Consider the following 60,948-nt stretch of genomic DNA (forward strand, 5'->3'; position numbering starts at 1 on the left):
GTTGCTTTGTCATGGGGATTTCTCTGCAAGTGGAGCTGAAACCTGGTGTCATCAACTCTGTCTTGGATTTCTAGCATGGAGATTATTCCACAATGTTCTAAACCCAGGCTGATGCAGGTGCGTGGTGCCCATGTTTGAATTCATTCTAAAGGCCATCCATCTAGGGCTTACATGCCAATGATACCATACTGCACGATAAAAGCCTGCTGGCCAGGACGCTCGATCTACTTCCAAATTGGATGTTAGGACAGTTTGATGATCACAGCATAATCAATCTAGTCCATTACAGGAATTACAATGATGTCTATTATTCATGTAGAAATTGTAGTGATGTTTTTAAATCAGTAATAACAACACCTAACATTCATTGAACACTTGCTTTCTGCCAGAAATTGGGTTAAGAGCTTTTACTTACTCAACTTCCTTTTTTTTTTTTTTTTTTGCAGTACTGGGGCTTGAAATCAGGTCCTTCACCTTGAGCCATTCCAGCAGTCTTATTTTTGTGAAGGGTTTTTCAAGATAGGGTCTTGTGGAACTATTTGCCTGAGCTGGCTTCAAACCAATCCTCCTGATCTCTGCCTCCTGAGTAGCTAGGATTATAGGCGTGAGCCACCAGCACCCAGTTCAACTTCAATTAATTCTCAGCGCAACACTAGAAAATGGCCCTATGGTATTGTTGTCCCCATGCTACAGAATGAAAAATAAAGGGTTGAAAAGATTACTCATGAAGTATTACCCATCCTTAGCCAAGGTCATCCCTTTAACCCAAGGTCACACAGTAAGAGAAGGAAGAGAATTTGAACACCAGAGCTTACCCACTTAACCTCCATACCATTGATAAAGTGAGATAACTGTGGGCTTTGAGTATCAATAGTTTTATTGCCCAGCCAACGTGGTGCATATGCATGGGAGGAAAGCGTAGAAAGGACAGCTCCTGCCCACAGAAATTGTGCATTATTAAGTACACTTGAGCATGCAATTCCAAAAACCAAGGGGCGGTAGCAAGTTGGGTTTGAAGTTCAAGTTGTGCTTGGAGTTCAGCAATGTAGCCATGTGAACTTAAAACAAAATGAAATTATCTCTGGCTCACTTCATTCTGGTCCCACATTAAAAGCAGTACTGCTTGCTAAGGAAAACATTACCCACGTGTTTCTGATTCATTTACACTCAACTCATCCCAGTCTTGGTCTGAATACACTGTCATCCAAAATGACTTATAAAAGTTTCCCAAAAGCCTTTTAACTTTGCCTTTCTTCAAGTTATGCCAAGAGTAAATGGAACTAGATCATCTCAAAAATTTAAACTTAGAAACCAAAATGTCTACAGAGGCTAAAAGGACATTATCAGCTCTGGAAGGGGCACATCCAAAACTGCAAGTGTGGGAGTTCTCAGAAGATGAACCTTTATAGATGAGCCTTTATTACAGTTCAAAGTCAGGACTTGTCTGAAAACCTCCCTTTTATAGATCAGGTTTGAGTTCTTTTTACTCTAAGTATATATGTATTATGACTACTTGGAAACACCCAGGAGGAATGAATGATTGATGTTTGTCAGGATTTTCATAATCAAATCCAAAGTCTGTTGAATATATACCTCATATATTCAGAGAGTCAAAGTAGGTGGGTGTAACTTCCATGACAGCATAGAACTAGAAAAATCTACCACACTTCCTCATGACAGTCATCTTCAAAACACCCCATCCCCCTCAGGAACACTATCCAGTGCTTGCTGCCTTCTGCTCTGTACTCAGGGCACAGAGCAATCCAGGTTAGTGAAGAAACTGAGTAGCTTGAGAAAGACTTGTGATTCTAGAAGGCCAAAGCAACTTTGAAACTCTGGGTTTTGTGGCTGCAGAAATGCCAGGGAGGTTCTTTCTGTGGGTAGCTGAAGTCAGAAATATCTTTAACGTGACCTGAGTAGAAGAACAATCCAAGTACTTCTATCACTATACAAGGGGCTCTCCAGAGATGAGGGCCTCCTATGAGTTGGATTTGGGTTAGATTTTTTTTTTTTTTTTTAGTGAGAAAGAGTAAGATTGAGTAAGCAATTGACAACTTGGGTGGTGATCGTAGAAGGGGCCTCTCAAGGGTCTTGATAGTCTTCTAAGCACATAGTGTGCCATCAATTATTACAAGCCATGAGGTAGGCATGGAAGGAACAGAGTACCATGGAGGGCCTAACACATCGTGGATTTTTTGTTTTTTGGTATTTTTGAAACAGGGTCCTGCTGGATGTAGCCCAGGCTGACCTGGAAGGAGTGATGTGCCTGCCTTGGCCTCCTGAGTGCTGGGATTATAGGCATGAAGTACCAGCATTATTGATTTTAATGGTGATTTGATTTTTCAGAAATTTAAAAAGAAATGAAATCTCTAAGTACTTTTAAAAGGAAAATTCCTTTCAAAGTCTTTAAAAAAAAAAGTCAGACTTCTCTGCTAGAAGAAGGGCAACACTGAAAAAGAACTCACCCATCACATTCATCTTTCTTTGAAATGAGCAAGTTATCTAGACGTTCAAAATGGTCCCCAGCAGAGGCTTTGAACAGTAACCCTCTGCCTGGGCTTGCTTTCTCCAGAATCATTGTAAAATGAAAACAGCCCACAGAATCAGTGAGTGCCTGAAAAGTAAGATAAAAAATGGAAAGGAAAGATTATATTTCACATACAATTTCCTGGGTTCTTTTTCCTTCAGACTCCTGAGGTTTTAAAAATGTAGTTTCTCTTTCAAAGAACTGTTTAAGAAATGTTGGGGAAACGTCTAATGCTCTAGTTGGGAAATGCAGTATTATGCGGCAAACCCCTTGGGGATATTTCTACATGAGGTGACCATGACATCCCTCCTCATGATCTGTAGCCTACAGCCAGAGTGACGATGTTAGGCAAAGTACTTTATCTCTCCTGGATTAGTTACCTATTGCTATGTAACAAAGGATCACCAATTTAGCAGCTTAAAACAACTCCCACTAATTGTCTCAGTTTCTGTGGGAAAGGAATCCAGTCCAGCTTCGCTGAGTCCTCTGCTTTAGGGTCTCTCATGAGGCTCAATCAGGGGCCAGACAGGGATTAGGGTCTCATGTGAGGGCTCAAATGGGGAAGTATCCACTTCCAAGCTACTTCTGCTGGTGGCAGAATTCCAGTTCTCCAATGGCTGCTAGATTAAGAGTCTTGGCTTCTAAGTGACAGTGGCAACTTAAAACCTAGAGGCTTGTGGTTGGAACTTACTGAGATTCTCTTTTTGGATGATCGTAGATTAAAGTCTCTAAAATGTCCTCCTCTATAGAAAAAAACAGTTGTGTTTCTCTACACATGAACCTCCCCAACACAGAAATTGACTTCATCAAAGCTGGGGAGGAAAAGAATCTGCTAGCCACAATCTTCTGTAGCCTAATCACAGACATGGCATGCCATCACCCTTGCCATATTTGGTTGACTATGAGTGTGTCACTAGGCCAGCTCACATTCAAGGGAAGGGTTAAAAAAGACATAATTATCAGGAAGCAGGGCTCACTAGGACTTTCTTAACTATGTCTACCACATCTCTGAATTTAGGATTTCTCACCTGGGAATGCTGTTTCTCTATTTCACCAGATTGGTGAAAAAATTCAATGTACTTATTTTGTATAAAGAGATTAGAAGAGTGCCTGACACATATTAAGTGTGCAATAAATGTTAGCTACTATTAGCATTAGCTTTATGTTTATTTGTCTTACTATTTCACTATTAGGTGCTAATTTCCCATTAATGCATAAGATGAGCTCGGTATGAAAGGTACCAAGGTCAGGCATGTAGCCCAAACTGACTAGCATAAATGCCACCCAAACTGGAATCCATCTGCCTTCACCTCACCCCATTATCTAAGAACCCCTGAGTGTCAATGGTGGGGGCAGGGTCTGATTAAGACAGGAGAGATAATTAATGTCTTATGACCTCAATCTAGACCTTCTTATAGCTGTAGCTACTCTCTCAAAAGCCACTTACTGATAATTTATTGACTCTGATCTTTAAATGAGATGTCCGTTTTCTGTTTTTTTAATATTCTGTTCATAAGTTTATTTTTTTTAAAAAACCAGAAGATCATCATTCGTGGACACCACCCTGTCTTCACTCACAGTGCATTCAGGAACTGCTGGTTATCTAGCCTCCTCTTGGAAAACAGTGGTGAGTTTGGTGCAGGTGTGTTTTCTTTTACACAAATTCACTGCACAAAAGTCCAAATCTTAAATCTGACGGTGTTTGCACAGATAACAAACATATTTATTTCCCAAAATGGATTCACTGTCAGCTTCCCTCACAGAGTGTACTCCTCTAAGCATTTATGGGTTTAGAGATTAGATCAATGACTTGAAGCAGAGAAACAAAACCAAAAGAGACAGGCACTCATACAAGCAATGATTAGATGTTATGTAAGGATTCCTAAAGTCATCATATAACATAGGGAGTCTTCTTCTGTCCACAGATGGAAAGAAGTTTGTCCCCTTCCATTTCCCTATGCAGATCACAAAATCCTGAAAGAATAACAACCAGGTTCCAGGCACTTTTGAAACCCTGGAATTCTGCCTAGTGCCAGACACAATGATGTCCTCCACAAATGTTTGTTGAGTACCTAAATGATAAAACGCTTAACTGATTAGTTGTCAGACTGACTTATTGATCGGCTGAGTGATGCTGTCTGAAAGGTTGAAAGTGCTAGTTTAAATAAGATCACTGTTCTCAAAATATAAATGTATTTGTTGGCTGATCAATAAAGACAGGTTTCAAAAAAGTGTTGCAACAGTTGGTCATTCATCCATATGTAAATAAATAATCTTCAAGCTAAACGTTGTACCTTGTACAAGCTTTAACTCCAAATGTATCATAGACCTAAAGGTAAAATGTAAAACTATAAAACTTACTAGAAGAAAACAGCAGAAAGCCCTCATGACTTGGGTTAGTTGAAGAATTCTAAGATACGCCAAACAAAAATATAAATCATAAGAGAAAAATGAGAATAAATCAGGCTTCATTGAGATATAAAATTTTTGTTCACTGAAAAAAATCACTGTTAGAATAAAAAGATAAGTGACAAGCTGGAAGAAAGTATTTGCAAATCAAATATGTGAAGAAGGACTTATATTCAGAGTGTATAAAAGACTCTCAAAACTTAACAATATGAAAATAAAACAGTGAAAACTTGGACAGAAGGCTTGAGCAGACACTTTAGTGAAGACGTAAGTACACAAAACAAGGTTCAATTTCATCAGCCACTGGAAAATGAAAGCTAAAGCCATGAGGAGATATCACTGCACATCCATTTAAATGTCTGAACTAAAAAATATTGACAATCCTGACTGCCAGTGAGGAGGCAGAGCAGCTGGGACAGTCGTATTGCTGGTAGGGATGCAAAACAGGGGTATCACTTTGGAAGACAGATGCTTTTGTAAAGTCAAGTACACACTTGCCATGTGGCCCAACAGGTCCACTCTTGAGTATTCACCCCAGAGAAATGAAAAGTGTGTTCATTTACATATAAAAACACATATGCAAATATTCAGAGTAACACTATTTGTAATTGGCAAACACTGGAAACAACCCAAATACTCTTAGACAGGGGGATGGTAAATAAACTGTGGTATATCCAGACAATGTCATACTCCTTGGCAATAATAAAAAAAAAAAATAGAAAGCAGCCTGGCATGGCAGTGCACTCCTGTAATCCCAAGTGCTGGAATTATGGGCAACAGCAAGAGGTTGAGGTACTGGGATTATAGGCAGCAGCAGAAAGGTGAGGCAGGAGGATCACTAGTTTGAGGACAAACTAGCCTGGGCTACATAGTGAGACCCTGTCATAAATATATATATTTATGTGTGTGTATATATATGTTTATATTTATATATTAGAACCCTACAGATACAAGCAGCAATGTGGGTGAATCTCAAAATCATTGTGGTATATGAAAGAACCCAGGATCAAAAGGTCACATATTAAGTGAGTTCATTTGTAAAACACACACACGCACAGCGCAGTGATGGAACGCTGAGTGGTTGCTAAGAGATGGAGTACGCAAGGGATGGAGAGAATTTTTTAGTATGATAGAATTGTTCTACAATGAATTGTGGTGATGGGAACACAAAGTTATTTGTGTATGAAATTCATAGAACTATATACAAAAGAGGAGGGGAATCAATTTTGCTATATGATAATTTCAAAATAAAAAATTAAATAATAAAAAGGATGTATCTAGTTTTACACAGATGAGCTTCCTGGCCTGAGCTATCTACAATTACTTCTTGTTTAAAATGAAGGTTTCCCATTCAAAACAATGTGGGCTAATAGCCCTGACGTACATGAGAAAACAGAGACAGGTAATAAAATTACAACCTACAATAAGGACCAACAGCATCAGTGTCAGCAAGGATTTTTCACTGACTGAGGGACCTGGGTTGAGAGTGAGATCAGAGCTCTTCTGTGTTGAATGGGGGAATTCAACACATCTCAGAATGGGGGAAAGGCAGTAACACAATCCCACAGTCCGTGGTCATGTCTGTGCAAACAAGAAAAGGACCAGCAATTTCTTACTGTGTCGATGAGCTAAGCAGCCAGAGTGCTGCTCCCTTCTCACTGCGGGGCAAATAGGACCACTCTCGATAACCATGCAGCAATGAGGAAGCCGCTAGGAGTGGCACATACCATCAGGATGGAGCAGGGAGAAGAAACTAGAAGGAGTTCATCCCAGGGATTCTGATGTCCTTTGTATTCTCTATTCAGCTGTCAGAGAATGAGGCCCAGATGAGAGGGAAAACCCTCATATTTGAAGAGCACTGCACTAGATGAGCTGGCTGGTCTCTGGAAACTGCTCTGCAGTGTGGATCTTGGGTCTTAGATCCATGCTAGAGAGTCTGCGAGGTAGATATGAATAATATCCCCCAGACGATGAAAATTAAAGTGGCTCTACCACTTACTAGATGTATTACCTTGGAAGTCATTTATCCTTTCTGTCCTCATACATGCAAAGAGAATGACAGTGCCTATGTCGTGGTGCATTCATGTATTAAAGCTAGTAACAGTGAATTGTCCTCCACTATTTTTCACAATTATATCTACCTTTTCCTATCTACTCATCTTTAATGAGAAGAGATAAAGAGGTGCATGATAAAAATTCCAAACATTACTATGGTACAGTACCATATAAGGTACCAAGGGGCTTTCCAATCAAATTACAGAAAAATCATGCTGAAAAGAAAATCTTAAAAATCTTTAAATCGGCTTTTTTAAAAAGGACGCAGTCCACACCAAGGAACAAAAATAAGAATTCTAGCATTCTTCTTGACAGGAACTGCCTGGACCATGACAGGGCAAAGTCTTCAAAGTGATGGGAAAAAGGAACTACCAACCTTGAATTCTACACCCAGCAAAGACTACTTCAAAAATTCATCAGACCATCAAAGTTAGTAGAACTTATTGCCAGCATGTCCGTAAAGTCCAAAGTACTTCCTGGAACAAGGAATATTCTTCAGGCGGAAAGAAAATGATACCAGTTGGGAATCTGGATTTACAAAAGACTGAAGAGTGTTAGAATGGCAAATATGCAGGCAAATACCCAACATATTTTTCTAATTTTAATCTCTTTAAGTGATGATTAACTACGTGAAACAAAAATATCCAGGTATGTGTGGTTTAAAACATGTACAGAACTATAGTTTATAGCAATAATATCCTAAGGAACAAGAAGGGAGAAGTACAGAAAGAATACTAGTGAAAGAATCTTATACCAATGGGAAATAGGGTAATATTATTTGAAGATAGACTGTGATAAGTTGGAGATATAAATTATAAACCTTAGAATAACCACTATAAAAACAAAGTAAAAGATTATAACTAATAAGTCAAATGGGGGGGGATAAAATGAAATAATAGAAAATATTAAAAAGAAGGCAGGAGAAGAGAGAAAAAGAAGAAAAGGTTAGGAAAAGTAGAAAACTAATAGAGAATGGTAGCTTTGAACCCAACCAGATCAAGAATTACATGAAATACAAATGACCAATAAATACTCAACTAAAAAGTGAGGGTTGGATAAAAAGCAGAACCCATTTTTGCTGTTTAAAGCAGCACAGCAACTAAGAGATAGCAAGATAAATGGGACCTCATAAAGCTAAAAAGCTTCTGTTCATCAAAAGAAGTGGTCTCTAAACTGAAGAGAACACCCACAGAGTGGGAGAAAATATTTGCCAACTATACATCAGACAAAGGACTGATAACCAGAATATATAGGGAACTTAAAAAACTAAATTCTCCCAAAACTAATGAACCAATAAAGAAATGGGCAAGGGAACTAAACAGAACTTTCTCAAAAGAAGAAATTCAAATGGCCAGAAAACACATGAAAAAATGCTCACCATCTCTAGCAATAAAGGAAATGCAAATTAAAACCATGCTAAGATTCCACCTCACCCCTGTTAGAATAGCCATCATCAGCAACACCACCAACAACAGGTGTTGGCAAGGATGCGGGGAAAAAGGAACCCTCTTACACTGTTGGTGGGAATGTAGACTAGTACAACCACTCTGGAAAAAAATTTGGAGGCTACTTAAAAAGCTAGACATGGATCTACCATTTGATCCAGTAATACCACTCTTGGGGATATACCCAAAAGACTGTGGCACAGGTTACTCCAGAGGCACCTGCACACCCGTGTTTATTGCGGCACTATTCACAATAGCCAAGTTATGGAAACAGCCAAGATGCCCCACCACTGACGAATGGATTAAGAAAATGTGGTATCTATACACAATGGAATTCTATGCAGCCATGAAGAAGAACGAAATGTTATCATTCCCTGGTAAATGGATGGAATTGGAGAACATCATTCTGAGTGAGGTTAGCCTGGCCCAAAAGACCAAAAATGGTATGTTCTCCCTCATATGTGGACATTAGATCAAGGGCAAACACAACAAGGGGATTGGACTATGAGCACATGATAAAAGCGAGAGCACACAAGTAAGGGGTGAGGATAGGTAAGACACCTAAAAAACTAGCTAGCATTTGTTGCCCTTAATGCAGAGAAACTAAAGCAAATACCTTAAAGCAACTGAGGCCAATAGGAAAAGGGGAACAGGTACTAGAGCAAAGGTTAGATCAAAAAGAATTAACCTAGAAGGTAACACCCACGCACAGGAAATCAATGTGAGTCAATGCCCTGTATAGCTATCCTTATCTCAACCATCAAAAACCCTTGTTCCTTCCTATTATGGCTTATACTCTCTCTACAACAAAATTAGAAATAAGGGCAAAATAGTTTCTGCTGGGTATTGAGGGGGGGAGAGGGAGGGGGCGGAGTGGGTGGTAAGGGAGGGGGTGGGGGCACCCCACCTTGTATGCACATATGAATAATAAAAGAAAAATGAAAAAAAAAATAAAGAAATCAGTTTTAAATATAAAGGCATTTAAAGTATGAGAATAGAACAGAAATACTAGACAAATACTAATCAAATAGAGAAGTTGCTATATTAACATCAGATAAAGTAGACTTCAGAATAAGGCATATTAGCAGAGATAAAAAGGGACATTTCATAAAGAGAAAGGATCAATATACTAATTTCACATAGTAATTCTGATTATATATTCACTAATAACAGGGCATGAAGCAAACATGACTGAGATGGAAGGAAAAATGGACAAGACCACAATTAGAGCATACGGTCAGTACTCAGTCTACAGTAACTAACGCTAGTATTAGCATCACCATCTCTGTTGTCCCCAAACAAGATTCAAGACAGGGTGCCTATCACACCACTCTTATGTAATAGTGCTCTAAAAAGGCTGTGCAAAGCATTACAAGAATAAAACTAAAACAAGATGCCTTACCTATTGGAATGAAAGTGCCATTATTATTTCTGCTTGATATGATATACTTAGAATCTAAAAGTTATTCGAATAATAGAATCCATTACTTCTTGGCCTTTAGGCTAAGATCGAGTGTAGAATAATAGGGTCCAATGAGGGAAAGTATTTAAAAATAACTACATTTCAACAACTTCCATGTACAGTACCAGCAACCAATTATAAAATACAAATGAAAAGACTTGACTCATAAAAACAACCAAAATGTTTTGAATTACCAGGAAAATCAAAAAATAAAAACCTTTCCTCATAACTATTTTGTTTTTTTAAGTGACTATACATGGTCACTAAAAAAATGAATCTTCCTGTCTCCTTAAAAACATAGTTCAAGTTTGGACCTTGAATCCTTAATAAAACTAAATGGCATTTCATAACTCCCTCATTTCCCTGCAGAAAGTTTTTAGTATTTGAAGAGAGATGCAAAGATTTCATGCGTTGAAAGATCCAGCTCTTTTGTTCCTGACACATAGTAATTATTGACATAATATTGGATGGATAAATGGGTGGGAGGGTGGGTAGATGCATGAAGAAAGAAATGAATGAATCTCTAAACAGTTTCCCAAGCTATGCCTATCTGTCTCAGAGCTGGTCCAGGTACAAAGCAAATGTTTTGAGTTTTAAGCATAGAGAAAATACCTCAGAATTGACATGTTCCATCTTGCACTTGATTCAAGGACACTTCTAGGATCAATCCAAGTTCCCTTGGCAAGGGAATAGAAAGAATAGGTATAATTTTTTTCCTTGTCTTAAGAAAGGCATGTATTACATGCCTTATTTTATGTGACTTTGATCCCGTATCGGGAGACTCATGGATTTCCATTGCCATGGCCTGTCTTTGGAGTCTCACACATTTCCAAGTTCAGCTAGGGATTGTTTGTATTTTGGCATGAAGATAACCTGAATGTAGGAGTCATGCTCCTGAGCTTCTCCTAATACATCCTGAAAAGTCCCATGGTGGGGGACAGGGTGGGGGAGATCGTGCAACAATTTCTACCAGTTACTCAACATTGTGTTTATTGAGAAGTTTGGGGGTTTTTTTGTTTTTGTTATCAGATGCTGGGAATGCAGTGGGAAGTGTTTCTACTGTCTTGGGTTATCCATTCAAGTATGAATAAATGAACCAAATATTTACGGATAGTGTTATATATTGTATGCATACTAATAATGTAAGGAAAACTAGAGATTTAACTTAGCAATGTGTTTCCCTCGCCAATGAATTTTCAAGCCTATGATTGTAACCAGTACTTTTTTCTCCTATTGTCTTTTTCTAATTTCTGAGAAAGTTACAAAATTTTTTTTTTTTACGGTGGGACTTCCATATTTGCAGTTAACCCAGACTATCATTCTTCTTTGTAGATATCATTCAATGACTCTCAAAGTCTCTGAAGTCATTCTGGAGTACTCTGTCCTTTCTATTTCAACAAGATCGGTCAGGCTCTTCCTATGCAGGAGTACATGGCCATCAAAATTAGGAAACCACAGAAGAGTGCTTCATTCATGGTGCAGTGCTCTTCATTCAACCCCAGCCCTGTGAGAGCTGGGATCCAGCACACTGCGTTAGCTATCTGGACACTTCACCAAGGTGTCCACGCAACCTCTGACTAACAGGCAGTATTGATCCTATCTCAAGGGAATTACTCTTAATAAAATGTCCTCCTAAATCACACTGGAAGATGCTATCTCATTTAACCAAATGGTGTTGATTAAAAGGTTGACCTGAGTGCTAAGCAAGCTACTTTGTTTACTTGTGGAGACAATTATCTCCTCAGCCCTTGGCTCTCATGTCCGTGGATTAATGCTCTTTTCCCTGTGATGGCTGGTGAATTATGCAAATGCTTTTCCTGCAACAAATTAGATAATGCGCTCACCATTTCTGATAACAAGACATTAAAAATAATGGCAAGTTACAATTCGATTTAAAATAATGTTCTTAATCTAGGTTGCCTAAATTCAAATGTTTTAATCTTTAAATAGACTCTACGGAATCAAGTTATCTTTGTAAGAACATGATTTTTCTAGAGAAAAATTAAGCCATTTTGGAATAACTTCTAGCAAGAAAGTGATTCTAGAAATCTGTCATTTCAACAATCGCCTTCCTTTCCACTACCCGTACTTCTGCCTTGAAGATAGAGCCATTTTGTCCTGACATCATAAATGAACATGAACCCAAATTTGATTCATTAATTCAAATAGTCTGCCAATTTCACAATAGGATTTATATACATGAACACAGTTTAAAAATCAGACCTCAGCATTGTGCACCTATTTTTAAAAATCAATGAAAACCAAATGACACAAAGTACTTCACAATTAAGCCAAAAAACTTACTTATAATCTTTCACCACAAAAGGGGACATTTTTACATACAAATTGTTCAAAACGCTAATCACTCCACAAGCATTTCTGATCAGAAATCTTAATAACACACTGTGCCTGTTCATTCCAATCCCCAGGATCTTGTGTTTCCCATCAGCATGACTCGAGAGAGCCAGACCCTGGTCCCACCGGACGGATGCAACCCCAGACTGTAAACGAGTGGTTCTCAGCTCCAGGCCATCCCTTCTCACTTGACCCCTGTCTTCCCAGAGCAGGAAAGCCGCTCGGCTGGGCTCAGCAGTGAGGGAATGAAGTGCATCGATTGCTCGTGATTATTAGCTGGAGTGGGATGAGCCTCCTCCTTATTATGCAGATTAGCTGAGCTCTCGGGCCCAGCATATTGTACAGATGCAGGCTAGCAGCTGCTCCTACAGATGGCAAGTACACAACTCCATTAGGATGGATCTATTGTCTGCTCCTGGCTTGCGCACAGACTCTGCAAAGAGAAATTTTTTCACGGTGAGATGTAAAGGCGCACACACACGCTCTTAAAAATTTGCACCCAGGAGACTCTTTACACAGCAGGGCCGACAGCACTCAAATTAGAAATCTACCCTAAATAAGGACTTTCGTATGTCACAATTAAGCTTGTGTATTTTTTAAAGCAGATTAACCATTAAAACTGAGTAGTATAATTCAAATTTTGCAATGTCATACTATTAAATATTCAAATTAAAAACAAATCCTAAGAGATTCATTCAGAAATTTGCACTACGTTCAGCTCTTCTGGGACCTTGTGTTTTGTTAACTCCCTTTTAAAGAGGTAAGTTTATCTTCCATAACATCAAAATGTGATAAGGAACAGAGTTCCCTCTAATAAACATTTGCTTTAGGATTCTTTGTGCTTATAGAGTTATCGTTTGTTCTAAGGAACATCAAAACTGCTAATTCAAGCTGGTCTGGAGTGAACGTATTCATGCAAGAATCCTTTTTGAGTAGTGTTTGCATCATTAGAAACTAAGTAACATTGTATGGTGCATAATTTTGGATATGGCGTAAAATAATCTGATTGCTACCTAATTAAAGACACTAAGCTGGTTTGGTTTTACTCTATGTTTTCCTAGATCTTCCTCTCAAATTTAACCATGGAAAAGATCCCTGGTCAAGCAAGAGCCTAAAGGACCCTTCTTTCAAAAGAATGAGAAGGACTGCCAGGACGTTATAAGGAGTATAATTTAAACTTCTTATCAAAATACACGTACTCTGGTAAGTATGGTCAATAAAAGCTTAAAAGATTCAAGTTTAGAGGTGACTGCACAATAGGAAAAAGTGGACCTACCTAAGTATTCAGTCTAATTAATGTGGACAGTCAAATAAAATAATTTAAATCATATAAAAAGCCCATTACAGAATCAGAGTTGCTACAGTATAAAATAAGAGAGAAGAAGAGAAGAGAAAAATGTAAATTGATTGTTCTAGAATCATGTTTTCAAGTTTTGCCATTACCCATATAAAGAAATACATCTTCTGTCACCAGCCAGCACACACATGCACATATAGGTATGAATTTTATTAACTTTACCCTTCCAACTCATGATGTAGTCTGATGTTTTCTATTTTACTCTATTCCTATTTTCTACTGCTGATCAGAACATCAAATGAATTTCATGAACTACAGTTTGAAAATTACTATTTTAGAATGTGGTGAAGCAGGAAATGGATTGTGTGAATGTCAACATCAGTGTGAAAGGTCAGAAGGACCATATTCCAAATTGCCAAACTGGGATCCCACTGACACTTTGGAGTTGGCAGGGAGGCAGAACCACAGAAGACATGCCTCTTTTCTCCAGAATGAGTCACAGCAAATAGCAAACATTAAAAGGAGCACCAGGACTGGATCAAACAGGTTGCAATGTGGTCCAGAGAGAAATGTGGCCCTGGACTTCATGCCCAGTGTCTTTAAGATCAAATAATCTAAAACAGATGTGCCTTGAAGACGGTGTTATGGCAGCACATTCTGAAATGACACATAAGGCAAGTGGAGTGTTGGGAAGGTGGAAACCCAAAACCCAGGGCTGAAAAGAGATTCCTGTTCTGAAGAGAATCCAAGTCTTTGCAGAAAGACAGCTCAAATATAACCAAGACCTAATACATCACAAACCTGCTAGAAGTCCAACCACCACTACTGAGTGAATACAGCAAGCTAAACTCTGTGACTGCATTAGTCAGGAATTCAACTGCACAGCAAGAGGAGCCAATTATAAAACAGTAAATTTAAAACAGATGAAAATTATGATACTACACAGTGGATATCTTGTCAATACATAAAAATAAAACCTAGTGTTCAACTTGCCCTGTGAATCCATTTCAGTTCAACACACATTTTTTTGATAGAAGCCCCACGAGTCCAAGAATTTGCTCTATTCTATTTACTGTACATTGTACAGTGTTTTACATAGGCCCTCAGTACAGAGCCGATGGATGAAGGTGTCAACACATAAATGAGTGACATATAAATAATTGCAACACAGTATAATAAGTCAAAAGTTCAACTATATACAGTACAGAGTTAGTCAAAGATTAATTAGGGGGTCAGGAGTCACCAAACACTTTTGAGATGGTTTTAAAGAGTAATCAATAGAAGGATGGACATTCCAAGGAAAAAACAGTAGAATGTGCAAAGGCACAAAGGTGTTGAATACTGACACAACTGTAAGTAGTGCCTCGTGATCAGAAAACTGTCTCATAGCTAGAGATATTGGGGGTTACAGGCATGGGATAGACAGGAGACTACAAGGGAAAGCCTAGACCATGGCCTTAACTATATCATGCCAAAAAGAAGACTGAACTTGAAGACACTCAAGAGTCTTCAGCAGAAGGGAGACATCATCAGATTTGATCAAATTCTCCAGTTTATATAAACAGAGCCCACTACAAACCCTTTCAGTAGGCTTGCTCTTCTTTCTGGCAACTGCCAGTTCTTGGCACCAGCCTTCTCCTGTCTGTCATTTGGACTTTTGTAGGACCCCATTAAAATTAAGAGCATTTGCTCCTCTTCTGGACAAGTCAAGCCAGCCTTTCTGGATCTTGAAGTCCAGAATCAGTGAAGTCCCTTTCTGCTTCCAAAAGATAACAGTATTGTTCAGTTTCCCTTCCCCACAAACAGGATGCTCAAAGCAGGCCATAAACTAACTGATATGTTGTCTGTTGAGGCAGATTGAAGATTCTCCCCAGTTTCAGTTCACAAATGAAGTTTTAGTGTCTCAATAGAACATTTGCTACTGACTTGCTACCAAACAGCTTAGTTTTTACTGTTTGCTTCTCGGAGTTCTTCTCAGTGCCTCTGGTCACACACTTTTTCTATCACCCAGTACCCTCTTCATTCCCTGTTTCCATTTGTTGAAATTCTTCCTCCCTGCCCCATGACACTTAGTCACATTCATTCTTATTTTATACTTGGTTTTGAACATACTGGTTTCCCCCATGGATGGCAATCTTTGAGGGTGGGAACCAGGAGTGATTTATCTTTGATCTACTCACATTCAAATTAGTAAATACAATAATAAATGAAATAGCGTATGTTAAATCCCTGTGTATAATACAAATTACTAAGAAAGTGATAGTTCTCGTTAGATGATCTCTCTCCTCTTCCCCCTCCCCTCATACACACACATACATGCAAACACACACAGACATAAAAGAATTCCTTATCTTTCAATTGGGTTGTCTATCAATCTACAGCATCCACTCCACAACAGCACTAGAAACACATTCGCATCCTCCCTGTCTCCCTTGATTATTATCCCTCAAAGTCCTCTTGCTTTCTTTGTCCCCTGCTCTTCATCCTAGGACCTGGCTAACTAGCTGTCTGCCCCATTCGGCACAGAGCTTTACACAATCCACACATGTGCACTTGGCCTGTGGATTACTGTTATAGTTGTAATTAGAGTTGGCACATTAAAATTCAGGAGAAGACACAAACATCGACTTTGGGGCTTCTATTGAGACTAGGTCACAAAAAGCTGGAGCTAGAGTCGTGGCTGTCCTGTTGGTTGAAATACACCCTCTCCAGTTTGCCCTATTGTCTTCTTGGTATCCAGCCAAGAGTGACTTGTCATTTAACAGTATGCTCATACAGCTGGTTTTCCTAGTATAGAGGATTATTTCTCTGCTTCCCCATCTCTACCAAAGTGGGAAAAAGAAAAACTGACTGAGAAGACTGAAATTTTCTTACATCAGAACTTCTGCTTTCATTTCTGTTCATTCATGTGGTCCTGAACGTTTGTGTTTAGACCCCCAATGTGAAGCATCGATATCAGTGCCAGTTTGATTAAGAATGCAAGACCAGGCTGGGGCATGGCTCTAGTGACAGCATGTTTGCCAACAAAGCATGAGGCCGTGACTTCAAACCCCAATACCACCAAAAAAAAAAAAATGTAGTTCTGAAATTGTGGTGATGGTTGCACAACTCTGTGAATATGTTGAAAATGTAACTACTTAACTTTACTCCTTAAAAAGGTGAAGTAGCTCAAAGGATTCAGGACCACTGTGAATGACACGACATAAGGGATTTATTTTGCAGCTGAAGGAGCTGGGGAAGACATTTACAGAAAGCTGGTGGTGAATCTGGAACCAATTGCTATCAGTGAGCAGAGTACAGTTAAGAAGAAAAGCTGAACATGAAGCAAGAAAGAGAAAAGACAAATTAGAACCTGTGGAGACAAATGGACCTTCGTTTCTCATCATCTCCAACCCAGATAATGCAAGCAGCTGGTGCCTTTCCCCATAGGTGCTGTTCAAGATTTGGGAGGCAAATCCCAAATTTATACTCTGAAACTCCGTGTAGGGCTCTAGGCTTCCTTGCAGCTGATGGTCAACCCCAACCCAAAAATCATACAGAGAAGAGAATTCTGGGAAATGTAGTTCTACCTTGGCTAAGTGATACTTCAATACCACTACAGCAGGCACTGGTACAGTTCTGGCAGGCTAATTATGGGATCATGCACAATAAATAAGTTTTTACCATACTTCATCTGAACAAATAAATCTAATAATAATCAGAGAATGTAAGAATGTGTCTTAAAGATTGTTCCAGCACTATGACACAGCACCCAACACAGTGCTTTGCACAGAGTAAATGCTTAATATGTTTTAGAGAATTAGATCAGCTAGTATTGGCTATCCACTTAAAAAACAAATCTAAGATGATATTCACAATAGGGAAACAAATAGCAGTATTATAAAACATTTTGGTTCTATTAATAGTTTCATTTTTTACAAAAGTAGCTTTCATTTTGACCAATAACAGTGTTTTAGAGTTCACAAGCTTTCAAATTTAAACATAAAAATGATCTTCACTTCATATAGTACGTTAATCAAGAAACAAATCCTTAATTAAGCAAATCATTTGCATTACAAATAAAGTTATAAACAAAGGGCTAATTTATAAATGTATAAATTAACTATGGTTCTTTATTTCATCTGTAATGGATATATTTGTCAACTATTTTGCAAATTTCTAGCAAATAGGTAAAAATAAATAGAAAATGAAGGAAGATTAACAAAATTAACCAGAAAAATTAGACCTTCATTTCTTCAAAGAACCAGAACATTTCCAGAGTCACATGTTTTTCTTGATGAACAATGTTAAAACAGAAACCAAATATGAAAATAATCTTACATAATGCTATCTTAGAATTTATCTTTGTTGAGTAAAACAGATGCTTTTACCAGTTCTCAAAGGTCTGCTTCCCTGGTCCAACCCTCACTCTTACAGACTTGGTCCATGGGTCCCAAAATCAAACTCAGCAGCAGACAAAGAACCCTGCCACTTACTAGATAAATATATCTAAAAATTAAAATCACCCCAAGCTAGCCAGTGAGAGTTAGGTGCGTTCAGAAATAAACTTAATTTTAATCCGTGTTACTGGATGACATTTTCCTAATTTAACCTGGGTACACACTTTCTTTAGCAAATGTTAACCAGAAATTTAAAAGGTGTTTTGGCCAGGCACAATGACTCAGGCCGGTAATTCTAGCTACTCAGAAGGTGAAGATAGAAAACATTGTGACTTGAGGCCAGCCCAGGCAAAAAGCCCCCAGGATCTCATCTCAGCTACTGCCTGTCATCCGGCTATGCGGGGAAGCACAAATATGAGCATCACAAGTTCAGGCCCCTGTGGTCAAAAAGCAAGACCCTATGTCAAAAATAACCAACACAACAGGGTTGGCAGAGTGACTCAGGTGTAGTGCACCTGCCTAGCAAGTGAGAGAAATTTAAAAGGTGTTATGTATAAGATAATTAGCTCTGAGATATTCGAGGGTTTTGTTTTTGTTTTTTGCGGTACTGGGGCTTGAACTCAGGGCCTACTCCTAGAGCCACTCCGCCAGCCTTTTTTTGCGAAGGGATTTTTTGAGATAGCATCTCACACAACTATTTACCCAGGCTGGCTTCAAATCGCGATCCTCCTGAACTCTTCCTCCTGAGTAGCTAGGATTATAGGCATGAGCCCCCGGCACCTGGAATCCCACCCCTTTAGGCATCTTTCCAGAGTAAATATTTCGTTCTTAGGCTTTGAATACCCTAAGTCCTGGAACACATCTCAAATTTAAATCCTTACTTTTCAGACCTTGGTTCTTAAAAATGTATACATCTAAAACTTCCCAAAAATGTCCTCTATGCATTATTTCCCAGAACCCTAAGGGGTCCCACTGCCCTCTTTCAACACGTCAGCAACTTTAGTATGGTCTACAGCCACACATCAGTTTTGAAGTTCAAAACACCCATCCTTTTAGTTAACTGAGAAGACTGTTCAGAAGTATAATCATGTTTAAACATCGTGTACTTTGCATACCTCATTATTTATTGAATAAATGAATCTTCCCACCAAAACTGTTTACCTATACATAAATATTGAAAACCTACCTCAGATTGCTTTAAAAATCTATTCCAGGCCTATTATGAAAGATTCCTAAGCATCACTTATTATTCTCACTTTCAAAACCCGTTAAGGAATACTTACATTCTGAAACATTCAATTTTAGAATAAGTTACAGCTGGAGAGGATAATAGCACAAACAGAAAATTCTCTGAATCTCCCTAACGTGGTCTTGGATAAGAAATTGAAAAGGACTGAGTAGAGTTGTCCAGTTTGGAAAACTGAAATGATAATAAATCATTATGGAGTGATTGGTTCCAACTGGTGTGTTTCAAGTATTGTTAAGGCCATTTTGCTGATGGATTTATTGCAAAGTCAGTGTCATATTTAGGAAATAAAGAGATTAATACATGGGTGTACCTACATGTAGAAACACATCTCTGTTTATAAAATACAGATGAGAAATGCTCCTGCAGTTGTATTGTTTGGGTATTTTTAGTGTTTACCAATGAGTAGTTCACCTACCACCATAGTACCACAGGCAGCAGAGATAATTGATGGTAGTTCCAGATGTCAAAACCTTCTATCTGGTTATTCATCAGTGACATCAAACACATGAATAGAGGTGTTAATTCAGAATTTTGGGAGTATGAAATAAACAAGGCTGATTGGAAATTCCATTAAGATATTCTTTCTCATTCATTCTCTCCCTCTCTGATCCCTTCTCTTACACACACACAGACACACACACACACTCTTATGGCCTTCAGGCAGTATGTCCTCTATTGGAGCACACACATCAGGCATGACTTGGTGGCTGCTTTGGGGAGGCAGGTGCTCAGCTGCCCCATCTTTGTGACAGTTTCTATGTCACATATGTCATCACCAACCTGACACATGTATGCCATCTCCCTTAATAACCCAGGGAGGTCTTGGGTCAGAGGTTTCCCCTCATATGACTGACAGCCAGGGAGGCAGATACCTGCATAAAACCAGCAGCTGGAGCGAGAGGACAGGGCTTCATGGGGAATTTCTCCTCCAACAAGGAACCTTCACTCAGCATGACCTGCCTTGGAGAAAGCTTCAGACAAGGTCCTTTCTTTTCCACTTCAAATTCTGCCTTGAAACAAGCTCTCTTAGCCACCTGCAATTGCTGTAAATCAATTTCCAAGCAGAAATCACTATGCAAAATATGCATAAGTCAAGATGAGTAAGGAGGTGACAAGCTGCCCTGCCCTGCCTCCTGTCAGGTGGGGTCTTCTCTTTCCTCTCCCACAAAGTCCCAGGAGGTTAAGAGAGGACTCAGACTCACAGAATTCTAAGACTGGAGGTGACCGCAGGAGATCATCTAGGCCTGCTTTCTGACTTTGTCCACAACTTCAACTCTTCTCACTCTCTTGATGTATTGGGTCGTTATTGCTGGTGGGTTTTAATACAACCAAAATGCCAGAGTAATCATTTGTGAAGAGAAATATAATTATCAAAGGAACCAGGTATCTCAATTCTAATTACCAACCCACTCTCTCTGTGTGTTCACCTTTAACTCTTAAGGTAGTTTGTTTTGATAAGTTGCAATTTGGTATTCATTGTTCTTTTATAGAAAAATATCTTAGTATGTAGAGTTTTAACTTAGACCTATGAATTATTTATTCCTTTCTCCCAGCCCCCTGCTTAGTTGGTGCATCTAGGTTTTCTCTCTCTCTCTCTTTTTTTTTTTTTGTTTCAGTGGGCTTTTATTGAGATATTTAACAATAACAACAAAAAAACCAAGATTTTTACCATCTTTTTTGAGCCTTCTAAACTCAGGAGAGCTAAGTTCTTTAGTTCCGGATAAAATTAAACAATGTGTAGGCTGGCCCAGGCTCCTAGGTAGAACATCACAGAGGCAGTTAAAACTCTGCCTTGTGTGAATCATCTTGAATCTTGTCATTCTAAAAGGATCAGAAATCTGCTGCTGGACAAGAAGGGTCAATCTGCAGAAGTAAAGACGACAAAGGGTCAAAGCTGAAGAGCCTTTCTATGGCAGTCAGATTCTGCTGTGTTTGATGGCTTACAGGTCCCATCCAATACATTTCAGGAAGGTTCCAAGCAACAGCCATGAACCTGATTGGCCACCATTGTGGTGAGAGTCAGTGGGCAAGAAGATCTGCTGAAAATAAACAATGAGAAATCTTTCCTCACTATCTGGAGCTGGTGGAAAGAAGGTAAGAAATGCAGATTTGTTATGCTAAATGAAAGAAACCAGTGTAGTGCCACATAGTGTATGCTCCATTTATATGGAATATTCAGAATAGGCAAATCCATAGAGACAAAAAGCAGTTTAGTGGCTGCCAGAGGAAGACAGGGGAAGGGGGAGGATGGGAGTGACTACTGTGGGTAGAGGGTTTCTTTTGGGAATGATAAAAATATTCCAAAACTAGATTGTGGAAATGGTTACACAGCATTATGAATTTGCTAGAATGTCACCAATAAATTAATGTTCTATGTATTATCACAATTTTTTAGAAAGGATATGCCTGCAGGGTTTTTCCTTGGGTTTGGCTTTAGTTGGGTTTTTTTGGGGGGGTACTGGGGGTTGAACTCAGGGCTTTGCATTTGCGAGGCAGGCACTCTAGCACTTGAGCCATGCCCCTATCCTTTTTGCTTTAGTTATCTTTTAATAGGGTCTCACATTTATGCCCCAACCCATCTGGGGCACAAATAGGGCTTTCCACAGAGCTAGAACCACAGGCATACACCATCATACCTGGTTATGGGTTGAAATGAGATCTTGAGACCTTTTTGCCAGGGCTGTCCTCAAAGTGCAAACCTCCTGATCTCTGTCTCCTCAGTAGCTGAAATTACAGGCATGAGCCACCATGCCTGCCATGCCTGAAGTTTTTAAGACGGAGAAATTCCCTCCCTTCCTGTAGGCCACCCGTACAGCCAGTAGGGTATGGTAGAACAGATAATAATTCAGCAGGGAGAGAAGAAAGAGAAATTCCCAAAGGTGGGCAGGAGAAAGAGGCAGCTCTCAGTTTCCCCCTCATCCAGGATTGTGCCAGGTGAAAGGATCTGAACAGGCCACTTAGCACTTGTGCTCTAAGAGCTTGTTCACTAGATTTAAAGAGCTAGATGAACATGGACTAAAATCCAGTTTCTCCTCTTCTACCTAAGTATCACATCTTAACCAATAGCATTACCAGTATGTGTGATGGAGTCAAAAGCCCTCCAGACCTCCTCCTCTGTCCTCATAAGCCTATGTAGCCAAAGCCATTTTCTCCCTAATCTCCAGAAAAGGAAACTGAAACTGAAAAGGGGCTAAAAAAGTTGCCAAAAACCACACAGGCAGTAAACACACAGTTAAGACTGTAGAGCTCCAGTTTCTACATTTCTAAAACGGGGGAGAATAATAACTGCTTTGCAAGATCATCATTTGGATTAGAGATGTATTATTGAATGTTACTAACACAGGGTTCTGAGTGATGGTCACTAAATGGCAGCAAAAATGAGTGATTAACCTCACAAGACCTCGTGAGGGAAGTCCCATGGCTTGTTAGTAATAAGGCTGTAAGTAGATCTCAGCTGAGCAGCTTCCAATCTAATGTCCATCTGACCCTCTATGTTTAGAAGGACATGCCTATGACAACCGTTCAGCAACCAATCAACACAGAACTAATCGGAACATCAGAAATGACTGCAGAGTAGGTCTGGGGCAGAAGACAGGTGCCTTTTAGGAGAGCAGGACTCTGAACAAGGGGAGGGAATGGTAAAGGCAGTGGACAGTTAAGAAGATTTCCTGACATTGTTACCCACTTCTAGAGAGAGTTCTGGAGAAGCAATGATCTCTGATGACCCAGGTGCCCCCAAAATGGCACATAGTGGTATACTGGCATTATAGTATGATAATAACAATGAGTACCAACTGCTGTGCACTTACTGCAACCAGGCATTAGACAGTGTGTTGTGTACATTTTTCTCAAATACTTACGATTAGGCATGGAGTAGGAATCATGGTCTTCATTTGCTGATTAGAAATTCAGAACCTAGGATCACATAGCTAGTAAATGGAAGAACTGGAATTCAAACTCAGGACTATATAACTACAAAACCTTGGCCCTTAACTAACATGTTGCTTCTCATGAGCTAGATTACTAGCCCCTTCGTAATTGCCGTGGCTACTTCTGGCATGAATAGGAGTGGACTCAATAAATAGCAGTATCTATCCATGCACTAACATTTGCCAAGGAGAAAACAAATAGGATAAAGTGGCCTAGGGCAAACCCTAGGCAGAATATTAAATAAAAATTCCTTTCAGCCCATCACCAAAAGCAGAGACTATGGCCCACATCAGGCTCAAAGGTGCCAATCAGAACTAGGAAGTTCTCACTTTCCAGACAGATACTCAGCACTCAGTTAAGGCCATGCCTTCAGCCTTCCAAACTTTCAGGTACAGTTTTCCAGGTGGTCTTGGCATCATCAAGCTAGAGAGAGAAATTCATTCATTGAATTTGGCTCTTTCAAAACTGCATGGGTCATTCTTAGAAACAAGCACACAAAATAAACTCCAAAGACTCCATTTACTAGTTTCATATCCAACACTGTACAGCGGAGCACCAGCAGTTTACTATTTAGCCAACACACCACCAACAATTTGTGATTACTGCTATAAAAAAAATTTGTGACTACATGCTATCTTTTTTTTTGGTGAGACTGGGGATTTGAACTCAGGGCTTTGAGCTTCCAATGCAGGTGTTCTACCACTTGAGCCATAACTCCAATCCATACATGCTATCTTAATAGACTGGAATTAATTACCAGATTTACTTTTCTGGAAATTGTATAACACTACATACATTTGGATGGTGACAGGTAACCGATGAGTGGACTAACACATTCATAGATCTAAGATGTATCTTTCTTTTTTCACATTTTAACATCTCTAAATTCCAGATGGGTTTCACTATCACTATCAGCCAGTCTGCTGCCCTGTCAGAATTGACTGCCCGTGTGGGAACATTACAAGCACCAGTATCAAAACTTGCAGAATAGATATCACTGACATGAAAGAAAATCTCAGACAGCAGTGGAGTACTTCTTAAAGAGGTGCTGTATCACCCAATGCTCTTGACTGCCCACAAGAAAAAACTGTGTACAAAAATATGGTTGTATACAGCTCTGAGTTGAATAGTAATTCTTAAGAGTTAGCCAGGCACCAGTGGCTCATGCCTGTAATCCTAGCTACTTAGAAGACTAAGATCAAATTTTGAAGACCCCATCTCAAAGTGAAAACTCTGAGTGTGGTGGTGTATGCTTCCAACTATGGTGGGAAGCTTAAAATAGGAAAATTGTGATCCAGGTTGGCCTAGACAAAAAGCAAGACCCTAAATCCAAAATAACTAGAGCAAAAAAGGATGGAGGCACTCAAGTGGTAGAGTGCTGCCTAGCAGGTGCAAAGACCTGAGTTCAAGAGAGAGACAGACAGACAGACAGACAGACAGGAGAGAAGAGAGAAAGGAGGCAAATTCAAATGAGAAGTTTTAAGAATACTCTAACCAACTTATTTCACTTACCTTATTCTTAATGTACATAAAAGGCATTACATATGCTTTTTAAAAACTCAAGGAATATCTAGCTTTTTCAAGAACTACTTCATTTTTTTTCCAGAAATGAAAGGATTTATTAGGATTAAAAGGATTCCATGAACTGAGCCAAACCGAACAAAGTTTCAATCAAAAGTCCTATATAAATATATCAAAAATGATAATAGAATATAATTCAAAATAAACATAACCAGCTAGTTATGCTTTCGTGAGTACTTAAGAGTTTCTGAACAACTAACAATAACTAATTGAAAAACTAAAACTAAAAGGGTTTGAGAGATAGTTCACAGTTCTAGAGGCTGTGGATTAGATTTTCATGGATTCTGTTTCTTTTCACACAATGCTTTTTTTTTTTTTTTAAAGTAGTGCAAAATTTTTTTTCCTTTTTCTTTTATTATTCATATGTGCATACAAGGCTTGGTTCATTTCTCCCCCCTGCCCCCACCCCCTCCCTTACCAGCCACTCCACCCCCTCCCTCTCCCCCCCACCCCCTCAATACCCAGCAGAAACTATTTTGCCCTTATTTCTAATTTTGTTGTAGAGAGAGTATAAGCAATAACAGGAAGGGACAAGGGTTTTTGCTGGTTGAGATAAGGATAGCTACACAGGGCATTGACTCACATTGATTTCCTGTGCGTGGGTGTTACCTTCTAGGTTAATTCTTTTTGATCTAACCTTTTCTCCAGTACCTGTTCCCCTTTTCCTATTGGCCTCAGTTGCTTTTAAGGTATCTGCTTTAGTTTCTCTGCGTTAAGGGCAACAAATGCTAGCTAATTTTTTAGGTGTCTTACGTATCCTCACCCCTCCCTTGTGTGCTCTCGCTTTTATCATGTGCTCATAGTCTAATCCCATTCAAGAACTACTTTAAAAAAATCACTTAAAACTAGAAAGTGGCGTGCCATACTTTAGCATCAGCATTTTTTTCATTTTTTGTGTAAATAAAATAATGGTGCATGGTATAATAACCATTAACATAGATTCGGTGGAATATGGCTTAAGTAACATACACATCACAATACAATGTGTTTGCAGGAATAAAATAGCCAAAATGTTAAGTATTAAAAGAGTGTAAATGTAATTTTCTATCTTAGAAATATCAAAGTTTAAAATTCACAGTAGCGTTTTTGTATAAGGTACAGTTGAATAAAAAAAGTAACATACCTGGAAAAGGCACTCATTATTAAGTGAATCATTTTGGTTGCTGCTTCTCAAACCTTATACTTTTAATACTGAAGAATTGAGGAAATGCCTAAATCCTCAAAAAGGGAAAACAATATTGCAAAGTATAAATCATTTAAACTCAAATAGAAATTTCTCCTCCCTTGAACTTACGAAGCCTTGTTTTCTCATTTATAAAATAGGGTTTAAAGCAGTTATGTCATTGAGTTGTTACAGGAAATGAAGAGCTAACACATATAAAATGCTTAGTAAAAAGATCCACATGGTAGGAATGAATAATTTGTAAATGTACTATTCTGATCATTATCTGTATGATCCTTTTATATTCTGGCTCAGGGGTCAATAAATATTTGTTGAGCAAAAGGATAAAAAACAAAAACAAAAGTTTCCATCATTTAAAAAGAAAACATTATACCTAGAAATTAATTATTTGAAAATGTCATTATAAATGTACATTAGTTTCCACATAGGCTGAAAAGCAGATAATTTTCAGAGGTTTGAAGCAAGAATAGAGAGGAAAAATAATCCCATTTTCTTTGACATTGAACGTTAAAAAGTTCTAATGGTTCAGTGCAGTTAACAAAAAGATGTGGTCTGAGAGATTTTCTTAGTGTGGGGATGAGGGTAGGGTGAAGGGGAGGAAAAAGAAAAGAGAAAACTGCAGTTAGTTATGATTCACAATTCAATTTCAATCTTTCAAGAAGCAAACTCTGGCCCCCTGTATACACATACACACTTTGTTTTAAGATCTTGAAAATGTCAGTCCTCTGATGGGGAAAGAAAAGGGCTCCACACACAGATCCTCCCGTTGTTTGGTTCAGGCCAAATTTGTAACAAAATAAGCTCAAAACAAAATAAAGGATAACGTAATGGTAATTCACTCTTCTCCAAAATAATTTTTTAATCTTTGCCTCACATTAAAATGTGACCCATCTCAAGAGTAGTTGTGGGTATCACCCGTATAAACAAGTTTTTAAAAATCCTAAAAATAAAGTATGTTTGGTCCATGCTATTTCATAGATGTCATACTTTTACATTGTGGGAGCACTTTTTGCAAATATTCCATGTTTACATTTCAAATGTGTCTTTAGAAAATATCTACCAGACACTAAATCACTAATAGAAACCCATAGCTTCTTCAAGAGGCAAGCAAAGTCAAGTGAAGGGTACGAGCAGGAAGTCTAGAAACCTGTGTCTTCTTCCAGCCATTCTCTAAAACAACTGGGTTGCCCTAAACCAGACTCCTGACCTGTCTGGATCTCTGTTTCTTCATTTGGACTCAAGGGTCTCTAAGTCCTTTCCAACTTTAATATTCTTTGACTACAATTTAGATTTTACCCTAGGTGACCTTAATGTTGTTGACACAGATAGGGAATAGTCTTTATGAGTCCTATCATTTCATTGTCTTAACTGCTACTCCACTTTATCTCTTTTATACTTCAAGATATACACAAGCCTTTTACTGGTGTGCATATGGATGTGCACACATGCACAAACACACTTCAAGGAACGAATAACGAAGAATCACGTGTGAGAATTACATACAGCATTTTGTGTGACAGGTTGGGTTGAGTCATGGTTCCAGTGCTGATTATGAAGAAGCAAATGAAAGCTCGTGTCCCTCCCTGTGTTTGCTGGGCCCATGTTCCATTTCCTTCTAAGGTTAGTATGGCTTCCATGCAAAACCCTTCTCCTCCGCCCTCTACTGACCAGAGGACAGTGACCCCCTTAAGCTCCTCCACCATGCAACCCCAAAGAAAAGGTGCAATTTAATTCTTACTCTGAAACACAGCCCATTTGGAAGGACACCAGTCACTAGGGTATTGTTAGTGCCTTGAAATGGCCAAGGGGGATTGCTGACTCTGCGAATATCACTGGAAAGGCAGGAATTCTATTTGAATTACTAACATAACAGATGTCGGCTAGGCTCCACCATGCAGTCTGCATACAGTTATGCTAATTTGGCAGCGCTCCTCTTCCAGTGAGCTCTGAGCCATTACAGCACGCAGCTAGTAGGTCCTCTGTCTAACTAATAATTGCCTATTATTGATATTAATTAACATTTTTTGCACCTTTCCTCAGTTTTGACCTAGTATCCGTTGGTAGTCTAATCACTGTGGCCTATTAAAAGTCAAAATACAGGGGCCTATGGTAGTCATGAGCCATTTATCAAAAAGCAAACAAGGCCAATTAAACAGGCAGCCAGACAGTTGTCTTGATTTGCCGCTGACTGTTTCTTGATCACCATTATAAATTGCTAATAGGGCAGAAAGCGCTAAGCGGGGAGCATCTGTGGGGGGCTGCTTATTGCTCACTCCCCGCCTGGTGACAGGTGAGAGAGAGGCCAGTGATGGCCTTATTGATGTGAACTGCCCATCAGTTGGTAGTTATTGTTAAAGTTCATCATGCTACAGCTGATCCCGTCCTGCTGCGAGTCAATCAAATTAATTAGAGCTAGAAATTCTTTATTATTTTAGAGCCCGGGTATAGAAAGAAGTCCTGTGATTTGGATCCAAAGGCAATGAAAGAAAAAAAAATCTTCATGTAGTACAGTGTGGAAAAAAATCAGATATTGCTTCTTCCATTATTTATAATAAGGGCTGCGGCTAAAGGTTTTTATAGGCACAGATCAAGAGATCATAATAGAAGCATATTGACAGATTTTTTTCTGCAATACTCCAAGGAACTGGCTGTAGCAGGAAAATATATCAAAACCTTATCATCAGAGCTGAGATCTTCTGTGAAAAATCAATAAAGAGTTATACATGGTTTGAGTTTAAACAGTTCTCTATAGTCATTTAAACATAGTGCATCTGTACAGCTTTTTACCTCTGGAGACGAGGTAACCTAGCAACTGCAGGGCTTAAACCGATTAACTACAAATGAAGTACTGTACGCCTATCAAAGCAATTGTTCATCGTTGCCTTTGTTGCAGAGACTAAGCTAATTGAACATGATACAGTATGAAGATAATTAACACCCATGAGTTTGTTAATTGCCTGTTAGCATTACAACACAGTCTCTTGGTTTCTTTTAACTGTCTCCTTTGTAGCCTCTTACTTCCCTTAAAATGGTGCAGGACCTGTTTAACTGGCAATGATATCTTAGAGTTTATTAACCCTTTTTAAATTGGCAAAAAAAAAAAAAAAGCCTGTCTTACAAAGCATATTGAATGGGCTTGTTAAATGCAAGCTCCCACTTTGTCTTTCTATTTCCCCAAGATTAGGAATTTGTTTTACAGATACTGTACAAACTATGTTTATTTTTCGTGCTAATTTATTTCAAGCAATTTAGCCATTATAAATGTTCTCAGAAAAAAAAAGAGAAAGAGAGAGAGAGAGAGAGCTTTAGTGGTTCTCTTTATTACTCAGCTGCTCGGCTTTGGAGAGTGAGCGATAAATGTCTTTGAGAGCTGGAATATTAATTGAAGACAGCATCTGGTCAGCAGCTGACCGGCTCCAGTTGTCCTGATCCAAGGCGAGAAAAGAGGCTTCATTGCTTCTACTTGCCAGACTCACGTTCTCCCTCAGAGCTGTGGGCTAAATGAACCCCCATTTTATCTCTGCTGGATCACTGCATGGCTGCCAGAAAATCAATTGGGCCGGAAAATCTGTTAATCTAAAGTGAATTCAATCTAAGGAATCATTTAAAATAAAAATTTCAATCATTACCTTTTTGGAAAAGCACTTTTTTCCCCCTCAAGTCTGTGTGCCTGTGTTGTGACAATACCTTGAAAGGACCTATCACAAGAGTAATTCAAAGTCAATAGGATTCTCTAGCAAACAATTTGCTTTGGGGGGAAATAAGGTCACTGATTACAAGTTTAAGAGGAAACAGAAAACCCCAATGGTATGTGGCCAGAAACAATTAACACACAGGGACACTGAAGATGGACTTTTCTCCTGTTGAGAAAGAACACCTTGGCCATGTCACAACTGTTTAACTTGGATTTTCCTGGATGATTCTCTGTGTCATTGCTGTGTTGTGGTTAATAGTTGCTGGTGAGCCAGTCCCAGGAGGGTCACTTACAGTGCCCAATTACAAGTTCTATCATCAATCATAAGTATTATTTATTCAACAAAATGAATTGCTAATTAATAACTGATGAGCATTACAGCCTCGAAGACTATAATACTATTAATTATGGTTGGCACGAAAGGGGTCTACCTGGCACATTTTCACCACAATTAGCCCTGGAAGCTTTTGTGCAATATGTCTATTAAGATAACCAAAGAAAAGGCTGGCTTTCCTCACTCTCGTAAGGGCTGGCAAACACAGCACTGTCTGTAGGCAGGATCCCACCACTCTAATTGCAGGATCCCACCACTCTAGTCCTAGTATCCATGACTTGTATGAGGAAGGAGACATAAGGAAGAGAAGTCCCCAAAGAGGCCTGCAGGTACAAAACACAACCATACACTCCCAGGCCGTCTGGTGCTGAAATGCTGTTGGGAAACACTCAGCCACAGCAGGGCGGTTGGAACATGGCCACTGACTGATTTTTAGAGCCAGCTCATGTTCTGAACTCTGGGTGCCAGGATCCCTCAGCAGCAAAGTCACTGGAGCAAGCAGCTGGTGGGCAAGGACCACTCACATTTACTCGCAGTCAGGCTGGAGTACATTGTTTTCACCTTGAGGACCTTCTGATCAGAGAATTGAAGAGCAGAAGCTAAGAAAAGCCCTCTTGCCCACTAGTGGGGAAGGAGAAAACAGTCGTTTTAAGACTATACCCGAGTATAATAATGCTATGAAGCCCTTTGAAAGCAGAACAAATCTGCATCCTCTTGCTCTATGTCTCCATGCCAAATGCCCTGTAGGTGATGGATAAATAAAAGTGCATGACAAAACATTGCAAAGACTTTTAAACATTGTATGAATAATAGAAGAGAAAGCTCCTTTTTCCTCCTGTGCTTGCAAGCTCGAGGAGGCAAAGAGCTCGTTAAATAGTGATCTGGATAATTCTGTGGTTTAGACTATCATGTCACACTTAGTGTTAGATGGATTTTGAAGAAGCTATTTGCATTGATCAGCTTAACTGTAGAATTGGAAAAGCATTTTCTTTGTGCTGGGTAAGCAGAACAACAACTTTCTCATTATTTCAGTTAAAAATGTTGGAGGGATCAAATTATGCTAACATCTTCCTTGGCCATTCTGCCAACTGCATACAGCCCAGCCCTATCCTCGTGGGGATGTACAAATGTCCTGGGAGGGAAAATAAGGAGAAAAAAAACAGGTGCGTGCCATCTCCAGGTGGCACCATTATTGGTGAAGTTTTTTTAGCTTTTCGAAATGAAGAGTGTTAGTGAAAGAAATGTTTGCAAATCATCTAATTAAGCACAGCATTCCTCTTCCCTCACAGCATCTTTCTGTGAAGATACATGGCTGGTAGGGCTTGCCAGCACTCATGTTGATATAGTGGTAAATTTTGTAAAATGTTGTATGTACCCAACATACAAGTCTGCAATGGTCCAGACGGATCAGCACAGAGAAAACACTTGGATGACATGAATCAGTGGAAAGAAAATTGAAAAATTAAAGGAAGGAAGGGAGAGACAGAAAGAAGGGAGAGTTAAGTGGAGGTGGGAAAAGAAGAAGGGAGGGTAGGTGGGCAAGAAACCTTGAACTCTAAAGCTGGCTCCACTACCTTCTACATTCACAAGTTAGAACAAATCAGTTTGTCTATCTGAGCCTCACTTTCCCATTTTTTAAATGGGAGTTGTAATGCTTATTTTGCTTACCCTGAAGATAGGTAGGGAAGACTCAATAAATGAAGTGTTTGTGGCTTTACTTTTTTGCGGGTGTGTAGGATGGTACTGCAGTTTGAACTCGGGCCTTATGCTTGCTAGGCAAGAGCTCTGTCACTTAAGCCATGTCCCTAGCCCTTTTGCTTTAGTTTATTCTTTAGGTAGGGTCTCATGTTTCTGCCTGGGGCTAGCGTCATACAGAAATCTTCCTACCTCTGCCATGGTCAGCTTGTTTGTTGATAGGATTCACTAACTTTTTTGCCCAGACTGGTCTTGAACTGAGAGCCTCCCATCTCTGCCTCCTGGGTATCTGGGATTGCGGGCGTATACCACCATATCTGTTCCATAGTTTCACTTTTGAAAGCACTTTTTTTTTAAAGGAGACAGTTGTATAAAACTGTAAGGTTACTAATAATAATATTGCCTGTTCATTCCTAACCCATATCCCAACCCCACTTATTTCAAACAAAGTGACCGGGAAAGCTCTGAAAGCTATAGAAGAGAGCAACATCAACTAGACCTTAAGTTTGAGAGTCAAAGAGTAGGTGTTCAGTTAAGAGAGCACTGAAGCTTGCATGAGCATTTTGTTTCCTTACATTAAAAATTAGGCAAAGATGCCTGATCTACAAATAGTTACTTCTAGTGATCACACCTAAGGCACTCCTATAGATAACTCAGACCTTAATATGCATAATTGCACAGGGAAATGAGCAATATGGTTACTCTGGGTAGATCTGCTGTGGAGCCTGGAAATCTGCATTTTTACTTTGGCTCTGGTTCCTCAGAGGCAGGAAGTCCACAACTACTCAATGAGAGACTCAGCTCCACCTCTCCAAAGCACAGCTCCACCCTGCCATGCTTTTGTCAGTTCCCCAGGGTGGCTGCAAACATGCTTGAACCAGGCAGCTTCTCAAGAGTCTGGGGGAACAAGGATGAGACTCTGTCACAGTTTTCAGTAGGACCAGGATTGGTTCTAGAAGCTATTTGCAGCTGGGTGTTGTAATGCACTCTGTAATCCCAGCACTTGGGAGACAGGAAGATCACAAGTTCAAGGCCATAGCAAGACCCTGCCTCAACAAAAGCAAAAAGAAGCTGGGCACTAATGGCTCATGCTTGTAATTCTAGCTACTCAGGAGGCAGGAGGATAGTGATTCAGAGCCAACCCTGCCAAATAGTCCATGAAACCCTATCTCGAAAAAAACCATCACAAAAAAAAAAAAAAAAAAAAAGGGCTGGTGGGGTGGCTCAAGGTGTAGGCCTGAGTTCAAACTGAAAAAAAAAAGCAAAAAAGTTATTTTTTCCCACTGTATAGGAAGCACACTTCAAATATCTTTCATGGCACCAAGGAAGGAAATAGAGACACTGCTCCTAAAACTTCTTGAGAAAAGGAGTTAAAGAGTGTGAACCAACTTTACATACAGATACACATATTTCTCTTCTTCTGGTAGAAAAATTGTTCTGTATCCTTATTCCAGAACACTTAACACTAACCTTCTGTCCTTTCCCTTAAAAGACTAATTCTCATTTCTCTCCAGTAATGGCCAAAAAGTATTGAAGTGTTTCTTTTTTGAGATGTTTTGGTGTCTCAACCTTAAGGTAAACATGAATGCATTAAGATGCTGTGACCCACACAGGCCTCTGAGAAAGCACTCTGTGCTGAAGGAAGGCCTCCAGAATTAAACCCATGCGTACATTAAGCTACTTTCTTTGGAAGCAGCTACTGTAAACTTCTTAAACTAGAAGCATTTTCTTTTCTTTTTTTTTTATTCATATGTGCATACAATGTTTGGGTCATTTTCCCCCCTTCCTCCCACCCTTCCCTTGCCCCCCCTCCTTTACACACCCTTACCTCTTGCTACCCAGCAGAAACTATTTTGCCCTTATCTCTAATTTTGTTGAAGAGAGAGTATAAGCAATAATAGGAAGGACCAAGGGTTTTTGCTAGTTGAGATAAGATAGCTATACAGGGAGTTGACTTGCATTGATTTCCTGTGCATGTGTGTTACCTTCTAAGTTAATTCTTCTTGAACTAACCTTTTCTCTAGTTCCTGGTCCCCTTCTCCTATTGGCCTCCGTTGCTTTTAAGTATCTACTTTAGTTTCTCTGCGTTGACAGCAACAAATGCTATCTAGTTTTTTAGGTGTCTTACCTATCCTCACCCCTCCCTTGTGTGCTCTCGCTTTTATCATGTGCTCATAGTCCAATCCCCTTGTTGTGTTTGCCCTTGATCTAATGTCCGCATATGAGGGAGAACATATGATTTTTGGTCTTTTGGGCCAGGCTAACCTCACTCAGAATGATGTTCTCCAATTCTATCCATTTCCCTGCAAATGATAACATTTCATTCTTCTTCATGGATGCATAAAATTCCATTGTGGATAAATGTCACATTTTTCTAATCCATTCATCAGTGGTGGGGCGTCTTGGCTGTTTCCATAACTTGGCTATTGTGAATAGTGCTGCAATAAACATGGGTGTGCAGGTGCCTCTGGAGTAACCTATGTCACAGTCTTTTGGGTATATCCCCAAGAGTGGTATTGCTGGATCATATGGTAGATCAATGTTTAGCTTTTTAAGTAGCCTCCAAATTTTTTTCCAGAGTGGTTGTACTAGTTTACATTCCCACCAGCAATATAAGAGGGTTCCTTTTTTCCCTGCATCCTTGCCAGTGGTGTTGCTAATGATGGCTATTCTAACAGGGGTGAGGTGGAATCTAATTGTGGTTTTAATTTGCATTTCCTTTATTGCTAGAGATGATGAGCATTTTTTCATGTGTTTTCTGGCCATTTAAATTTCTTCTTTTGAGAAAGTTCTGTTTAGTTCACTTGCCCATTTCTTTATTGGTTCATTAATAATTTTGGGAGAATTTAGTTTTTTAAGTTCCTTATATATTCTGGTTATCAGTCCTTTGTCTGATGTGTAGCTGGCAAATATTTTCTCTCACTCTGTGGGTGGTCTCTTCAGTTTAGAGACCATTTCTTTTATTGAGCAGAAGCTTTTAAGTTTTATGAAGTCCAATTTATCTATGCGATCTCTTAGCTGCTGTGCTGCTGGGGTTCCACTGAGAAAGTTCTTGCCTATTCCTATTAATTCCAGAGTATTTCCTACACTTTCCTGTACCAACTTTAGAGTTTGGGGTCTGATGTTAAGATCCTTGATCCATTTTGAGTTAATATTGGTATAGGATGATATACATGGATATACTTTCAGTTTTTTGCAGACTGCTAACCAGTTTTCTCAGCAGTTTTTGTTGAAGAGGCTGTCTTTTCTCCATCGTATATTTTTAGTGCTTTTGTCAAAGACAAGTTAGTTATAGTTGTGTGGCTTCATATCTGGATCCTCTATTCTGTTCCACTGGTCTTCATGTCTGTTTTTCGGCCAGTACCATGCTGTTTTTATTGTTATTGCTTTGTAATATAGTTTGAAGTTGGGTATCGTGATACCTCCAGTATTGTTCTTTTGACTGAGTATTGCCTTGGCTATTCTAGGCCTCTTGTGTTTCCATATAAATTTAACGGTAGATTTTTTAATCTCTTTAATGAATGTCATTGGAATTTTGATGGGAATTGCATTAAACATGTAGATTACTTTTGGGAGTATAGACATTTTTACTATGTGGATTCTACCAATCCATGAGCACGGGAGATCTCTCCACTTTCTATAGTCATCCTCAATCTCTTTCTTCAGAAGTGTATAGTTTTCCTTATAGAGGTCATTCACATCCTTTGTTAAGTTTACACCTAGGTATTTGATTTTTCCTGAGACTATTGTAAATGGAATTGTTTTCATATATTCATTCTCAATTTGTTCATTATTAGTGTATAGAAATGCTAATGATTTTTCTATGTTGATTTTATATCCTACTACCTTGCTATAGCTATTGATGGTGTCTAGGAGCTTTTGAGTAGAGTTTTTTGGGTCTTTAAGGTATAGGATCATATCATCTGCAAATAGGGATATTCTGACAGTTTCTTTACTTATTGGTATTCCTTTTATTCCTTCTTCTTGCCTAATTGCTCTGGCTAGAAATTCCAGTACTAGGTTGAATAGGAGTGGAGATAGTGGGCATCCTTGTCTAGTACCTGACTTTAGAGGGAATGGTTTCAATTTTTCCCCGTTAAGTATAATGCTGACTGTAGGTTTGTCATATATAGCTTTTATAATGTTGAGGTACTTTCCTTCTATTCCTAGTTTTCTTAGAGCTTTTATCATGAAATGGTGTTGGATCATATCAAAGGCTTTTTCTGCATCTATTGAGAAGATCATGTGGTTTTTGTCTTTGCTTCTGTTAATGTGGTTTATTGCATTTATTGATTTTCGTATGTTGAACTACCCCTGCATCCCTGCGATGAAGCCTACTTGGTTGTGGTGAATGATCTTTTTGATGTGTTGCTGAATTCAGTTTGCCATTATTTTGTTGAGGATTTTTGCATCAATGTTCATTAAGGAGATTGGCCTATAGTTCTCCTTTTTGGAGGTGTCTTTGCCTGGTTTGGGGATAAGTGTAATACTGGCTTCATAAAAAGTGTCAGGCAGTTTTCCTTCCCTTTCTATTTCATGGAACAGTTTAAGGAGGGTTGGTATCAGTTCTTCTTTGAAGTCTGATAGAATTCAGCAGAGAATCCATCAGGTCCTGGACTTTTCTTTTGGGGAGACTCTTGATTGCTGCTTCAATTTCATTTTGTGTTATAGATCTACTCAGGTGATTAATTTCCTCTTGATTCAGTTTTGGATGATCATATGTATCTAGAAATCTGTCCATTTCTTTAAGATTTTCAAATTTATTTGAATATAGTTTCTTGAAGTAGTGTCTGATGATTTCCTGGACTTCCATGGTGTTTGTTGTTATCTCCCCTTTTGCATTCCTGATTCTACTGATTTGGGTTTTTCTCTCCTCATTTTAGTCAGGTTTGCCAGGGGTCTGTCAATCTTATTTATTTTTTCAAAGAACCAACTTTTTGTTTCATTAATTCTTTGTATGGTTTTTTTGGTTTCTATTTCATTGATTTCAGCTCTTATTTTTATTATTTCTCTCCTATTTGTTTTGGATTTGCTTGTTCTTGTTTTTCTAGGAGTTTGAAATGTATCATTAGGTCATTGATTTGGGATCTTTCAGTCTTTTTAATATATGCAGTCATGGCTATAAACTTTCCTCTCAGGACTGCCTTTGCTGTGTCCCATAGGTTCCGGTAGGTTGTGTTTTCATTTTCATTGACTTCCAGGAACTTTTTAATTTCCTCTTGTATTTCATCAATGACCCATTGTTCATTAAGCAGTGAGTTATTAAGTTTCCAGCTGTTTTCATGTTTTTTGTCTTTATTTTTGTTGTTGAGTTCTAGTTTTATTGCATTGTGACCAGATAGAATTCATGGTATAATTTCTATTTTCTTATATTTGCTGAGGCTTGCTTTGTGCCCTAGGATGTGATCTATTTTGGAGAAGGTTCCATGGGCTGCTGAGAAGAATGTATATTGTGTAGAAGTTGGATGAAGTGTTCTGTAGACATCAACTATGTCCATTTGATCTATGGTATATTTTAGATCTTGGATTTCTTTATTGATTTTTTGTTTGGATGACCTATCTATTGATGATAATGGGGTGTTAAAGTCTCCCACGACCACCATGTTGTAGTTAATATATGCTTTTAGGTCCTTCAGGGTATGTTTGATGAAATGGGGTGTGTTGACATTGGGTGCATGTAGGTTCATAATTGTTATTCCCTTTTGGTCTATTTCCCTTTTATTAGTATTGAATGTCCTTCTTTATCTCGTTGATCAATGTACATTTGAAATCTACTTTGTCAGAGATAAGTATTGCTGCTCCTGCCTGTTTTTGGGTCCATTGACTTGGTAAATCTTCTTCCAGCCTTTCATCCTAAGCCTATGCTTATTTCTGTCAGTGAGATGGGTCTCCTGTAAGCAACAAATTGTTGGATCTTTCTTTTTAATCCAGTTCATCAAACGATGCCTTTTGATGGGGGAATTAAGTCCATTAACATTAAGTGTTAGTACTGATAGGTATGTGGTGATTCCTGTCATTTAGTTGTCTTAGTTGTTTGAAGGTTTGGTTGTGTGTACCTAAATTGAGGTTACTCTCTACTTTCTTGCTTTTTCTTTTCCTGTAGTTTGGTGCTGCCAGCCCTTTCACAGTTATGTTGGGTTTCACTTTCTGTGTGCAGAATCCCTTGAAGAATCTTTTGTAGTGGTGGCTTTGTGGTCACATGTTGTTTTAGTTTCTGCTTATCATGGAAGACTTTTATTGCTCCATCAATTTTGAATGATAGTTTTGCTGGGTAGAGTATCCTGGGGTTGAAGTTATTTTCATTCAGTGCCCAGAAGATCTCACCCCACGCTCTTCTTGCTTTTAATGTTTCTGTCGAGGAGTCTGCTGTGATTTTGATGGGTTTAACTTTGTATGTTATTTGTATTTTCTCTCTTACAGCCTTTAATATTCTTTCTCAGGTCTCTGTACTTGTTGTTTTAATGATAATATGGCATGGGGTAGTTCTATTTTGGTCAGGTCTGTTTGGTGTTCTGAAGGCCTCTTGCATCTATATGGGAATAGATTTCTCTAGATTTGGGAAATTTTCTGTTATTATTTGTTGAATATATTATGCATTCCCTTTGCTTGCAGCTTTTCTCCTTCTTCAATGCCCATGATTCTCAGGTTTGGTCTTTTGATGGAGTTGGTGAGTTCTTGCATTTTCTTTTCACAGGTCTTGAGTTGTTTAACTAATAGTTCTTCAGTTTTTCCTTTAATTACCATTTCATCTTCGAGTTCTGAGATTCTGTCTTCTGTTTGTTCTATTCTGCTGGATTGGCTTTCCATTTTGTTTTGCAATTCATTTTCGTTCTTTTTTCTGAGGTTTTCCATATCCTGGGTCATTTCCTCTTTAATGTTGTCTATTTTTGTCCTGAGTTCATTTATCTCTTTATTAGTCATGTTCTTTGTTTCACTTTGGTGTTTATACAGTGCTTCTATGGTTTCTTTTATTTCTTCTTGTGCTTTCTCAAATTCTCTATTTTTGTGTTTTGGAATTTCTTGAGTGTCTCCTGTACATTTTGGTTGACCATATCCAGTATCATCTCCATAAAATTCTCATTGATTACCTGTAGGATTTCTTCTTTTAGATTATTCTTGTTGGGCTTCATTGGGTTCTTTGGCATAGTTTATCTTCATTTTATTGGAGTCTGTATCTGAGTATCTGTTTTCTTCATTTCCCTTTGGTTCCTGTACTAATTTTTTGCTGTGGGGAAACTGGTTTCCCTGTTTTTTCTGTCTTCCCATCATTGCCCTTGGTGTTCTTATTGTCCCTTTACTGTGTGCAATTAAGTATTTTCTAGCTTGTAATAATAACAATGGTGATATTTAGAATGGAAGGGTGAGAGGAGAGGGAAAGCAAAGAAGGTAAAGAAAAAGGGAAAAACAAACAAGTAAAAAAAGTTTCAAAGATATAAACATGGAGAGATAGTGTACTAATCAACAGTATGCTAAACAGGCATTAAAGAGTCAGAGAGAGGATTGAAAAATAAAATTTAAAAAATCTCCAAATTCAAATGCAATGAAGTTTCAATCTTAATAATTTTGGTGTTAGTCCCTCAGCCTCCAATCCTGGAGATGGTGTCTCAGAAGTATTTCTGTCATTGTCTCATCAAAGGGGAAAAAAACAAAATAAATAAATAAATAAACAAACAAAAACACCACAAAGTGTCCCAAGTTCAAATGCAATACAGTTTCAGTAAGTTTTTCAGCATGCAGGTGTAGTTCAGTTGTTGTCTCATCAAAGGAAGAGAGAGAAAAAAAAAAAAGAGTCTGGAGACAGTTCTGTGAATGGCCATCTGAGGCTGTGGCTCACCTGCCTGCTGCTGTCAGCCTGCTGTTGCTGGAGGCTTTATTTCTGCAAATCTCAGGAGTGAGCTTAACACTCACTTAGCCCCTCAGGCTTTGTTTACTTAGAGTTTTCCTGGGCGTGACCACTACTGCTATAAGCTTTCCCCTTTCCAAGCACACTGGGGGAGGTGACGCTACACCTGCTTTCTCAGGCCGGCGAGTTTATTTATAGTTCACTTGGGAAGTGGGCCTTCCCTCCTCTCCTGTGGAGTTTTCCTCCCACTGTCACTTTTACAAGGTTTCCTGCTCTTGGTTGCTGAGCAGGTGCTGCCACTCCTGCCTTCTCTGGCAGGCTTGTTTATTTACAGTTCCATGAGGGATTGCCCCTCCCTCCTTCAGCACTCAGGGCGCCCCACCCTCTTTGCTATGTGTCTTTTTTGTTGTTATTGCTTATTATTCAGTTTTTTTTTCTTTTTTTCCCTGGGTGGGGGTCAGTCTGTCCAGGGGGCTATGCTGATCTGGCCCAGGATTGTCTGTGGGAGCACCGCTTGCCACTTAGCTCACCTTGTGGTCTGCGTCTTCCCAACCTGTCTGGGTGCTGATGTCTGGTGGTGGTGCAGGAGCTCTCCTGGTTTCTCCGTTTAATGTGGAGTGGGGATGCTATGCGCAGGCTAGGGGTGTGGAGGAGTCAAAGTTTTGCCTCTTCTCAGTGGTTTTTCCTGTAATGTGTATCTCCAGTGTCTCTCCAAGATTTTACTTTAGGAAGCACGCTTTGTGTTTCCTCCCTCTAGCCACCATCTTGGAATCTCCTAGAAGCTTTTTAAAAACTAATCCTTGAATCAAAATGATGCCCCTTGAGAAAGAAAGGGGCACCATGTCCGCTACCTAGAAAGACAAGTGAACGTGGGGTAGAGATTCAACAAGGAAGGCTCTATATACTCAGTCTGCATCCCTCTTTGCATCCTACCACAGGGTTCCAACAGTCTGGATGAAGGCACATGTGAGCGACTGTTTCTTCCTGATCCAGTCTTTCCTTGGTTTTTTCTTAAAATTCTAGACTTTTGTGAGTAAAATATTCCTTTTTTTAATTAAATAAAATACGTCCTTTAATAGTTAACACATCAGTATTCCTTGAACTATGATCCATGGATGAGCAGTTAAGAGATATGCATGACAAACACTGTGGCACACGAGTAGGGAGAATTCTGTAGGACTTCTCAAGGTTTTCATAATGCTGATGAGCTCTGTGACTCTCCAAGAACGTCTGCAAAAATCAACACTTGCTAGATCACAGAAGGTTTTGAGGGAGACTGAATAGGGAAGATATCTAGTACAATGAAATGCTGCTAAAGAAATTCTGCCTTATAGAAAATGTGCATGAATGGTCTCATTTAATTCTTTCAGCAATCCCAGTGAAACAGATATGATCATCATTATCATTTTGCAGAAGTGAAAATTGAAGTTTAGGAGACTTCCCTCTCCAACAGTCTGGTAGACCAGCTGTCCTGACCAAGTATTCTGCAGAACAGCTAAAATTGTAAGCTATAATATAAAATGCTGTTCATATTCATCTGTGAGTTGGCAAATGTGTAAGGACCACTCAGAAGCTGAAGGCTAAGTGAAAGCAAGAAATCAGAGAGGCAAACAGAAGTATGCTTTCAGCAGCCTATGCCAAATGTCACCAGCTTTCTCAAGTGTTTACCAAAACTGGTGAGCTTGAGCTTTGGTTTTTAGAGTCTGGACAGGATTGAAGCAGAGTGAAATTGGAAGAAAGCCAAAACCTGCAGTTTATTATCTGTCTTGAAGCTTGGCAACCTGGGTGATCCAAAAACACTCCCTACCTGGAATTGGTTTGAAGCTCCCTGAGGCTGGTAGTGACCCAGGCACTGGCAGACACCAAGCACAAATTTTCTCTAGAGGAGCACACTCTCAACCCAGTCTCAAGTCATTCCCATAGATAAAATTCCAAGAACTGTGTGTTCACTATCAAAAAAATTGTAACACGCCACAAATAAAATTCAATAGATTCCCAAAAAGAAGAACCAGTACAATCAGAACCAGAGCAACTTCAGATATTGAAATTGCCAAACACAAAATATAAAACAAACATGCTTAATATAGTTAAAGAAATTTTAAAGTGTTGAAAAGTGAATTTAAGAACAAGAGTCTACAAAAAAAATCAGATTTGAAGAAAGCACATAAAACTTTAACAAAAAGTACAATAATTGAAATTACAAACTCAGTGGGCAGACAACATACTAGAAAGAGCTAAACAGGGCATTAGTCAATTAGTTGGAAGATAGATCGGTATGAAGTAATTATTGTACACATATTATATATCACAGAGAGAATGAAAGGGAAACTATGATACATTTAAAAGAAGACTAGGGTAGAGTGAAATTTACATGGGAATTCTGAGAGAAAAAAGAAAACATTTAAAGAAATAATTGTTGAGAATTTTTTAAAGCTGATGAAAGACACAAATCCACAAATTCAGAAAGCTCAATGAATCACAAGTCAGTAAAATAAAAATGAATCCTCTCTTAAAACATGTATGATGAATCTGCAAAACATCAAAGACAAGAATATCTGAAAAGCAACCAAAGACAGACTTCAAAGGAAGGACAGCTCATTTGACAGCTGTACTTGCAAAGGCAAAAATGGAAATCAGAAAATACTAAAATAATATCTTCAAAGAGCTGCAAAAAAATGTCAACCTGGAATTGCATATTCATTAAAATTATCTTAAAACAAAGCAAAATTATGACTTTTACTCAACAGACTATCTAAAGGAATTCTAAGGGATATAGTTCAGACAGAAGGAAATTGATCCCAAAAGTAAACGAAATTACTAACAAATAAAATGGAAAATATGTAGGTAAGTCTAAACAAACGTGGGACATGACCTGAATTCCTTTCTTGACCTAAATGGGATTCCCTAGGAAATGACTGCCCCAGGTCTGAGATTTGCATGCAGCAGGTATTTGGGAGAGTGTCCTAGGGGGCAGCACCTGTTGCAGAGTAAAGAAAGCAGAATTATCAGAGTCACCACAAAGGCATCATCCAATCCCTCTAAGAGCTCTGAAAACAGAATGCCCATCAGAGTTGCCCCATCCTTAGAGAAGGGGACCTTTCTGTCCCTATATACACAACTGACCAAGCTTAAATGTGGGCTGCCTTTGGGGAGGTAGCAAGACTTTTGTCAAAGCCACTCTCTTCTGCTGAGGACAATTCACAGCAAAGGACTCGGTGGAGAGCCACCTGCCACCAAAACTCCAGCATGTGGCAGAAGGAATGTTCCAGTTCCAAAAGGGGAACAGAGGAATTGATATGGCATCCAATACAGTGCTCAAAACAAAAAGGTAGAAATAAAAAATTAGAAAAAAAAAAGTTCAAAGATTGTTGTATTGTTTGGAACGAAAGTAAAGATGTTGATTAACTTTAGACTTTGATAAAAAAGCGAATTTAAAAATAATTTTTTTAATTGTATTTATTGATTACCAGAGAGGAATAAAACATAAGGATTCTGAGAGGAGAAATAAAGCTAACATTTAAGGAGATAATGGTGAAGTTTTTTTTTTTAAGCTGGTGAAAGACACCAACTCACAACTTCGGGAAGCTCAAAGAATATCAAGTCAGCAAAATAAAAAGTAACCCTCCCTTAGCTCAAAGTTAAAAGTAAAAGGATGAAAAAAAATATGCAGGGCAAATTAAACCAACCAGCCACAACAAAGAGCTTAAGTAGCTCTTTTAACATCAAACAAGTGGTAAGTGTATTTCACCAGGAGGATCTAGCTACTCCGAACCTGAATGACTCAGCATAGCCTCAAACTATATTAGGCAAAAATGATTAAAAGTACAACATACAACCAAATAATGACAAATCAAGAGATCAATAAATCAGTAAGTACACTAAAGATATGAAACTAAGGCTCATGGAGGTTGTGACTTGTGACAGGTGAGAGTGAAGACCAAGGCGGCTTCCTCTGCTCCAGAGTGTTTTCCACTGTCCCCTGCAGATAAGCAGTAGAAACTGAAAGAATCCAGGAATAGGAAGAGAAACAAAATGAATGCCAGACTCTACTTGGAAAAATCTTTTTGGTGAAGGGAATGTTTTCATATTTCTTTCACTGAAATGTAGTGTTAAGAGTGTTGAATATTAGGCTAATGTTGATGAAAGCAAAATGATATGGTTTTTCAGACACCACGAGGAGGGCTCTAATTCCTGATTCTCTGTTCTTCATTGTTAGGGATAAGTGGTAGAACACACACACACACACACACACACACACACAGAGGTATGTATTTCTTTGCTGCTCAGAACCTATGACAATATTGCTCTTCATGGAGAGACCCTCTGTTTAGCCTAAGTTGTCTGAGAAAAGTAATTATCATAATACAAAATCTTATCTGAAAATCAGAGTGATACTCTCTTCCTGAATCCCCAGCATCTCTTCTGATTTTCAAGTTACATTTTTCCTCATAGATACAATAGATCTGTTACAAAGTTAGATAAACTATAATCAATGTCACCAGAAAATTGGAAAATTATTTGCCTGGAATATCAGATTGTGCCTCTCTTTTCCTTCAATAGAAGTCCTGGATACATTTTAGAGAAAAATGTTCCAGTGTGGTGACCATTTTTCTACTTTAATAGGCTTCATCTTCTAATAAATGTACACTGAGCCAAGCCTGGCAAAGGAAATGCTTACGAGGGGATAAGCCCTCCCAGCCAAAGTTCCCATGAGGACAGACAACAGCTGAGGCCCTGGAAACGTGCTTCCTGGGAGATCCAGATGGAGAAACAGGCACTTTCCCCTGAGACCACAGATCAGCCTCAGCCCTTGCCTGAGCCCAGTGTCCAGGGCTTACCTCTAACCTTCCATCATTCTTACCCATTTTTGGTCACTGTTTTCTCTGGGGAAGGAGCCAATGTTATGCTCTGTCACTCTTCATTAAAAAAGCATTTACCCAGACATGTCAACTTTCACCCACCAAGTGCAGGAGATCTAATGCCAGTTACATACCATGCTTCAGCCTTGGCTTCTCAAGACTTTCTGGTTCACATTTTAGAGGGAAGCAAGTCCTGCAAACATGGGTTTGGGGGTCAGGCTCTCAGTGGAAGCCCTAATCTCACCACTCATAGTGGCCTTACCACTGACCTTAGGCAAGGTCGGTGCCTCAGTTTCTGCTCTGTAAAATAGAGATAACAGCACCTACTTCATGAGGATGTTATTAAGTTTGAGTGGGATTATTCACAAAAGCTTTGATGAGTACCTGGCACACAATGATGAACCAACAATCACAAGGGTCATTACTCATTTCTTTGTTAGTCCCTCAAGAAGGTTGACTGCTGTCTTTTCTTAGCCAGATTGGCTTCTTAGCATAGGCTGAACTCTTTCTTCATCTCTCCCCTTGAATCATCATTTGCCTTCCTTTTCTTACCTGATCTTTTTAGCTTATGCAACAGATTATTTTTGGTATAATACCTCATGTTTACTAAATTTAGGAAAATTCTCATTTGTCTTCAACAACATAAATCTTTTCCCTAGGTTTTCAAGTTACTATATGAAATTGGTGTTTTTACTCTTTTCCCCAAACTCAGGATCTGTGGGAGTTATAGTGTGTCACCCTGGGTCCCCAACTCATTGCTTCTTAATCTGCTGTATCCCCTCCCCTTCATCCTTGGTCTGGTTGTCCTATCAGCTGGTCTCACCTGAATTCATTGGCTTAAAATACCCTTTCCTAGACAGACCCTACCTTCATCAAAGAACAGGCTCCAACAGGTATCACAGGCTAGGACTATAGGCCTAAGGCCATGGAAACAAAAGGGGAGTGACAGTTTAGTCCCTCAATGGTTGACACATGCCCATCTGGCTAAGGTGGGAAAGAAACACATTTTGACTTTAGAGCTGCTTCAACTTTTCCATCAGTCCATCTCCTTCATCCCAGATCTCCATCTAAACCTATTCTGCCTCTCATTACATCTCATAGGGAACAAGTTTTAAAAGGAAATTTTAAACAAAGGAAATTAAAATCAAATTTGAAAAGGAAAGTTCCTTCGCTTGATGGTTTCAAATTTTAGTGAGAAATTTTGAACAGTAAGCTGAAGACAAGAAGCCCTAGTGGAAGCTTTACAGATAGAAATCTTTCTCCAGGGTGGGAGTTGGGAGCTGCCTCTCTCTACTACCATGTTGGATTTATGCCCACCCACCCTCTCCATTAAGCTGTCTCCACCACAGATCCAACATGGTTCCAGGCACACTGTTGATTCTGTGTTGAATAAGTTTACTATTATTGTAAATAAAGTGAAATTAGCTAAACAAATGCATCTGCTGTGCCAGGGCACAGTTGAGCACTACCTTAGACACATGGCTTTTGTATGATAAGGGAGAAGAGAACTTATTTGTATGGGGGGGGGGGGCTCTGTTGAATCTGTAGTGCAATTCTATAAGGTATGTACTATTATTACCCCAAGATGATAGCAGATGAAGTGTTTCCAAGAGCTTAGATAATTTAGAACACCATAACAGAGTAAAAATGCAATGGATTTTGAGCTCCTTTGTAACTTCTAATCTTTGTTCTAGTAAATTCTTAGTTGTCAAACATACAGTAGAACTTTTCCTACAGCAAGAGATGGGGGCCTAAAACTACCACCCTTGATGAGCCACAAAGTACCTCCTCCTCATCCTGAAAGTACAAGTATAAACCTCTGGCTTCAGAGCCAGACAAACCTACCCCTGACTCCCCAACCCACCACCCACAATCAGCAAGAACTCAGCAAACCTCTAATTTCTGTTTGTCCATCTGTGCAGGACAAAGTGGTTCTGATGACTGCCTGATGTAAGTGGGCCTGAAGTGTTGCACACACAAATGGCACTGAACAAATGGTGGCCATGTGAATATTCACACTTGTACATGAGCAAGTGATAACTCTAACCCAGGACCAGGCAATTGCACTGACTTCAGGCTCCTAATCAGAACCTAGAGAAAGGGTACAGGATCCAAGGGCAAAGCAGCTTAGAGGCAAACATGCAATGCAAAGAAGAAAGAACACTGGCAAAGCAGAAATTTTACCAAAAGAAGCATAGGCCTCCCACTTACACTGAATGCTGAACTCCCCAGTCTTGGTTACAGCTACCTGTGGGGATATAGGCCAAGGAAACATCTGTGTGGGAAACTAGGAAATGCGTGTGACTGGCAGAGTATGTGTAACTTGTCTTAGAACACAAATAAGATTCCACGGATTCTGAAATTTCTTTTGATCTGTTGAGGTTTCCTTTGTAATCAGTATGCAAATATGATATGATTTTAAATATTTTGTAATAAATGTTAAACACTTAAAAATATTAGGAGCACTGAAATCAGTTTGCCAATTATTTTTCTATCAAAACCTCCTCAAACTTTCTACACATAATTTAAAAAATAAGACAGGTACCTTTCCATCCACTGTAGCAACTAAACCTCATATTCAGGCACCAAGAGCAGGCAGTGTAGCAGACCTTTCTCTACGTCCCACCCCAGAGCACACACCACCATTCTTCCTAACCCAGGCTCCCCTGCACAGAGCTCAGTAGGCCCCATTGCTGCTCCAAGCCAGCAGAGCAACTGGTTCAGCTGGCGTGGCAGAAGCCAGTGCTGATTCAGGCGTGGCAGAGGTTCCCCAACTTGATCTCAGTGACAGGGAAAGTGATGAAGAGGCATATCTTCAAGTTGTTACTCGGAACTGCAAATCTGAAGAGAATAGCAGAAAGAAAAGCAAACTGATAGAGGCCAGTTCCCAAGCAAAGTACCTGAGTCCCACAACAGACTTTCCTATGATGAAGACACAAGAGTTAACTAGCTCTGAATCCATACAATTTCTTAAGGTACAATTTCATGCAGCTTCATTATAGGAACTAACACTGTCATAATTTGTATTTTTCTTTACTAAGAACTGTCAAATGGTTGCTCATTTCTTCACTGGAATGGGGCCATTAAGGAGGTTTCACAGGTGTAACACAAGATTCAGATAAATGTTTAAGAAGAAAAATGGTTTTAGAATTGAATCGTTCTGCACAAAGTAACTTCAAATAACTTTGGTCAGGGTCTCTTTTTCTCCCCACCCCCAAAATATCCTTTGCTTCACTGTAGGAAATAGAATTGCCCCTCACCTTCCCTGAGAATGTCTACATCCTAATCTCTAGTGCTTATGATATTCTTTATGTGGCAAAAGGGACCTTGGTGATGCAATGAGGTTAAGAATTTTAGGGTAGGAAATTATCCAGGTGGGCCTAATGCAATCAAAGGGTCCTTATAAGTGAGGAAGAGGCAGGAACATGATGGAGGAAGTAGAGGACCAGGTGACACAACTTCTAGTACTGAAGATGGAAGGAGGGACCACAAGCCAAGGAATGTAGGGGGGTCTCTAGAAGATACAAGGAAATATATTCTCCCCTCTAGCTTCCAGAAGTGCAACTCTGCCAATACCTTGATTTGAGCCCACTAGAGACATTTCAGACTTCTGACCTCCAGAACTGTGAGAAATCAAGCTTGTATTCTTTTTTAGCCACTAAATGAATGGCAATCTCTCACTGCAGCAATAGCAAACCAATCCATTCCTATTCCCCTTCCTTCCCACTGCACAGCCCACCTTCCTCCTCATGCACAGTGTACCCTGCTCTGGTTAAAGCAGGAAGTCTTCCATTCTGACTCTACTCCATGCCTATAGAAGAGGTGAGAGTCTCTTCTCCATTCTGACCACCTGGAAGTTTGATGCCATTGTATCATTGCCTGATACAATCTCCCCCCACCAGACACACACAACTGCAGGACAAGGACTGTCTCTTGGCATTTTTGTGTCCCCTGTTCTCAACAAGCTTCCTGGTATAAGATAGACTCTGAAAAAAATACCTCTTAAATGAAAAAAAAATACCCCTTTAATAAATAACTGCCAGTTCCAAGAGTTTTGAGTATGTCTACTGAAAATTTTCACTTGAGACTGAACATATATTGAATGAATGAACCAAAAAATGCCATTGATTCATTGTATCAGAGAGCAGTAATGCTGTGCTGCCCATCCTGCTGGCCCTTCTAGGCTCTCTGTGTTCCCCAAGACTAGAACCTCAGCTTCCCTTCCCTCAGGACTCCAACAGCTTTTCCCAGGGTGAATAAAGATTATTCAAATGTTCACTGTGCACAGATAGCTTTTAGGTTATTTTGTACACTGCAGTAGTGCCAGAAAAGTGACGTGTATCATTTTCAAAACTTGAAATTTTTATCTATATTAATAAAAGAAAAAAGTGACCAAAGCAATATGGCTATTTTTCTGAGGAAAGGGGAAAAATGCCTCATTGAGGGATATAAAATTCTGAAGGGAACAGAAGCAAGATTTTACAAGACTATTTGAGATAATGTCAAGTACAAGAACAAAAGAACATAAACTAAGGCTCAGAAAGGGTTAGACCCTCAAGGAATTTAGGCAGAATTCTTTAGACAAAGAAGCAAGTTTATAGACTAAAAATCAGAGGGTTGAAATGGGGAAAGGCTGTTGTAAATATAGTTGACGCTGTTAGATAAAAATTGTTCCCTGAGTTATTCTCAAACCATAGATCATGGCTTCTAATTCTTAGAACAAAGCAACTTGAGTTGAGTAATGGGCTCTCTTTCAGTGGTGTCATTTTTATCTTCTTTTTAACTTCCTTCAAATTAGTTCTTTCATTTAGCCTCCTGTCAGGACCTTAGGGCAAATAATCCCTGCTCTCCAAATTTACCAGATCTGGGCTCACAGATGAGAAAACGGGGGCATCCAAATTAACTTGTGTGCCACAGGGTAAGTGGCAAGTCCCTCCATAACTGGAAAGATCTGAATTCAGGACCATTGTACCACAAAGGCATTGTTTATTACATCAGACCCCAAGCTTGTGATTCTTTTTTTCTATCTCAGAAATGAGGTTATGGTGTTGAAAGTCTCATTGACTCCAAAGATCACTGTTATTTGCCTACTACATGCATAAATTCTTTATTACAGAAGGTAATGATTAGTGTCTGTGCCATTTACTTTAAAATCTTTTTTTTTTGGTGGGGGGAAGGGGGAAGGCACCAGGGCTTGGACTTAAAACCTCACACTTGCTAGGCAGGTGTTCTCCTACTTGAGCCACTTTGCCAGCCCTATCTTGCCATTTTTTACTCTTTTGTTTTCTCTTTTTCCCTCTGGCTTTCACATCATCCCACTTCTGATACAGGGTCCTAGTGGAATGGGAGACTTAACAGTTTGAAAGGGAATCAAGGTAGAGAGATAGGTCTGTGGTCCCAGATCATTGTCTAGAGAGGGTGGGTCTGGGAGGCATTTAAGTCAGCCTGGGCTACAATAAACAAAATACCACAGACTGGATGGTTTATAACTAATAAGCATTTATTTCTCACTTACTGGAGGCTGGGCACTGGCAGGTTGGTGTCCTCATACGGTGGAAGGAGGCAGCTAGCTCTCTGCAATCTCTTAAGAGGGCACCAGTTCCATTCTTGGGAACTCTGCCTTTAAGATCTAATTGCCTCCCAGAGGCCCTGCCATCTAACCATTCCCTTGTGGGTGAGGATCTCAACACTGAATATGGGGGGGGAGAAGAGAAACACAAAGATTCAGATCATAGTTAGCTAACTCCTTCCACCAATGCAGTAAAGTACTGTGAATGACATCAGACAAATTTAAGTTGGATAAACTCAACTACATACCCTCGAGAATGAAAATAAATATTTTTCATATAACTTGACCCTAAGAACAAGTCAAATACTTCATCTAGTACTCACCTCAAAATGGTGATCTATCCTAACACTGAGGAAAACTGTCTAACATTACATACACATGAAATCATGTGAAGAATTTATTGGCAATTCAGTAGTAATTTTGACAACATTGAATAGCTCTTACTCAATGATCTTAGAATCTGATCTTATCCCTATGATAGTCCTCTGATTCAAGCACAAACAAATTGATACCAAAGGGCCAGTGACTAAGAGCAATGCGTTTCCTACACAGAGACGTTTGCATTGTGAAAGAGGACATTTGGAGGAGTAATGCTTTTGCCAGACAGAATAACATGGTTTAAGTACAATATTTATTAGGGGAGGATGGATTTAGCCAGCTTTTTCTTGCACTTGAACTCTGTCTTCTTTTTATTTATTGAAAGAACTAGGCTGATCCAAAAAAGAAGCTCGCAATATCTTGGGTAGCCTTTTATATGCTGCATATAGTTTTGGGATAATGTCATCCATGTATGGTTCAGCAAATAAAAATAATAACAAGATTACTAAGCATGTAACAGGAAGCTAGCTCCATAAGCACTTTCATTACACATTATTCCTCATTTAATAGGCACAATCACTCTACAAGGTGACTTTACAACTTTTGTTATAGATGAGGAAACTGATGGTTTTATAAAGGAAAGGTTAAACTCAAGTCTGACTGACCATGAAGGAAGGTGACAATGCTCTAACAACTTGCCTATGGATATTTAATACCACTTATAGCCACTCTATTTAGATTATTTTTTTTCTATTTAGGTTATTAAAGTTTCCAAGTTCCTTTGTCATTCTTGTAGTACAAATGACATCTTAACATCTATCACTTAGAAATTTGAAAAGCATTTTTAGATATATTATCTCATTTGATTGCTAAAATTTCATGATACAGCAAGGCAAATACCACACTCAGTTTTATAAATACAGAAACTATTGACTAGAGAGGTTAGAACTATTTCAAGTGCTTGGAAAAGATGGACAGTTTGCAGCTGGGATTGATGGGACATGAGCTCTGTCACATTCTATAACACTGCATGGACCAGACTTTTGATTTTCATCCACATGCATGAGCAATCACAACTATAGGAGCACCATCAGAAATGGTTCCATCTACACACCAAAAGCAAAGGTGATGAACAAGAGACCACGGTTAGCATTGAGGAGACTATGTCTTTCTCCTTAGGAAACTACTTCTGACTCGTGCTGAACAGATTAGAGCATTCCAAACTCAAACCAGGACTTAAGTAAGAATCCCAAATATTTCTTCTCAACTTCCATAATGCTTTTCTCCTTCCTAAAAATTTTCACCTAATTAAAGCCCTGCCTGTTCCTATCCTTTTTCTCAGTTACTTTCCAAAGTACAAAAATTGCATCAGGCAAAAATTTCTGTGCTTGTTCTCCAAACTATAACAGGCTTGCATCCTTTCCCAATTTTTTATCTCTCCAGTATATCTGTGTTTTTAAGTGTTTTATTCATGGTTAAGGAGAAATTAGATGGCATTTGGCTAGAGATATAAGAATATACAAATTCCATCCTTTCCACAGGGACCTCAAGGCAGAAAACACACAAGGAGAAATAGTAAGAGTGAAATGAAATACCACTTTCTTATTAGCCAGATGTGAATGTCTTAGATGAATCCTATTTCCCACACACTACTGTGGACCACAGGGAAATCCCACTGGCCATTATCCTATACTTATGTTCCAGGAGTAATAGTGACAACCTTGGATTCCATCCCTGGAAATTTTCCCTCTTGTCTGCCTGTCAACACATACCAAATCATATCTTCAGAGACCACAAAAACTGAAATTCAACATATAATGGGAATGAGCTGTGGTAACAACAGAGCTAACATTATTCTATCCTTCCAGACCAATCCATCCTGTGGGCAGCTTCAGACAACAGACAACTACAAGTATCAACAAAGTCAGCAGAGGAAACTTTGACCACAAGATGAAAAACAGGCCTGCAAAATAGCAGACCCCCCTGCTGATGAAATGGAAGATCCAAGAGGTCAAATGCAATGTCAGGTGTCTGAGTGAGACCCACAAACCCTTCAGCACCTCAGGGCCAGATATTCCAGGCCTCAATTTAAACAAATAGAAAGTGCCTCTTCTGTCCTTGAGCAGAGGATAAACATAATAAAAAGGAATGTGATGCCTATTTTTAAATTTCTCTTTTCAGTCACTTCTCAATCATCTATTTCCTAAATGTTGTAAGAACTTAATGATACAATAGCTCAATATTCAGAAAGGTGTAGTCTGGCCTGAATACCCAAGATCCAATAATTGAAGTATTTACTGCTGAGGTTTCTAGTTATTGGTTTGAATGTTCTTTTGTGGCCACTCTTCTACACAGTTTGAAATTTTTCCAACCCCTATCTTGCTAATTCCATGCATTAAAAACTGAAATGCATCCAAATTTCTTCTTCCAAAGAAACATTTTATATGAAGGATGATTATTATATTAAAATCTGGATGCACACAAGCTGGAGCCTGAGATGTTTAAATTATCCTTTTAAAAAATATGCAATAATATTTCCCTGTTGCCCTTATATCCTGTGGAATCACAATACTAGAAAGAAAATCCAGGAAACTAGTTATATTTCTTAAGTGATCAGAGTAGGACTTCATTTAAGAGACTCTTAACAGAATCTTAGACTTAGGGAAGGCAATCTGAGGTCATAAATTGGTTGCCCTGGACTGGAGGTGTGGCTCAAGCAGTAGAGCACCTGCTTTGTAAGTAAAAAGCCCTGAGTTCAAACTCCAGTTCCACCACAAAAAAAACAAAGACAAAAAGTGCCTACAAATTGGTTGCCCACAGGCATGTTTTGTTTGGCCAGCACACAGCTTTTATATTTTAAAAAATCAATTGCCAACATTCAAAATTCAGTAAATTCTCTGAAGGAAAGTAGGATTCCTGGCTTCTCTTTTAAAACCAGGAGCTCTGGCCACGCTGTGCAGTATTCCCCACGGCCAGCATCAGGTGGAATGGAAGAAAGACTGCTCTCTGTAGGCAGACAAGGGTCTCTAGGCCCCTCCCTCTTCACCACCTGTCCCTATACCTCCCAGTCCTTGGGGATATTTGAGTTTGTGAACCCTGCTGCAAACCAGTGACTTTTCTACTGAGAATTTTGTCAGAATCACAAAATTCTGTCAGCACCACCCCCACCTCTACCCCCAAATACCTATGGCAAGCCATGGCTTTAATTGTTATCCAGTAAATCAGTGAAATGGAAGTCTCACCTTTTCCTGAAGATCTTAGTGTATGTTTCATTCCTGCCACTAAGGCAATAATAGATTCCACTACAGAAGTATATCTGACAGTCAAAACCTCCTATCAATTTGCCTAATTTGTTCAAGCAACCAATCAATATAGAGAAGGAGAAGAAAAACTTTCAATTCATTTTACCATGATAAAACTGGCAAACTGCCTTAGTCAAAAAGGTCAAAGGTGAATATAGTGCAAATATTATGTACTCATGGATGAAAATGGAAAAATGAGACATGTTGAAACTACTCAAGGTTCAACATGTGAGAAGGGGAGATAAAGGAGAGTGATGGAGGGGGTGAATTGTAAGAACTTTGTAAATGTCACAATGTACCCCAAGTACAACAATAATATGAAATAAAAAATTTTTCAATTGTCAAAACAATAGTTATCATCTTGAATAAAGCTTGACTTTTGGGAGTTTTAACCCATGCTTTATATTCTTGCTAGAAAAACCTGTTTTAAAAAATAATTTTAAAGGTTCTAGCCAAAGAAATTAGTTTCACGGGTCAATCTGTGTGAGAGCCGAGATCCTAGTATCTTAAAACAGTTATTTTTACAAATTCAACAGCAGTCCAAGCCCCCAGTCATTGTCTACACTAGTGCTACTCAAGTGTGGCCTATAGAGCAGACACATCAACATCATCTGAGACCATGTTCGAAGTGTAGGTTCCCAGGCCCTGTCCCAGGCCTACTCAATCAGAACACTGGAGGTGGTCTTGCAACCTGTGTTTTCATCCCTTCTTCAGATAACTCTGATGTGCTAACCTTCAAGAATCATGGGGAAGACTCAGAATCTCCTGCAGAGCTGAAATAAAATCCAGATGGCCCTAATCCCAAGTGCATGTCTAACAGATTCAAAGGTGCTGCTGCTCCTGCAGGCCACAGAACCTCACTGTGAATAACCCAGATCTAGACTAGTAGCTCTCAGCCCTGACTGCCTATTAAATCTGAAAAGAGCAAGAATGACTCTCTTGGCCAGGTGCCTCTTTAAACCACTTGATTCAGAAATCCCAAGGGAGAGGGCCAGGCTCCAGGTGTTTTTGAAAAGCCCTGGAGGTAACTGCAAGTCAAGTGGAGAACCACTGCCTTCAGCACAACTAATCTACGGTGGACTTCAGATCCCTGGACCCATTGAGGGCTCCGTGTGTCTTCTCTGGAGATGTTCTGGAACCATTTCTGCCTTAAGAGACAGTGTGGCTAATGAGCTCAGCTGTCTCAGTCACCTTTATAAAGAGGAGCCTCTCATCAGTTTGGTGAGATTTGTCCCCAACAGTAATTCTCTGACCCTTCTTGGATCTGAAGATAGTGTTATTTGGGGATAACTAGTAAAGGACAATGTCAGCAAGTGTTTCTGCCAGTAGGTAGAAGCCATAGCTGCGAAAGTCAGACATCCTCCAAAAAACACATTCCATGGCAAAAACAAACCCTTTTGGCTCAGGAAAAGACACACAGATGTTCTAATAGTCTCACTGCTAGTTCCTTTCAAACAACTTCAACAACCTCAACAACCTCAAAAGAGGCATGTTTAACCCATTAACGTAAGTCAGTATAGGTATCCATATGGTAACAGGCGTCAAGGGACAGTACACACAAACTTAAAAACTCCTAAGATGGGAGTTGTTTGAGGAGATGGCCTTGTACTATACAATACCATTTTGGGGGTCTTCAAAATTTTGATAAGAGGAAATATGGGTAAATGCCAATGTTTGCCCAAAATATTTCTAAAAAAGATTTCTAAAGAAATATTTCACATCCCCAATGGATCAAAATACCTCCAGACTTGAGTTTTCCCCTAAAAAAGCATGTACTAGTGACAGTTGATGAGCTGTCACAGGGGAAAGAGTAAAAGGGGAAAAATGCATATTCATGTGTAATAACAGAGCAAAAAGACACTGCAGGAACAAATGATAAACAAATATTTTCCTACAGTAAGCGGTATGTATATTTTAGCTTCATAAAAATATACTTGAAAGGGAAAAAAACTTTTCCATTTTGGCTTTATTAGAACAAGAGACTTTGTGTCTCCCATCAGTGCACACCCAGGCCCTTTTGTCATGTCTGAGAAACTATTGATTCCTCTATTAAATTGTGCTATATGGAAAAATCTTGACAAGAGCAATATCATTTACTAGACTAACAAATATGTTAGTTGAACCAGCTTTGGAGACTTCTAAAATCCATTATACAACTGCAGCTCTTTTTCAGAGACCAGGATGTATTTCAGAGACCAATTCTCAGGACACAGTATGACTAATTTACTTGCACATTCCAAGAGACCATTATTTCTTAGGAAGAGTAGAAAAATTATAACCTTCAACTTTGGGGGAAATCACCAACAGCTGATATGTCTGTACTGAATATCACAACAAGCCGAATCTAAATCCTCTAATATTTCCAGCCTCAGCGTTTTTTATGGTAAAAATTTTACAAAGGGAAAAAAAACAGGAGGAACTACAAAGAATAGGACAGACCAGATTATCTGAGCTACTTTTTGAAAAAATAATAAGGTCACCAAACCCTCACCTTGGCATTGCCTATTCATACCTGGTTTTTGCACACACCCTTGTCCACTCCTCACCATGTTTCATTCCTTCTTTTTTGTGGTGATGAGAATATGGAACCCTTCTAATACATCAAATAATATATCCTATTCACAGCCAAATACATTGTCCTCTGTGACCAACAAGACCTGCCAAGCTCAGAGCATCATAGCTTTATAAGCTTCTTCAGAGATCACCTTGTCCAATCACTTCCCTTTGCAGGGGAGGAAACTGAGCCCCAAAGACAGAAAGAGACTTGCCCAACAAGATATAAGAAACCCACATCTGAGCCAGGCTCCCAGTGTTGTATGGTCCCCACCTCTTCACCACACAAATGTTCTTCATCTGTTACCATTTGAGTGAAGAAATCCGGCCCCATCTTAACTCACCTCATTCAGAGGCCCTTGTGGTAATCTAGGATACTCATCTGGAGACCTCCTTGACATCATTAAGAAGCTAAACTAATCACTCCTTAACCTTCAAAGAATGATAAATGATCTGTGGCTAGGCCTTGAGCAATCAATTACACCTGCTTCCAAAGCACAACCAGCTCCACTGAGTCATGGGTTGGGATGGGGAGGGGAGTTCTTTGAAAGGATTGACTTCTGAAGGGAGAGGGGAAAGGTTCTGGGGCTTTCTTGTACTTGTAAGTACAAGAGGGTTGGCTTAGTCACTTACCAGTCCTTTATGCCTCTGGAAGAAATGTGCTCATGACAACACCAGAGAGCTTTGTTGTAAATCTCCAGTGAACCAAGAAGAAGGAGGAAAACTCCATTGCCTTTGTCTACATCAAGGCAAGAGATTCAATGTCAAGCAGACCAGAGAGTTATAGCAACATCATTCCTGGTCAGCATTTGCTAGTACGAAGTGAGAGGATACAGTGCAGTGACTGGGATGAAGTGGCAGAAGAGGACTTAGGAGACAGGAAAGGAAATGAAGTAGGGTAGAGGGAGAAGAGGAAAGAAGAGAACATAAACGAAAAAGAGGGACAAGGGATGAGGAACAGGTTGTGGTAGAACCTTCAAAGTCTCACTCACATCCTATTCTCTTTGCCTTCTAGGACCTTCTGGGCCCATGGATGGTGACCCTTCACAGCCCTTGGGTTGGTCCATGTGGCTAGTCAGGCCAGAGTGAGTGGCAGTGACATGAAGTATACCAGCACAAGCCCCTCCAGGGCTTCCTATCTGAAGCAGGGAGAGTGGAAACACTTGTTGCCACAGGGAGGCATTTGTACCATAAGCTTGGAGAAGCCCAAAATGGTGCACAAGAGGAGGACCTTTGTCCTGGAGTGCCACCAAGATCTCCAGAAAATTTTGCTTCAGTAAGAAATAAACTTTGCTCCTAAACAACTTCAGAGATTGTTTAATACTGCCTTTCCTAGTTGACAGACTAGATAAAGGATGGAAAATAAAAGAAATGATTGAGAAGGAGAAGGAACAGATGCAGAGGGGACAGAGAGAGAGTAAGAGAAAAAGGAGAAAGGAGAAGGGAGAGCTGGGTGCAATGTCCCCTCATTGTCCCCAGCCAGTAACAAGTGAGGGCCCTGTAGACTGCAGTGGCTGGTTCTGCAGGAAGCAATCATGGGACACAGGTGAGAAATCTACCATCTCTGAGGGTTGGTGTCCTCATCTCTGACATGATGACGTTGGATCTCTATAGTCTGTCACACTACTTTCAATTCCAATAGTAACAATAACATACAATGATAGCAGCTAATATTTACTGATCACTACTGAGCCAGCACAGAGCTTGGATTATTGCATTTAATCCTCATATCAACCTACAAAATAGGAATTACCATTGCCACTTTTGAGGGCTGGTAGAGTAACTCAAGTAGTGAAGTGTCTGCCTAGCAAGTACTAAGGTCCTGAGTTCAAGCCCCAGGATTCCCCCCTGAAAAAAAAAATTCACCTCCATTCTCATTTTTGAGTTGAGCAAACTGAGGGTTAAAAGGGTGAAGAGACTTGACCAAAAACAGAGACTTAGCAAGTGATAGAGCTATTGTATAGAGGGAAAACTAAACAAACCCTAAACCCATATGTTTCTTTTATTGTAGCCAAAAGAAAATTTAACATGGGAGTCAAAGTGGGTGTGTTTTTAACATCATCTTAAAGATATTAATACTACATCCCTTTCAATCCCAGAAAGGAATCCTAAATGAGAGAAAGTATCTAGTGGAAAACAAAGTTGAGTCAGCATTTTCCATCTAGTCTAGGAAATGAAGCACTTTCATTTTGGGAAAATGCCATTCGTGATCTGTGTTGACTTACTTGTCTCATTTGGTCAAATGAGAAAGGACAATGTGGGTCTTACCTTCAGATACATCTTTCTCAGCTCCTGAGAAAGTGGATCAACCTTCCATCCTCCTTTGCCCCCTCAGACCAATTGGATGACTGGTGATCTGCAGCCTCAGCTTCCCATGCTAGTCAGGGCCACTTGTGCTTTGCTTGATCACCTCCACCCTTCTCCCTTCACTTCAGCCAGTGTTGGTTACTTGTGCTCCTGTCTGTCCTTAGAACTAAATAAGAAAGTAAATCAACAAACAGGTACAGACATTTTTCTCTAGGCTTGTAATGGAACTTCAGGTTAACCTGATAGTCAGTGAATCTTGGAGATCTAACTTTTTAATTAAAAAGTTGTTTCAAAGGAGTTGAGTAGAAATTCTAAGTAATTGCCTGCCAGTTCCAACTACTATGCCTAGGAACCCAGCAAGAAGGAGAATGGGATGCAGAGGAAACAAGATTGTGACTGTTCTCTAGTCAGAAAGAGAAACCTTACAACACCTAGCCTTTGTGGGCGGGCTGCATTACGCCACAGTGCAGTTGAGTAACTTTATTCTAACAGACAGATCCCCAAAGGGTAACATACACAGCCTCATGGCCATTCTGCTTGTCTGCACAGCACATTTGGTTTTAATATGTTGTTAATATTTTTAAAACATATCTCATGGTAATCCAGACATCAGATTTGTCCTAAAGTCAGATCTGGCAAAACACAGCATAATGTGCAAAACACCATGGTGTAGTCACTTTGTACAATTAATATACACTAATAAAAATGCAAATAGAAACACTGAGCATGTATCTCCCCTCACTCCAAGATTATCATGGCAGATGGGTAGCAAGTAGCTACCTGGATCAGGTCTGAGCTATCTGGTCCTCTACAGTCTCCACTACTCCTTGATGTCTCACACACTGGCCTGTTGTCTGTTACCTCCCTGATCCAGTGACACTAGCCTCTAATGTTTCTACAGGGTTCTTGACTGGCTCTTCTGTCTGTCTGAAACACTCTTTCCACAAATATGAATGAGGCTCACGCGCTCATCTCTTTTAGGTCTTCTTCGCTCAAATGTCACTTGATCAAATGATTTTGGTCATTGCATTTAAACTATGACTACAGGCCCTTTAGTCAGTCTTTTAATCCAAATTGCTTAGTACCTGGGAAGAACAATGAGATTATGGACAGACCATGGGTGGAAATGTATGTGCTGAAAGCCCTTTTCAAACTCCTGACCTGATTGCTCTCCTGTCCCCCATTATTGCTATATTGCACCTAGGAGTAGGGCTCACTAAGCCTAGTGTCCAGCTTGCAGGTAATTCCACCTCTCAGTGGTTACCACATGCCTGCACTGCTCTAGACAGCAAAACTGTCCTCATGGAGTTCACATCCTATGAGGGAAGAAGGAAAACAGCATGTAATATATCCAATGTTAATAAATGCTATGAAGAAAGATAAAGGAGGAAAGAGGGATTAGAGATAACAGGGGTCTTAGTTTAGATGCAGTCATCAAAAACATTCTAATTAAATGACATTTGAGCAAAGACCTGAAAGAGATGTACTCATGAGCCACATGCAGTGTTTCAGATAGATAGAAGAGCCACTCAAGGGCACCATAGGAACAGCAGAGACCAGTGTCACTGGATTAGAAGGTGCAAAGTGGAGAGTGACAGGAAGTAGGGGCAAAGAGATAATTAGTTGGGTGAGAAGAGAGGACAAAGAGATAACTGGATGGATAATTGAATGTTCAGATCATGCAAGGCCTTGAAGGCCACACAAGGACTTTTTACTTTTAATCCAAGTGGAAAGAGGGGGTGGCTACTCAAGAATTTAAGCACAGAAGTGATGTAATGTGACTTTTAAGAGAATCATTCTGATATTCCACATGACTTAAACATGAATATTCAAAACATTGTTTTCCATAGACAAAATCTTGAAAATAAACCCAAATGTCTGTCATCTGGTAAGTGGATAAGTAAAATATAGTAAAATGCAATGTTTTCTTACAATAAAAAGAAATGATACATTGGTACACACTACATGAATAAACATAAAAAAATTACACATGGTGAAAGAGACAAACACAAAAGACCACATACTACGTGATTCCATTTATATGAAATACCCATGAAGTGGAAATCTACAGAGGCAGGGAGTTGATTGGTATTTTCCTGGGACTCAAGATAAGAACATGGACGAACTGCAACAACTTGGGAGTCTTTTGGGGGTTTTAGGAATTTTCTAAAACTAGATTTTGGTGATGGTTGCACCACACTGTAAATTCATTAAAATCATTGAATTGTATTCTTAACGCAGTTGAATTTTATGATACGTATAATCGTACCCCAATAAAGTTGCATTATTTTTAATCATCTGGATGCTTTGGTGGAAGATAAACTACAGGGGGAAGAAGGGTGAGCCAGGAAGCCCTGTTGAAGGCTGGATGTACTATCCAGGTGAAACCAGTGATGGCTTGGACTATGATGTCCATGGCAGGTAGTGAGAAATGGTTGGACCCTGGACATCTCTCCAGGCAGAAGCCATGCCAGTGTATCAGAGAGAGAGGAAGAAAGGATGACACCAGCAGCACACAAAGTTGCCATTTACTAAAATGGAGAGTCTGTGAGAAGAACGGCCAGAGGAGGGTGTGGGAGACATGAGGAGGTCTGTTTTAGAC

At 39.4% G+C, this 60,948-nt stretch overlaps 1 long non-coding RNA gene across 2 annotated transcripts; it reads left to right on the forward strand.

Moving 5' to 3' along the window:
* Positions 1–20,910: 20,910 nt before the first annotated feature.
* Positions 20,911–54,223, forward strand: LOC141422589 (uncharacterized). Of its 2 annotated transcripts, none has more exons than XR_012447257.1 (3): positions 20,911–21,272; positions 27,275–27,492; positions 52,053–54,223. It is a non-coding gene; the product is annotated as an uncharacterized lncRNA (long non-coding RNA). The 2 variants fall into 2 exon arrangements; XR_012447258.1 differs by having other exon boundaries at positions 20,923–21,272; positions 27,393–27,492.
* The last annotated feature ends 6,725 nt before the right edge of the window (positions 54,224–60,948 follow it).

Source organism: Castor canadensis, chromosome 4 (genome assembly GCF_047511655.1).
Source record: "Castor canadensis chromosome 4, mCasCan1.hap1v2, whole genome shotgun sequence".
NCBI lineage: Eukaryota > Metazoa > Chordata > Mammalia > Rodentia > Castoridae > Castor > Castor canadensis.